This window comes from Heteronotia binoei, chromosome 18, assembly GCF_032191835.1.
Source record: "Heteronotia binoei isolate CCM8104 ecotype False Entrance Well chromosome 18, APGP_CSIRO_Hbin_v1, whole genome shotgun sequence".
Lineage (NCBI taxonomy): Eukaryota > Metazoa > Chordata > Lepidosauria > Squamata > Gekkonidae > Heteronotia > Heteronotia binoei.
This window is the reverse complement of record NC_083240.1, coordinates 9,635,402-9,706,369: the sequence shown is the minus strand read 5'-3', so window position 1 is coordinate 9,706,369 and position 70,968 is coordinate 9,635,402. Positions and strand designations below refer to the sequence as shown.

The following is a 70,968-nucleotide window of genomic DNA, read 5'->3' as shown; positions in this document are numbered from 1 at the left end:
AATATCTGGGGACTTTGGGGGTGGAGCCAGGAAACATTGAGGTGGAGCCAGGAGACATTGGGGGCGGAGCCTGGAGCCAGGTTGTGACAAGCACAATTGAACTCCAAGGGAGTTCTGGCCATCACATTTAAAGGGACCGCACACCTTTTAAATGCCTCTCCATTGGAAACAATGAAGGATGTGGGCACCTTGGTTTGGGTCCAATCCTTTTGAAACTTGGAGAGTCTTATGAGGATACTAAGCTGCAAATTGGGTGTCTCTACCTCAAAAAAAAAATAGTCCCGCCCAGAGCCCCAGATACCCACGGATCAATTCTCCATTACACCCTATGGCAGGGGTGGCCAACGGTAGCTCGCCAGATGTTTTTTTGCCTACAACTCCCATCAGCCCCAGCCATTGGCCATGCTGACTGAGGCTGGTGGGAGTTGTAGGCAAAAAAAGTCTGGAGAGCTACCGTTGGCCACCCCTGCCCTATGGAAATCGGTCTCCATTGAGAATAATGGAGTGCCCAGCAGACATTTCCCTCAAACCCCCCCCCCCTTTCCTGATGAGCCTGAAGCGAGGGGAGGGTCTTCTAACCGGGGGATCCCTGCCCCCACCTGGGGACTACAGCAACCAAAAGAGTAACGCGGAAAGGAGAAGCAGGAACAGAGCCCACAGGCATCCACGAAAAGCCAGCCTCGAATGTGAAAAAATAGTCAAATTTATCAAAATATAAGTGCAATCAAAGTGCAATTTTGATCACACTTATATTTTGATAAATGTGACTATTTTTTCACATTCGAGGCTGGCTTTTCGTGGATGCCTTTGGGCTCTGTTCCTGCCCCGCCTGGGGACTGGCGATCCTAGTCGAGTCGTGGCTGACTTACGTTGGTGACCTCACGGAGCTTTCAAAGCAAGGGGCGTTCGGAGGTGGTTTGCTGCTGCCTGCCTCTGAGTCGTGACCGTGAACTTCCTTGGTGGTCTCCCCTCCAAGGACTAACCAAGACTGACCTTGCTTGGCTTCCAAGATCAGAGGGGGCTAGTCTAGCCCGCCTAGGTCAGGGTGAAGAAGACTAAGGCTAATTTCAATGAAAAGCCCCGTGGCGCAGAGTGGTAAAGCTACAGTCCTGCAGTCCAAACTCTGCTCACGACCTGAGTTCGATCCCGGCGGAAGCTGGGTTCAGGGAGCCGGCTCGAGGCTGATTCAGCCTCCCATCCTCCCGAGGTTGGTAAAATGAGTCCCCAGCTTGCTGGAGGGGAAAGTGTAGAAGACAGGGGAAGGCGATGGCAACCCCCCCCCTTTAAAAGTCAGCTGTGAAAACGTTGCATCACGAAGTCACCCCAGATTCAGAAACGACGGGTCCTTGCACAGGGGACTGCCGTTACCTTTGACCTTTTTAAGGCTAACTGCACCTATGTTGGATAATGTCCTTTCAATGCACTTTGGCGAGTAGATTTTCCTGTTTCGCACAGGAAAACCCAGCCGCAAAGGATTGCTAAAGCACACTGAGAGTGCATTATCCAACGTATGTAAAATTAGCCTCAGAGGCCATCTATATTGTCGCTTTTAACAGAGCCTCTCTTCAAGTAACACAGCAAGAAACAATCCACGATCTCGAGGCCAAACTCTGTTCTTCTCTGGGGAACGCCTGCACTTTGCCCTTTTGCCACTGCAGTTGACATTGATCTTCTTGCTCCTTGGTATTTGAGTTTCAGCAGAACCAAAATTCTGAAGGATGCCGGAGGTCTTCCTTCGCTGGAAGCTATATTTTGATTGGTGATGACGAGCCCTGAAAGCTACCTTGAATGCCTTCCAGGGCGGCACCTGACAGCCGACAAACTCCACAAGCGGCTGAGGCCTGTGCCTTTCCCTCCGTTTGGGATGGAGGCGTCGCAGGTGGAAAAAACAGCAGGGCTGAAAAACAAACATGGCCGTTGCACAAACGCACGAGACTGGAAGTGACGCATGGCGTCTGCATCTTGCAGCGGCCTGGGAATGCAGGCAGACGACGCAATTGCCGGCCTTGGCTGTGAGCCAGAGTTTTCGGCTTGACATCTGAGGCTTAAGCAAGACCAGACAACGGAAGAGCACATGCTGGGAAATGGAGGAAGACGAGAGAAAGATACGGGCCTCATCCCCACGTGCGCCTGGCTCCAAGTCACTCTTGGATTTATTACCGAACTGAGTCTCATGACGATGAGGGGTGGGATATCTGGGGTTGAAGAGAGGCAGTTTGGTGTAGTGGTTAAGTGACCGGACTCTTATCTGGGAGAATCGGGTTTGATTCCCCACTCCTCCACTTGCAACTGCTGGAATGGCCTTGGGTCAGCCATAGCTCTGGCAGAGGTTGTCCTTGAAAGGGCAGCTGCTGTGAGAGCCCTCTCAGCCCCACCCACCTCACAGGGTGTCTGTTGTGGGGGAGGAAGGTAAAGGAGATTGTGAGCCGCTCTGAGACTCTTCGGAGTGGAGGGCGTGATATAAATCCAATAGCTTCTTCATCTTCTTCTTCTAGTGGTTAAGTGTGCAGAATCTTATCTGGGTTTGATTCCCCACTCCTCCACTTGCACCTGCTGGAATGGCCTTAGGTCAGCCATAGCTCTTGCAGGAGTTGTCCTTGAAAGGGCAGCTTCTGGGAGAGCCCTTTCAGCCCCACCTACCTCGCAGGGTGTCTGTTGTGGGGGGAGAAGATATAGGAGATTGTAAGCCCCTCTGAGTCTCTGATTCACAGAGAAGGGCAGGGTATAAAGCTGCAGTCTTTTTCTTATCTGAGAGAACTGGGTTTTGATTCCCCACTCCTCCACTTGCACCTGCTGGAATGGCCTTAGGTCAGCCATAGCTATTTCAGGAGTTGTCCTTGAAAGGGCAGCTGCTGGGAGAGCCCTCTCAGCCCCCCCCACCTCACAGGGTGTCTGTTGTGGGGGGAGAAGATATAGGCGATTGTAATCCCCTCTGAGTCTCTGATTCAGAGAGAAGAGCAGGATATAAATCTGCAGTCTTCTTCTTCCCTCCTTTCCCATGCCAAGGAGATCTTCTCCAAGACTGCACAGATGTGCCACCCTGACTTTTATGGTGCAAAGGTGCCCGCTGACCTCTTTCCAGGTGTCCACTGAGTGTTTTAGAATGTGGGTGGGGCCAGGTGGGACTGTTGGACATTGCAGATTTGGTTGGCTGTGCAGATTTTTGGAAACGCTTTGGCAACAGCTGCCACCACAGCACAAGGATTTTTGTGGTGTGATTGAAGGTAAACCATGGCAGCCATTTTGTGGATGGCTCCGCCTCCTGTGGCAGCCATTTTGTGGTCGCTGTGTCAAAACCCCAAAGGTGCTCGCAGGTTTTTAAATGATGGGGACTTGTGGAGTTGCTATAAATCAGCCGCAACATGACAGCATTTTCTACCACCACCAATTCTAAATAGTAGGGAAACTGGTAAATCATTGATATTTTAAAGCCATGGTGATCCTGTTCTATGGGTGGAGAATACTGCAGAAAATTAAAAATGCTCTACATTTATATGTCAGCAGTTCAAAATCAACCTTGGGAGCGGCAAAGTCTGAAATCACAATGGATCGCTTAGAGTTTGTGCACTAACACTTTTATGCGTGCGATTTGCAGACAAAGGGGTGGTCGTCCAGCCCACCAGAAAGTGAACTTCTATTGGTCCCCAGGAGGAAACTGAGCCCTGAAGAATGATGTTATGCAAACCACTAGGCTTGCTAGCCCCCAGGTCCCAATGGGAAATCCCCCAGTTTTGCAGGCTCCTCCCTGCTGCCAGTTAGCTGGCTGGCAGGAGAAGCCCCACCCCAACAGCCACCATCTGCCTTTAAATCTGCGCAGGCTTAAAAGAAGCCTGCAAACTGCCTGTGTTTTGAACTCTGCGTGTGCCTTTAAATCTGAGCAAAAGGAAAGCAGGATGAGCAGGCAGAACCGTGTGGGTCTTCCCGGTGACTATGTGAACCATTTGAGAAAGGAAGAGAAGTGAGCAGAGTCCCTCTGTCTGTTTAGAGGAAAACTCCACCCCCTAGGCTGCTCTCCTTTCATTTTCCTGTGAGTCTGAAGAAGTTGGTTGGAAGACAACAGATGGTTACATTTAGTAACTCCCGTGAGTAAATTGCCCCAGTGAGATCACGGAAGTGTGCATGTGCTAACTGTTTTAATTTTGGCTGCTTTGTGAGAGTGTGTGTGCATGTTCACTTTCACTTAGTGGAAATGCAGCTTATGGGGGATGAGGAGATGAAGATTGTATTCAGGGGAACTGCACTGCTATATTTTTATTTATTTTAGGGAATGGGGAAGTCTCCTGGCTCCACCCCCAAAGTCCCCAGATATTTGCTGAATTGGACCTAGCAACTCTACAAACAACTCATGTTGACAGGTTTTTTTTTTAAATCACCATCAAAAGACAAAATTAGAGACAGTGCGATGCCAAGGACAGGAACCAGAAAATAGGGACCTTCGCTAGGAAAGAGGGACAGGTAAACCAGAAGAACATCAGAAGAGCCCTGCTGGATCAGACCAATAGTCCATCTAGTCCAGAATCCTGTCTCACACAGTGGCCAGCCAGTTCCTCAGGAGGGCCAACAACAGGGCAGAGAGTCTGAGGCCTTCATAAGAACACCAGAAGAGCCCTGCTGGATCAGACCAGTAGTCCATCTAGTCCAGAATCCTGTCTCACACAGTGGCCAGCCAGTTCCTCAGAAGGGCCAACAACAGGGCAGAGAGTCTGAGGCCTTCATAAGAACACCAGAAGAGCCCTGCTGGATCAGACCAATAGTCCATCTAGTCCAGCCTCCTGTCTCACACAGTGGCCAGCCAGTTCCTCAGGAGGGCCAACAACAGGGCAGAGAGTCTGAGGCCTTCATAAGAACACCAGAAGAGCCCTGCTGGATCAGACCAGTAGTCCATCTAGTCCAGAATCCTGTCTCACACAGTGGCCAACCAGCTGTTCTGGACAGCCGACATCAGGGCCCAGAGGCTGAGGCCTTCCCCTGATGTTTCCTCCTGGCTCTGGGATTCAGAGGATTAGTGCCTCTGAATTTGGAGGTTCCTCTCAGTCACCACAGCTAGCAGCCATTGATAGACTTATCCTCCATGAATCTCTCTGATCTGTTTTTAAAGCTGCTTGCTCCTGTAAGAACATATGAAGAGTATAAGAACATAAGAAGAGGATGTGCTGGGTTAGCAGAAATAATGGCTGACAACATAAAAAGAAGGAGAAGACTGCAGATTTATACCCCGCCCTTTCTCTCTGAATCAGAGACTCAGTGGCTTACAACTTCCTATATCTTCTCCCCCCCCCACAAGAGACACCCTGTGAGGTGAGTGGGGCTGAAAGAGCTCTCCCAGAAGCTTCCCTTTCAAGCACAGCTCTGCGAGAGTTATGGCTGACCCGAGGCCATTCCAGCAGCAGCTGCAAGTGGAAGAGTGGGAAATCGAACCCGGTTCTCCCAGATAAGAGTCCGCGCGTTTAACCACTACACCAAACTGGCTAAGAGAACAATGACGCTGTAAATCTCAGTGGTGGCGGGGGTCCTTTTGCAGGAGGCACCAAAGAGGCAACAGTAGGGAGGATCGTTAGCAGTGCGCTCCTCAGCAGAGATACACCCTTGTAAATCCATTGAAGTAAATGGGCTTAGGAAGGCGCAGCTCTACTTACCATTGCACTGTTAGAGTCACATTAGGGTTGCCAGGTCCAATTCAAGAAATATCTGGGGACCCTGGGGGTGGAGCCAGGAAACATTAGGGGTGGAGCCAAGATCAAGGCTGTGACAAGCATAACTGAACTCCAAAGGGAGTTCTGGCCATCCCATTTAAAGGGACGGCACACCTTTTCAATTCCTTCCTTCCATAGGAAATAATGAAGGATAGGGGCACCTTCTTTTGGGGCTCATAGAATTGGACCCCCTGGTCCAATCTTTTTGAAACTTGGGGGGGGGGTATTTCGGGAAGAGGCACTAGATGCTATACTGAAAGTTTGGTGCCTCTACCCCAAAAATCAGCCCCCCCCCCCAGAGCCCCAGATACCCACGGATCAATTCTCCATGGTTTTCTATGGGAATAAATCTCCATAGGGAATAATAGAGTTCCCAGCAGACATTTCCCTCCCCTCCCCCCACTTTCTGCTGTCCCTGAAGCGAGGCGGAGGGTCGCCAAACCAGGGGATCCCCTGCCCTCCCCTGGGGATTGGCAACCCTATGTCATATTGAACACATCTTTCTATCAACAGAAAAGCTCCACCCCCCCACCCCAATACCAGTACAGGTTCTGTTTGTCAAGGATTCTAGAAAACGATGCTGATGTAATTCATGCTCGGACTTTCTGGTAGCTTCCTGAAGTCTCTGCCCCGTGTGTTGACCAAAGGTCCTCTTTCTTCATCTCGGAGTCTTGCCCGTGCCTGCTGGGAACTGACTCAGCGGCGTTAACCTATGTGCCACTAATTTCTGTTTACCAGGACTGTCTCTATCTACTGGTACACCGCTTGGAAAGGACAAGCTGCATGGTGCTTGGGTGTTCATGCCCATGATTGCGTTCTTTTTGACAGCCAAGGTGCAACACTCTGAAATCTGAAGAATTTAATTTGTGACTCTGAAGTGATCATATGAACGTATTACCAAGCTGCGTTCTACAGGATCTAACCACTGGACTCTCTGGCTCAGTATCGGCTGCTGCAAACAGCAGCAATTCTCCACGATCTCAGGTGGGCAGAGACCAGGGTAGCCATTTGCCCATGCTTTCCCCCCCACTCCCCAAATGCTCAGTAGGGAGGCACGGGGAAATGGGGGAGTGCATTGTATGCAAAACTGTGCAAATAGCTGAAAAAAAAGAAATGATGTTGCACAACGTTCTAGGAATCCCTCTGATCTCTATGGTTTTTACCATAGAGGTAGAGAGCATTCTTAAAGCGTCGCATGGTGCAGTTACTTCCAGGGTTTTTTTGGCCAGAAATGATATCGTGCGACATTGTTCCTGCATGTCTCTGCCCCATCTCCCAGTTACTAGTCAAAGACTGGCAACCCTGCCATAGAAAGGTCTTTCCCAAGACCTGCTATCTGACATTCTTGGCCTATTCAACCTATAAAACCTGCAAAGTGTGTGTTCCATCATAGTCAGCTCTTCCCCAAATGCTATTAACACAGGGGTGGAATTCGAGCAGGAGCTCCTTTGCATATTAGGCCGCACGCCCCTGATGTAACCAATTCTCCCAGAGCTTACAAGGCTCTTTTTTTGTAAGCTGTTGGAGGATTGGCTACATCAGGGGTGTGTGGCCTAATATGCAAAGGAGCGCCTGCTAGAATTCTACCCCTGTATTTACGTGCTATAAAGGGGAGGGAGTTACGACTGAGTGGTGGTGAGGTCATCGTAGGGTTGCCAATCCCCAGGTGGGGGCAGGGGATCCCCTGGCTTGGAGGCCCTCCCCCCTCTTCAGGGTCATCAGAAAGCGGGAGGGGGGACATCTGACTGCTAGGCACTCCATTGTACCCCATGGAGACCAATTCCCACAGGGTATAATGGAGAATTGATCCGTGGCATGGGTATCTGGGGCTGGGGGGGGGAGGGTTGAGGTAGAGGCACCCGATTTGCAGCATAGCATCCATTGCCTCTCCTCAAAACACCCACCAAGTTTCAAAACCCCGGAAAGGAAGGTGCCCCTATCATTTATTGTTTCCAGTGGAAGGAAGGTGCGCGGTCCCTTTCAATGTGATGGCCAGAACTCCCTTTGGAGTTCAGTGATGATTGTCACAACTTTGCTCCTGGCTCCACCCCCAAAGTTTCCTGGCTCCGTCCCCAAAGATTCCTTGAATTGGACTCCTTGAATTGGATTCCTTGAATTGGCAACCCTAGGTCATCGCAAAAGTGAGATTTGAACCAGGGCCTTCCCACTTCATGACACAGGCTATTACATTCTGCTACAGCCCACTCTAGGCTAGAAAGGCATCAACGAACACGTGAAGTTGCCTTCTCTCAAGTTCAGGCTGTGGATCCAACTAGCTCAGCACTGTCTGCTCTAACTGGCAACAGCTTTCCAGAGTCCTAGCCTGGAAAAAGGTCTCTCCAGAGTGTAATGTGCTGGGATCAGCGCAATAAGAGACCAGTCGGAGAGTGATTTCAGCAAGCTTTACTTCAGGAACGCACACACACAGACTGAGCTCTGTTCAAACTTCCCGCTCCTTTATACAATTCTTGCCCCCTTCTGATTGGTCCTTAACTATCTACATGGATTGGCTATTTACAGGGCCCTATCAGGGTACAGTATGAGCCTGGATGTTGATTGGCTACTTATGTTTCAATCCTTCCCCTGATTGGGCACGCTTAGGCTTTCTCTGGAACCCTGGTATGGAGTTCAAGCTCTGACTTGTTCGGCTTCCCTCCAAACGTAACAGTTCCCTCCAAAAGTAACAGTTCTCCCATTTGAGCCTAGGACACAACACAGAGTTTCTGCTTCTTGGAATCTTTTTACTATCAGGGACTGGATTTGAGATAACTGCAATTCAGAGCAGGTGCTCTGAGCCAAGGTCCCATCATCCCCAGCACTATCAACGCTAACTAGGGTTGGCAAGTCCAATTCAAGAAATATCCGGGGACTTCGGGGGCAGAGCCTTTGGGGGCGGAGCCAGGAGACATTGGGGGTGGAGCCAGGAGCAAGGTTGTGACAAGCACAACTGAGCTCCAAAGGGAGTTATTCATTCATTTAATTTTTATTTATTTATTTATTATGGCCATCGCATTTAAAAGGACCATCGCGCACCTTTTCAGCGCCTTCCCTCCATTGGAAATAATGAAGGATAGGGGCACCTTCTTTGGGGACTCATAGAATTGGACCCCCTGGTCTCCTTTTGAACCTTGGAGGGTGTTGGTAGGAGAGGTATCAGATGCTATGCTGCAAATTTGGTGCCTCTACCTCAAAAAATAGCTCCCCCCAGAGCCCCGGATACCTGGGGATCAATTCTCTATTATTCCCTAGGCCTATGGGAATCAGTCTCCATAGGGAATAATGGAGTGCCCAGCACTCCCCACCCCACCCCCGCTTTCGGACAGCATATTGTTGGAACCGTCTGGGGCAGTGATGCTCTGTATTCGTGGTGCTTGGGGGCGGGGGGCAAAGTGGAAGGGCTTCTAGCCCCACTTGTGAACCTCCTGATGGCACTTGGGGTTTTTTTTTTTGCCACTGTGTGACACAGAGTGTTGGACTGGATGGGCCACTGGTCTGATCCAACATGGCTTCTCTGATGTTCTTCTGTGACAGAGTGTTGGACTGGATGGGCCATTGGCCTGATCCAACATGGCTTCTCTTATGTTAAGAACATAAGAACATAAGAGAAGCCATGATTAGATCAGGCCAATGGCCCATCCAGTCCAACATTCTGTGTCACACAGCGGCCAAATATATATATGTTCTTATGTGACACAGAGTGTTGGACTGGATGGGCCACTGGCCTGATCCAACATGGCTTCTCTTATGTTCTTCTGTGACACAGAGTGTTGGACTGGATGGGCTATTGGTCTGATCCAACAGGGCTTCTCTTATGTTCTTCTGTGACACAGAGTGTTGGACTGGATGGGCTATTGGTCTGATCCAACAGGGCTTCTCTTATGTTCTTCTGTGACACAGAGTGTTGGACTGGATGGGCTATTGGTCTGATCCAACAGGGCTTCTCTTATGTTCTTATGTGACGCAGAGTGTTGGACTGGATGGGCTATTGGCCTGATCCAACATGGCCTCTCTTATGTTCTTCTGTGACACAGAGTGTTGGACTGGATGGGCTATTGGCCTGATCCAACATGGCTTCTCTTATGTTCTTATGTGACGCAGAGTGTTGGACTGGATGGGCTATTGGCCTGATCCAACATGGCCTCTCTTATGTTCTTCTGTGACACAGAGTGTTGGACTGGATGGGCTATTGGCCTGATCCAACATGGCTTCTCTTATGTTCTTATGTGACGCAGAGTGTTGGACTGGATGGGCTATTGGCCTGATCCAACATGGCTTCTCTTATGTTCTTATGTGACGCAGAGTGTTGGACTGGATGGGCTATTGGCCTGATCCAACATGGCCTCTCTTATGTTCTTCTGTGACACAGAGTGTTGGACTGGATGGGCTATTGGCCTGATCCAACATGGCTTCTCTTATGTTCTTATGTGACGCAGAGTGTTGGACTGGATGGGCTATTGGCCTGATCCAACATGGCCTCTCTTATGTTCTTATGTGACGCAGAGTGTTGGACTGGATGGGCTATTGGCCTGATCCAACATGGCTTCTCTTATGTTCTTCTGTGACACAGAGTGTTGGACTGGATGGGCTATTGGTCTGATCCAACAGGGCTTCTCTTATGTTCTTATGTGACGCAGAGTGTTGGACTGGATGGGCTATTGGCCTGATCCAACATGGCCTCTCTTATGTTCTTATGAAGCAGGGGGAGGGCCTCCAAACCAGGGGAACCCCTGCCCCCACCTGGGGAATGGCAGCCCTAAATTGCTAGCAACGTTTTAAAGTGGCACCCCCCCTCCCCATGACTCCCCCAAAGGCAAAATAGGGACTATAATTTGCTGGGATCAGATACCAGGAATAAGTCAATAGGGACCTGGCTGGGGGGGGGGGGGAGAGTATGAAAGAGCTGTTATTACGTGCTCACTTCTGCCCGCCAGCCGCATCTGAATCTCCTTTGCCAAAGGGCATTCTCTGCATCTTAAGACAGATGAGTGAAGTTCACTCTTTCAAAAGCACCTTATGGAGGCGTATTCTCCAATTGTCCTAGGGAGCGTTTATTTCCTGACGCCTCTCCCTGGTAAATTGCTACGTTTTGCCTTTCGAATATGCCTTTTTAAAAAGACGCTCCAGCTGCCCTTCCACTCTTTGCATCGACTGACCCTGAAAAGGAAAAGATTAGGGTCAGCTCCAATCCTCCCTCTAAGCCCTGGAGTCTTGTGAGCAAAAATTCTTTGTGAGCTCCTGCATCAATGAGTGCGCTCAGGGGCCATTTTTCCTGAGCCGAGACAAAAACGTGTGAGCGGGAGGCTAAAAAAACTGTGAGCCAGCTCACGCTAACTAGAGGGAAGGATAGGGGCCTCTTCTTTGGGGGGCTCATAGAACTGTACCTCACAGTCCAACCTTTTTGAAACTTGAGGGACTTTTGAGGAGAGGTATTGGGTACCATGCTCCAAATTTGGTGCCTGTGTCTCAAAAAACAGGCCCCCTTCCAGAGCCCCAGATACCCGTAGATCAATTCTCCATTATACCCTATGGGAATCAGTCTCCATAGGGCATAAAGAGTGCCCAGCAGACATTTCCCTTCTCCCACCCCCTGCTTTCTGATGACCCTGAAGCGGGGGGAGGGCCTCCAAACCAGGGGGATCCCCTGCCCCCCCACCGCTAACGCCATTGTGAGACATTGACTAAGTGTGCGTATACTGTTCGTGAGCATTGGTACCAGATAATATGGAGTGAATTGATCAGACGAAGGTTGACACCGAAACACCGTTTTTTAATCTAGGAAACGTGTTATCGGCTACACTTCATTATAAAGACATTGCTTCGTGTGTATTGAGCCTTCCCTGCTTTGCAAAGTAGCTTCGACTTCGTGGCAACTTCGCTACTAACTAGGAGAGGTCTTCGCACCTACTAGGACTTTGCATTCATTGGCGTGTTTTTTGCCCTCAGTGGACTTTCTTAGAACACCGAGCTGCGACAATTGCCTTATTGTTTGTGAGCATTGGTACCAGATAATATGGAGTGAATTGATCAGACGAAGGTCAACACAGAAACACTGTTTTTTAATCTAGGAAACGTGTGATCAGCTACGCTTCATTATAAAGACATTGCTTCGTGTGTATTGAGCCTTCCCTGCATTGCAAAGTAGCCTCGACCTCGTGGCAACATCGCTACTAACTAGGAGAGGTCTTCGCACCTACTAGGACTTTGCATTCATTGGCGGTTTTTTGTCCTCAGTGGACTTTCCTAGAACACTGAGCTGCGGCAATTGCCTTATTGTATTCTTGTTTATTGAAACTGTGTGAATGTATGCTTGATGCTTAAAAATATATCTATAGTACGTAGTCTGAATAGTAAGTCAGTTGGAATTTTTTTTGCATGATGTTGTTATAGTTTTTCTCTGTAGAGTTTTGTAGATTTCATTGATATTGGCTTTTTTGCAGAACACGGGTCATCCCTGTTTCCGCACCTGGGGATTGGCAACCCCAACTGTAATCCTGGGCAATCCCCAGATCCTACCTAGATAGGGTTGCCAATCCCCAGGTGGGGGCAGGGGATCCCCCGGTTTGGAGGCCTCCCCCTGCTTCAGGGTCATCAGAAAGTGGGGGGAGGGGAGGGAAATGTCTGCTGGGAACTCTGTTATTCCCTATGAAGATTTATTCCCATAGAAAATCATGAAGAATCGATCTGTAGGTATCTGGGGCTCTAGGGGGGCTGTTTTTTTGGGTAGAGACACCAAATTTTCAGTATAGCATCTAGTGCCTCTCCCCAAAATACCCACCAAGTTTCAAAAAAATTGGACCAGGGGGTCCAATTCTATGAGCCCCAAAAGAAGGTGCCCCTATCCTTCATTATTTCCTATGGAAGGAAGGAATTGAAAAGGTGTGCCGTCCCTTTAAATGTGATGGCCAGAACTCCCTTTGGAGTTCAGTTATGCTTGTCACAGCCTTGATCTTGGCTCCACCCCTAATGTCTCCTGGCTCCACCCCCAAAGACCCCAGATATTTCTTGAATTGGACTTGGCAACCCTATACCTAGAGGCTGGCATCTCTACAACAGGCAGAAATAAGCTTCCGGCAATCTGTAATGATGGGGAAATGGGTGTACGAAAGGGTATGAAAATGGCATTTCCCCATCAGCAAAATGCTACATGTTATGACTGAACTGGGCCTGTCCTTCTTGTCTCACCAGCCATTGCATAGAGGAGACTGCTGTTCAGCAGTTAGCTAATAACCTCCGGCAGTGCAAAGAGAAAAACACCCAGAAACGTGTGGCAAACGTCTTCCTGAATTTCTTCCCGGTGATCACAAGAGGGGAAGGGAAATCACCAAACCATGTAGAACGTGAAAGAGCGTCGCTTGCGTGTGTTTTGGGGGGAGGGTTCCTGTTTGGCGACAGGAAAATACTTTATTTGTTGATCCCATGCGGAATTCTTGTTTCCGCACACTGTTTAGGACTGGACAAACCATTCTTTGCATAGTTCAGCTGAGTCATGATCGATAACAAAAGGGTGTGGCAGGCGGGGCCTCTGTGTGGCTTGCCAACGCTTACTCAGCAAAACGGCAGAGCGGTTCGTTACATGTCATGGGAACCTCAAAGTCGTGAAACTGTTTATGGATGGCCGTGTAGCTTCGGCTGAATTTTTAAGGGGTTTGATAAACTTAGGCCCTGTTCCACAGGCTAGTGACACCTGGCAGGATAGAGGAGGTACATGAATGCACCAAGTAACCTTCTTGAGTCAGCAATGGGTCTATCCAGGTCTGTGACTGCTGGCGGCTGTCAGGGATGTCTGATCTTTTATAACTTTGCCGACTGTTTGGGGCTTTTTTGTTTGCAGGAACTCCTTTGCATATTAAGCTACACCCCCCTGATGTAGCCAATCCTCCTGGAACTTACAGTAGGCCCTAAGAACATAAGAGAAGCCATGTTGGAACAGGTCAATGGCCCATCCAGTCCAACACTCTGTGTCACAGAAGAACATAAGAGAAGCCATGTTGGATCAGGCCAGTGGCCCATCCAGTCCAACACTCTGTGTCACATAAGAACATAAGAGAAGCCATGTTGGATCAGGCCAGTGGCCCATCCAGTCCAACACTCTGTGTCACAGAAGAACATCAGAGAAGCCATGTTGGATCAGGCCAATGGCCCATCCAACACTCTGTGTCACATAAGAACATAAGAGAAGCCATGTTGGATCAGGCCAGTGGCCCATCCAGTCCAACACTCTGTATCACAAAAGAACATAAGAGAAGTCATGTTGGATCAGGCCAATGGCCCATCCAGTCCAACACTCTGTGTCACACAGTGGCCAAAAAAAAAAAAAAAGCAAGTGCCATCAAGAGGTCCACCAGTGGGGCTAGAAGCCCTCTCACTGTGCCCCCCCTCCAAGCACAAGAATATGAAGAGCCTGTTTGAAGAGCCCTGTAAGCTCTTGGAGGATTGGCTACATCAGGGGATGTCGCCTAATATGCAAAGGAGTCCCAGCTATATAAAAAAAAAAGCCCTGGTTTTGGTTCTCCATTTTTCAGTGTTGGTTTTGCATGTGGGTTTGTACTGTGGACGCACCTTGCATGGTTTATTTTAAATGCACCATCTACGCTGTTTATGTATGTTTAATATAAATAGAGTGCCAGTTTATTGATGTGTGAATAGTGTCAAAATGTGAATGTTTTATATGGAAAATACAGTGCGATGGCATGAAAATAAAAATCCCAGGTTCCGCAGACGACGGGAAAACGAAAGAGAAATGGGGACGGGTGGCAGGCCTGAGAAAATTCTCAATCATCCCTTGCGGAAACCTGCATGGGGCTGCTCACACTGCAATTAGGGTTGCCAACCTCCAGGTGGGGCCTGGAGATCTCCCAGAATTACAATGGATTCTTCTGCCTACACAGCTCATTTCCCCCAGAGAAAATGGCTGCTTTAGAGCATGGATGCTACGGCATTATATCTCACCGAGTCCCTCTTGAGGGTTCACTCTGAAACCTCCGGGAACTTCTCAACCCAGTTGGCAACCCTAACCCAAAGCAGAGATCGTCTTCTAAATCAATACGCTTAGAACAAGGTGAACTTTGCTTGTGGTTTCTGCTGTTAATTCCCCAGTGCGGTGGAAGATGGAACATGAGTGGCTTCTCCCACTCCTTCCTTCCTTGTTTTTTGACCAACTAAGCTCCATCCTGCATATTTTAGACACTGTGGGAATGGAGGTGGATGACTGGACTTGGGGAGGAACGAGCGGCCAGATTCTTTCCGCCAGATTTCATATCCGTCCGCAACTGGCACAAGGAAACTTGAATCCAAGTATGAACGTTCAAAGGTCCTTGCGGAAGCAAGGGCATGCAGCCAAGGGAGGGAGCCAGAGACCAGCAGTGGGGGGGGGGCAACAGTGGGGCGGGGGGCTGTAGGGCCAGTCCTGCAGACCAGTGGGTTGGAACTGACTTTTCCATTAATGTAAAAAGAGGAACAGCAAAAGAGGCTATGCTGGGGATCATGGGACCAGTATTCCCTCTAAGCTGAGTTAGTGTGAGCTAGCTCACATTTTTTTAGCCTCTGGCTCACAAAGTTTTGTCTTAGCTCAGAAACAATGGCCCCAGAGCCAACTAATTTATGCAGTAGCTCACAGTTTTAATGCCAGTAGCTCAGGAAGTAGAATCTTTGCTCACAAGACTCCACAGAGGGAGTATCACATGGGACCTATGTGAACAAAAGCTATGGGGACAGAGGCTGCAGAGCAGAGGAGAACTGGGCCAGACGGAGCAAAAAAGTACGGTTGCCAAGTCCAATTCAAGAAATATCTGAGGACTTTGGGGGTGGAGCCAGGAGACTTTGGGGTGGAGCAAGGTTGTGATAAGCATAGTTGAACTCCAAAGGGAGTTCTGCTCATCACATTTAAAGGGATCGCACACCTTTTAAATGCCTTCCCTTCATTGGAAATAATGAAAGGGGCACCTTCTTCTGGGGGTTATAGAATCGGACCCCCTGGTCCAATCTTTTTGAAACTTGGAGGGTATTTTGAGGAGAGGCACCTGATACGATGCTGAAAATTTGGTTCCTATACCTTAAAAAACAGCCCCCCCCCCGAGCCCCAGATACCTGCAGATCAATTCTCCATTATACTGTATGGGAATCGGTCTCCATAGGGAATAGTGGAGTGCCCATCAGACATTTCCATCCCTCCCTGCTTTCTGATGACCCTGAAGTGGGGGGAAGGCCTCCAAACTGGGGGATCCCCTGCCCCCCACCTGGGGATTAAAAGGCAAGGCTACTTTTGTCTTAGAAATATTTGCCTTAAGTGCTTTGGAAACAAACAGGGTCCCTTGTCTAAAATAATTACTTGAAAATTTGAACTTAATCACGCAATTCATTAATTGGACCCACAAAATGTACAGAGTGGACATAAAAACCACAATGATGACATAGTTTGGTACATGCCATTACTATCTGGGGTTCACTGTGGAAAAAGTAATCGGAACGAAGGATCATCTAGAATCCTCGTGGAATTAATTTATTGGACTTTAAGTTTTAACAATTTATTAATAACATATGGTTACAATATTTAATTGTCTCTTTTCTATACTAACCCATATGATATTTCAACCCCCCTCCCTCCAGTATTTGACTTCCCCGAAGTTATAAATTTAAATTCAATTATAAAGGTACCGCTAACCAATCAAAGTTCAATATTTTTCTTCTCTCATTAATACTAAGAAATTGTCCAATGTCATTTTACATTCCACTCTTTCTCCATATATCCTTTAAATTTCTTCCACTCCTTTTTGAATATGTCTAAATCATAGTCTCTTAAAGTTTTAGTTAATTTGTCCATCTCACTCCATGATAAAACTTTCACAATCCAATCCCATTTCTCTGGTATTTTTCTCTGTTTCCACAGCTGCACATACAATGTCCTAGCAGCTGAGAGCAAATACCAAATTAAAGTCCTGTCTTCCTCTGGAAATTTTTATAATTGTAATCCAAGCAAAAAAGTCTCTGCAGTTTTCTTAAAGTCGTAACCCAAAATTTTGGAGATTTCTTGTTGTACCATCTTTCAAAATTCTTTCGCTTTTTCACAAGTCCACCACATGTGAAAAAAGGAACCTTCGTGTTTTCTACATTTCCAACATCCATCCGACATCTTCTTACTCATCCTAGCCAGCTTCTTCGGAGTCATATACCACCTATACAAATTAATTTATTGGACTTTATCGACAATCTCACTGAATTAATATAATGGAAATCAGAAGCTTGCCATCTCGGATTTTTAATATATATGGAAATCTTTTTATATATCTAATTTTAATATGTTTGTAAATTGCTAATGTTTTTAAACTGTTGTTAGCCGCCCTGAGCCTGCCGGGGGAGGGCGGGATATAAATCTGATAAATAAATAAAGAAAATAAATATGTATTTGCCTGTTGCTTTAATGCTCCACGTTAAGAGGCAATAATATTGTGTTAAAATATAACAAGATTCTGTCATCATTGACGGTGATGAAATTTTTTTTTAAATTTTGTGCTATTACAGCTAACAGTGTGTTGGTTCACTTTGACCCAACTGGGGATTGGCAACCCAACAAAAAAGAGTTGACGAGATCAGACCCAGTATGTCCTTGCTTTTTCAGATCTTTCCTTTGCTGTGTTTTAAGGAATCAGTAGAACAAAATTTGAGTCCAGTTGCAACTTTAAGACCAACAAAGTAGATCTTCAGGGTGACGCTGGACACAAACTTTAGCTTGGAGAAACGTCGACTGAGGGGTGACATGATAGAGGTTTACAAGATGATGCCTGGGATGGAGAAAGCAGAGCAAGAAGTCCTTTTCTCCCTTTCTCACAATACGAGAACTCGTGGGCATTCGATGAAACTGCTGAGCAGTCGGGTTAAAACGGATAAAAGGAAGTACTTCTTCACCCAAAGGGTGATTAACATGTGGAATTCACTGCCACAGGAGGTGGTGGCAGCTACAAGCATAGACAGCTTCAAGAGGGGATTGGAGAAACATATGGAGCAGAGATCCATCAGTGGCTATATTTGGCCACTGTGTGACACAGAGTGTTGGACTGGAGGGGCCATTGGCCTGATCCAACATGGCTTCTCTTATGTTAACTTTGTTCTGTTGCCTCAGATCAACACAGCTACCCCACCTGAACCTATCTCTAAGGAATCGAGACCGCTAACTTTTCCCGCCCCTTCTCTGTTGTGTTTTTTGTCATTTGTTAGCCTTGCTTCGACTGCACCTTTTGTTTCCAACAGTATTTCGACACTGGGTCGTGTTTTGGGATCGGATGGCTGCAGTTTAATATGAGATACCGTACTGGCAAATTTATATGGAAGGGTGGTCATTAGGGTTGCCGAGTCCAATTCAAGAAATATCTGGAGACTTTGGGGTGCAGCCAGGAGACTTTGGGGTGGGGCCAGGAGACATTGGAGGTAGAGCCAGGAGCAAGGTTGGGACAAGCATAATTGAACTCCAAAGAGAGTTCTGGCTATCACATTTAAAGGGACCACACATCTTTTAAATGCCTTCCTTCCATTGGCAACAATGAAGGATAGGGCCACCTTCTTTGGGAGCTCATAGTATTGGACCCTCTGGTCCAATCCTTTTGACACTTAGAAGGTATTTTGGGGAGCAGCATTAGATGCTATGCTGAAAATGCTGAAAATTTACTGCTTCTACCTCCAAAAACAGCCCATCCAGAGCTCCAGATATCCATGGATCAATTTTCCATTATACTCTATGGGAATCGGTCTCCATAGGGAATAACGGAGTGCCCAGGGATGGAGAAAGTAGAGCAAGAAGTCCTTTTCTCCCTTTCTCACAATACAAGAACTCGTGGGCATTCAATGAAATGGCTGAGCAGCTGGGTTAGAGCGGATAAAAGGAAGTCCTTCTTCACCCAAAGGGTGATTAACACGTGGAATTCACTGCCACAGGAGGTGGCGGCGGCTACAAGCATAGACAGCTTCAAGAGGGGATTGGATAAACATATCTGTTTATAATATTCAGTGGAGAAAAGGGCTGGGAATCGATCTCCATAGGGAATAATGGAGTGCCCAGTGGACATTTCCCTCCCCCCTCCCCGCTTTCTGATGACCCTGAAGTGGGGGGAGGGTCTCCAACCAGGGGATCCCCTGCCCCCCACCTGGGGATCGGCAGCCCTAGTGGTCATCCAGGTCTGTTAAGGATAAAGGAAACCGAACATCTCACCTCCACCACAACAAACTCACCCGGTAGACCTGTTCTCCCAGACACAAGCCATTGCTTGCCAATCAGCACCCCTTGCTCCACCCTGCATTTCTGCCCTTCTGTTTTGACAGGTCCTTGCTTGTGAGCTTCATTCCTCCTGTTGAGCCACTCGAAGTGCTCCAGAGACAGCGTGTTGGACTAGACGGGCTCTTGGCCTGATCCAACATGACTTCTCTTCCGTTCTCATTAGGGTTGCCAGCCTCCAGGTGGGCAATGAAAGAAACAAATACTGTGACGTGCTGGCTAACAATGTTTAACGAAATCATTTAAAAACCTTTTAAAATATCTTTTTAAACAGAGTATCTTTTAAAAATATATCTTTAAAAAAGAGAGCCAGTTTGGTGTAGTGGTTAAGTGTGCGGACTGTTATCTGGGAGAACCGGGTTTGATTCCCCACTCCTCCACCTGCAGCTGCTGGAAGGGCCTTGGGTCAGCCATAGTTCTTGTAGGAGTTGTCCTTGAAAGGGCAGCTTCTGGGAGAGCTCTCTCAGCCCCACCCACCTCACAGGGTGTCTGTTGTGGGGGGAGAAGATAAAGGAGATTGCAAGGCGCTCTGAGTGGGTGGGGTATAAATCTGCAATCTTCTTCTTCTCTATCACTAGAAATATCCATTCACATAACAATATCGTCACAGAGTTCTATTCTCACATTCCAACATTACAAGGAAGTTCCTATGAGCACCCAGATATAGGCTCATGTGAGAATGGACCTCTGTGATTATATTGTTATGTGAATGGATATTTCTAGTGAAGTATTAAAAAAGATATCCAAAAAGGTTTTTAAATGGTTTTATTAAACATTGTCAGCCGGCCCATCACAGTATTTGTTTCTTTCATTGCCTCTCTTATCAACTGTGATCCCTTTTTGTTGATTATATAGCCTCCAGGTGGGGCCTGGAGATCTCCCGCCAGCCTCCAGGTGGGGCCTGGAGATCCCCCGCCAGCCTCCAGGTAGGGCCTGGAGATCTCCAGCTTTTACAGCTGATATCCAGCTGTAAAATCAGAGATCAGCTCCCCTGGAGGAAAGGGCTGCATTGCAGGGTGGGCTCTGTGGCATTGTACCCCACTGAGGCTCCTCCCCTCCCCTCCCCAAGCCCCACCCTCTCCCGGATCCATCCCCAAAGGCTCCAGATATTTTCCAACACAGACCTTGCAACCAATACTCCCTCTAAGCTGTGGTGTCTTGTGAGCCAAAATTCCACGTTGTGAGCTACTGGCCTTAAAGTGGTGAGCTACTGCATCAATTAGTTTGCTCTGGGGCCATCCTTCCTGAGCTAAGACAAAAATGTGTGAGCCGGAGGCTAAAGAAACTATGAGCTAGCTCACACTAAATCATCTTATAAAGAACACTGCTTTTGACCCTCGTTCTTATGTTCTCTTGCTACCTCTCCCGTGACCCTGTTCTGCCTTGAACTCCCTCCTAGATCGGCGGTGCTGCTTCCCCACTGTGAGTAGGTTTACCAACCTCCGGGTGAGGCCTGCAAATATTGTGGAATTATAATATAGTGGGTTCAAAGCAAGAAGGAGACATCCTACTGCCCAGTGATCTGAGTCCCCCCCCAGGCTCAGTCCACACGGCTCCAATGAGCCAGGCAGGAACACTGGCAAAACGTATTGCATCAGTCCACATACACAACAATAACTCACGTCCAGACAACAGCGATCACTTCCCCTGGGGAACATGGCTGCTTTGGAAGGGGGGGCTCCGTGACATTATACCCTCCTGCGGTCCCTTCCCTCCCCAATCCTGTCCTCTCCAGGTTCCACCGCCCCCCCCCCTCAATCTCCAGGTATCTCCCTATCCAGAAGAGGCAACCTGCCATCTATTTCATAAGCAACCTAATGGGCTGTTGAGCCTGCTAGTTCACAGAGGGCACTGCGAGGACAGATTCCTGTACTAAAAGGTACAATGTTGTATTTGAATAAAAAATTGATCTTATTGGTTGCTCTTCCATGAGAAAACTCTGAACCGTGAAGTTCTTCTATCAATAACAAGAAAATATAAACATGACACCAAAATCTGGGACAAAGCTACCTGGAGAGCCCTGTATTGTTGCACTGGTCTGGACTGACAAACCATGACACACAACTGGCTAGCAAACTAGAACCAGCAAACATGAAACGGGTTTGCAGACCCCAGAGTCAGAAACGATGGGTGCTTGCACAGGGGACTACCTTTACCTTTTTTACCTGTAGCTTGGACAGTTGTCTCAACTGGCAAGCGCAATTTGCAGTAAACCCCACCCCACTCCAGAGATGTAGGCAGCAAGGGAACCGTGCAAGTAAGACTGCCCACTTCCCGGTGGGACCCGGAGATCTCTCAGAATTACAACTGACCTTCAGACGACAGAGATCAGTTCCTCTGGAGAAAACATCTGCTTTGGAGGGTGGATTTCATGGTATTATAACCCATTGAGGCCTAGCCCCTCCCCCAAGCCCTGCCCGCCCAAGGCTCCACCCCCAAATCTCCAGGAACGTCCCAACCTGAAGTTGGCAATCCCGCACGTGAAGCAGGTGTCAGACTGTCGCTCGCGTCATCCGGATGGAATACTTTCTCTCACTGTTACAAAAAATACGTCTGCACCGGGATCACCTTTGCAATCCCGGTGGGCCTCGAGCTATTTTGTTGCTTCAGGCAAGATTTGCCTTTTCCTTAATTTATTGCCCTGCTCCTGTTGATTCTTGCGGACAGGATTTGCAGTGTGAATGAGGGGGAAAGTGCACTTCTTCCTACTTTAGAGCCCTGTGATAAATTTTAAAAAGATAATAAAAACGAAGATTTCCCTAGATACGGCTCTCTTTCTCTTTTCTCCACACAACCAAAATGAAAGGACTGGGCAAAAAACGTGAGCTGCTTTCTATCACGTGGAGAGGTTTCCTCAAAGTTTGGGTCGCAAACTGCGGGGAGCAGTGCAGGTATCATCCAAGTTTCCTCGCATTGTTTTACACTTTTTTTGTTGTCTTTCTGTGGTTTCTCAGTCACTCTCCCATGGTTTCTCGAAGCGGACGAAAGATGGCTTGATAAAACATGAAGAAATGATGAGGAAAACCACAGAAAGACTCCAAATGGAGAGAGGGGGAAAAGCAAGAAAAATTTAAAAAACAACACTTAGCTGGGTACCCAAACTGGGGGAAACTCCCTGTGAAAGGAGCCTCTCTCTCTAGCTCATCAGTATTGTCTGCTCTCTCCGACAGTGGCTGGCCAGGGTCTCAGACGGAGCAAGGTCTTTTCCTGTGATACCAACATTTGATTCTGGAACTTGCAGAGTACACACTCTACCACTGGAACAAAGTAGGAGTCAAGTGGCACCATTAAGACCAACAAAGTTTTATTCAGAATGTAAGCTTTCGCGTGCGTGGACACTCCTTCAGACGAGGAATCAGGTACAGTGAGCTGAGCTACACAGAGCTAGTAAGCAGTGGTTTAGAATGCAAAATGGTATAATTTTAAAATCCAATGTTAGAATAGCAAAATTAACAAACTGAGCAAACCTTTGATCTGGGTAGCGTGAGTATGAGAAACCGATAAAACAGTAACATGTCAAAATGTCTTGCGAATCGCTCTATTGTTTATAAATCTGGGCCAAAATGAGGCCATTTCTATACGTAGCTCTGCTCACTGTACCTGATTTCTCATCTGAAGAAGTATGCATGCACACAAAAGCTTACATTCTGAATAAAACTTTGTTGGTCTTAAAGGTCCTACTGGACACCTACTTTGTTCTGCTGCTTCCGATCAACACGGCTGCCCACTTGGATCTATCTACATTCAACCACCGAGAGAGAAACATCCTTTCCCCCGAAAGAATGGGGATCCACATAGAGGCCTGTGGAATCCACCTGTAGTACAGTAGCCTAGAAGCTTGAAGTTACCTAACAGAGCTGGACCATTGGTCCATTTGAGCTCAGTATCGTACGGGTGGCAGAAACTCTCTAGGGTCTCTCCAGGCCCAGAATAAATTCTCGAGGATCTTCTTAATCTGGCCCTGCCAGGATCCTGCTGCCCCAACCACCAACCTTTGCATCTGACGGGCCTTGCTCGCCTTCTTCAGCATCAAGAAACGTTCACTTACTTTGACCGAGACTCTCTCCGGAGAAAAGGGACAGGCCTCCACACCTGAGACAAATCCTTGAAGCTGTCGGTTGCAAAACCCCCGGCTTCTTCTCTTCCTCGATGGGCAAACATCCATCCCCGATCCAACCTCTGTAGAGACTTTCTTCCAAACGAGGAGCGATGCTGTGCCGGCAGCGTAATTACGGATCCATTTGCATGTGGGAGAAGCAAGACGGAAGAGGTGTTGAAAGCATTTTGGGAGACGAATTTACCTAATAACACACTAGCATTCATGTTTAGATTAAAATACCGGATTGGTGACTTGGCAACAGCAGAGCAGTCTCGGCTTTATAAAACCGTGCAGGGGAGTGGAGAAAGAGTTTGGATTATACGGGAGATCTAACCACTTGCCAAACGCCGGGTGATGACAGATAATTGCTTCACTGACTGGGCGCAACAGAGCTCTTGTTTTCATTCTTTGCAAAGGAGTACAAAACAGAAGAGGCTCAGGGATGATCCCGAAGGCAAAGGTGTGAGAGCCGGCAAGTAAAAGCCCAAGCCGGTTGCCCGGTGTTGTAAATGTATATTTATACAGTAGGAGTTGCTGGGAGAAGGCTCTCTCTCTCTCTCTCTCTCGGCTGAGCAAAAAATAATAAAACCCCTTAATTATACATTGGCGTTTTGGAGAGTGCTTTTCATCCCCAAAGCATTCTGCCTAGTAGGACGTGCCTTTCATCTCACAGAAACCTAACAAAACACTTTATAAACCGCAAGCCAGATAGACGGAAGAGTCATCATGCCGTGGAATTAACTCCGGCAAACTCTGCCCCAGAAGGTTGGACCAGAACCAACAGGGTGACATTGAATCAAAAGAGTTTTTGGCTGAATATTAGGAAGTCAGAGTGGCTCCTCAGTGGAACAGGCTTCCTCTTTGGGAGGTGGTGGGCGGTGGGCTCTCCTTGGGAGGTTTTTAAACAGAGGCTCGATGGCCGTCTGACAGCAATGCTGATTCTGTGAACTCAGGCAGGTCATGAGAGGTTGCGTCAGTGCCTAGTTCTTGTGGCCCTTTCTTACACACCCAGGGAAAAGCTGTTTGGCACTTTTGGGCTCCGGCAGCAATTTTCCTTCAGCTCCAGGTCAATTTGGCCAGGGATCCTGGAGGGGTTTTGTTTGCCATCTTCTGGACATGGAGCAGAGGGCTTGGGGGTGTGGGGGAAGAGGTGTTTGTGAATCTCCTGTATTGTGCAGGGATTGGTGGTGCGGCCTCATTTGGAATACTGTGTGCAATTCTGGTCACCGCACCTCAAAAAGGATATTGTAGCATTGGGAAAAGTCCAGAAAAGGGCAACTAGAATGATTCAAGGGTTGGAACACTTGCCCTATGAAGAAAGGTTAAGGCGCTTGGGGCTCTTTAGCTTGGAGAAACGTCGACTGCGGGGTTTACAAGATGATGCATGGGATGGAGAAAATAGAGAAAGAAGTATTTTTCTCCCTTTCTCACAATACAAGAACTCGTGGGCATTCAATGAAATTGCTGAGCAGTCAGGTTAAAACGAATAAAAGGAAGTCCTTCTTCAAAAGGGTAATTAACATGTGGAATTCACTGCCACAGGAGGTGGCGGCGGCTATAGACAGCTTCAAGAAGGGGTTAGATAAAAATATGGAGCAGAGGTCCATCAGTGGCTATTAGCTACAGTGTGTGTGTGTGTATTTTGGCCACTGTGTGACATGGAGTGTTGGACTGGATGGGCCATTGGCCTGATCCAACATGGCTTCTCTTATGTTCTTATGGACTAAATGACCTGGAGGTCCCTCCCAACTCTAGGATTCTGTGATCAAATTTAATTGGCTTTTGCTTCTAGCCTTGGAAAGGTTCAGGTTTCAGGACAGATGCTGATGCTTACGTAGGGTTGCCAGGTCTGGGTTGGGAAATACCTGGAGGTTTTGGGGGTGGAGCCTAAAGAGGGTGGGCTTTGGGGTGAGGAGGGACTTCAATGGAGTATTATGCCACTGAGATCAACTTCCAAAGCGGCCATTTTCTTTAGGTGAACTAGAGATCAGTTGTAATCCCTGGAGGTCGGCAAACCTGTGCTTACACGCTCACTTGTGTTTGGGTTCTTGACATAATTTCAAGTCCTGGAGGCTTTTTTAAAACATAACAAACCCTGAACAGCCTGAAAACAGGTATCTGAGGAATAGGGTTGCCAATCCTTAGAAGTGAAGGTTTGGAACCAGATATAGAAGTGGCTTGCTCCAAATGAAAAGAAATATATTGCAACAATGGGCGAGTGTTAAGAGTGCTTGCTGGCTGTAACATAAGAACATAAGAGAAGCCATGTTGCATCAGGCCAATGGCCCATCCAGTCCAACACTCTGTGTCACACAGTGGCACACACACACACACACACACACACTGTGGCTAATAGCCACTGATGGACCTCTGCTCCATATGTTTATCTAACCCCCTCTTGAAGCTGGCTATGCTTGTAGCCACTACCACCTCCTGTGGCAGTGAATTCCACGTGTGAATCACCCTTTGGGTGAAGAAGTATTTCCTTTTATCCGTTTTAACCCGACTGCTCAGCAATTTCATCGAATGCCCAGCTAAATTGTAACAGCTAAATTGTTTGGAGATAATGTTTTGGTTTCACCCCTGGGTCTTTGAAATGTATCACATTAGTTCATCAACAACCTGTATTAGAGTTCTGTTATTTATATTTTCAAGGCAGTGCCTTTAAGAAGCCTCAGTGTTTGTATCCAATCGGTAGGAAGAGTTTTGTGGCCAGCAATGGAGTTGAAGGCTTCGCTAGGCTTCTGTTGAAAGGAACCGGCTTACTCCCTTGTAAATATACAGCACAAGCGGAAGATACCGCAATACGGATGAAGTGGGAAACACAACACGCGTCTATTATATTAACTAGTTATTTGTATGCTGTATCAGTTCATCGCGATGGGCTCGGTTTAACAGGATTTCATTGTCAATGTGAGCTTTCCCGTTAAACGTATTAAGTATGGAGCAGTTTCATATTCAAAAAGTATATAAACGTATTTAAAAAGCATTGAAAAGTTTGGTAGTTTATTCCTATCACAGAGATGGTTTTTGTTGTTTGCATAAATCCCCAGGTGGGGGCAGGAGGTCCTCTGGCTTGGAGGCTCTTCCCCAGCCTTAGGGTCATCAGAAAGTGGGGGTGGGGAGGGAAATGTCTGCTGGACACTCCATTATTCCCTATGGAGACTGATTCCCGTAGATTGTAATGGAGAATTGATGGGGCTCGGGGCTCAGACTGTTTTTTAAGGTAGAGGCACCAAAGTTTCAGCACAGCATCTAGTACCTTTCTACAAAACACCCTCCAAGTTTCAAAAGGATTTGACCAGGGGGTCTAATTCTATGAACCCCCCCAAGAAGGTGCCACAACCTCCATTATTTCCAATGGAGGGAAGGCATTAAAAAAGTGTGCAGCCCCTTTAAATGCGATGGCCAGAACTCCCTTTGGAGTCCAATTATGCTTGTCACCACCTGGCTCCACCCCCAAAGTCTCCTGGCTCCACCCTCCCCAAAGTCCCCAGATATTTCTTGAATTGGAGCTGGCAACTCTACTGGTAATTAACATTTTATTGGAGTTTTCCAATACAAAAAACAAACAAGATTGCGAAGGAACAAGGATGTAAATAACATAGAATCATAGAGTTGGAAGGGACCTCTAGGGCCATCTAGTCCACGCCCTGCACAATGCTGGAAACTCACAAACCCCTCCCCCTAAATTCACAGGACCTTCATTGCTGTCAGAAATAACGTTGTAAATAACATTGCAGTGCAGTAAATAATATTGACTGTAGCTAAGTAAGAAGTATGTCTAAACAAGCTGTAAAAACCATATTGGACAAGAACTTAACGGCCACATTATGTATAAAAAAAGAAAATAAAAGAAGAAGAAGATATTGGATTTATATCCCGCCCTCTACTCCGAAGAGTCTCAGAGCGGCTTACAATCTCCTTTACCTTCCTCCCCCACAACAGACACCCTGTGAGGTGGGTGGGGCTGGAGAGGGCTCTCACAGCAGCTGCCCTTTCAAGGATGACCTTTTGCCAGAGCTATGGCTGACCCAAGGCCATTCCAGCAGGTGCAAGTGGAGGAGTGGGGAATCAAACCTGGTTCTCCCAAATAAGAGTCCGCACACTTAACCACTACACCAAACTGGTGTAGGAAACATAGCAAGTAGATTAACATCAAGTTATGTAAGATGCCGTAATCAATCGATTATGGAATTTAAAGAATGTCCGTGCAAAGAGTAATGTATGCTATTACTATTATAAAGTGTCCCTTGTGCAAGATGTAGACCACGACTAGCACAAACAGAAGAGGAAAGAAGATATTTCAAAGGGGGGGAAATTAGAGATACAGGAAGCTGAGATATTCTGAATTGTATGGTCGGATATCATGAGTTGCTGCATCTGGCAACCCTACCGAAGAACCATGTTCTTCCGTATGAACCTGTCCATCCGCTGAGATCATTTTATGAGGCGCTATTTGTCCCCACCTGTTCAGGTTAGGTGGATCCAGGGCTGGCATTAAACATTAGCATAGTCTGGAACCTTTGCAGGTCCCCATCACCAACCACAGATGCTTGGCATATTGCCTGCCCGGGCACCTCTCCTATTAGGAAATGGGAAATTGCCCTAGAGATTTGCTGTGAAATCTCTGATAGAGCTGCCAGATCTGTTGGGAAATACCTGGAGATTCTGAGGGGGCGTGTGAAGCCTTGAGAGAGCGTGGTTTGGAGAGGGGAGGGACTTCAGAGGGGCGTAATGCCATAGAGCCCCCCCCCCCCCCGCAACACAGCCATTTTCTCCAGGGAAACTGTTCTTGATCAGTTGGAAAAGCAAGAGATCTCCAGGTGCCACCAGGAGGCTGGCAACTGAAAGGAGAAGAATTGCAGATTTATACCCCACCCTTCTCTCTGAATCAGAGACTCAGAGCGGCTTACAATTTCTTATATCTTCTCCCTCCACAACAGACACCCTGTGAGGTAGGTGGGGCTGAGAGAGCTCTCACAGAAGCTTCCCTTTCAAGGACAACTCCTACAAGAGCTTTGGCTAACCCAAGGCCATTCCAGCAGTTGAGAGTGGAGGAGTGGGGAATCAAACCCGGTTTCCTCAAATAAGAGTCCACACACTTCACCACTACACCAAACTGGCTCTATACCGCAGGTCACCTTAGGCATAATGCCATAGAGTCCACTTTCCGAAGCATCCATTTTCTCCAGAGGTACCAACCTCTGTAACCTGGTAACCTGAAAGATCTTCATCTAAGATCTCTAATTTGTTTTTCGTCCTGAGCTAGGGTTGCCATGTCCAATTTAAGAAATATCTGGGGACTTTGGGGGTGGAGCCAGGAAGCATTAGGGGTGGAGCCAAGATCAAGGCTGTGACAAGCATAATTAAACTCCAAAGGGAGTTCTGGCCATCACATTTAAAGGGACGGCACACCTTTTCAATGGCTTCCTCCATAGGAAATAATGAAGGATAGGGGCACCTTCTTTTGGGGCTCATAGAATTGGACCCCCTGGTCCAATCGTTTTGAAACTTGGAGGCTATTTTGGGGAGAGGCACTAGACGCTGTACGGAAAATTTGGTGCCTCTATCTCAAAAAGCAGCCCCCCCCCAGAGCCCCAGATACCCGCAGATCAATTCTCCATGATTTTCTATGGGAATAAATCTCCATAGGGAATAATGGAGTGCCCAGCAGACATTTCCCTCCCCTCCCCCCGCTTTCTGACGACCCTGAAGCGGGGGGAGGCCCTCCAAACCGGGGGATCCCCTGCCCCCACTTGGGGATTGGCAACCCTATCCTGAGCAAAGCAGTTCATATCCGGAGGCAGAATATAAATGCAGCAATCTTAAAAGGGCAGCGCAAGACCGTGGGCAGCTCCGGATTGCTGCTGAATGGGGCTTCTCGTGTTAATGAGCAGCTATTGACCTGCACAGCTTAGAGGGGACACTGCTGTGGCAACCCCAGATCTCAAGGGCCGTAGGGACAATTTGGCTTTACATGCAATGCTCCCCCTAAGCTGTGGAGTCTTACGAGCAAAAATTCTACTTCCTGAGTAAGGTTGCCAATCCCCAGGTGGGGGCAGGGGATCCCCCGGTTTGGAGGCCCTCCCCCTGCTTCAGGGTCGTCAGAAAGTGGGGGGAGGGGAGGGAAATGTCTGCGGGGCACTCCGTTATTCCCTATGGAGACTTATTCCCATAGAAAATAATGGAGAATTGATCCATGGGTATTTGGGGCTTTGGGGGGGGGCTGTTTTTTGAGGTAGAAGCACCAAATTTTCAGTATAGCATCCACTGCCTCTCCCCAAAATACCCCCAAGTTTCAAAAAGATTGGACCAGGGGGTCCAATTCTAGGAACCCCAAAAGGTGCCCCATCTTTCATTATTTCCTGTGGAAGGAAGGCATTTAAAAGGTGTGTGGTCCCTTTAAATGTGATGGCCAGAACTCCCTTTGGAGTTCAGTGATGCTTGTCACACCCTTGCTCCTGGCTTCACCCCCCAAGTCTCCTGGCTCCACCCCCAAAGTCCCCAGATATTTCTTGAATTGGACTTGGCAACCCTGTTCTTGAGCTACTGGCATTAAAGTTGTGAGCAAACGATTTGGCTACTGCATCAATCAGTGTGCTCTGGGGCCATCCTTTCTGAGCTAAGAGTAAAATGTGTGAGCTGGAGGCTAAAAAAAAAATGAGCTAGCTCACACTCACTCAGCTTAGAGGGAAGACTGTTTACATGGGAAGAGAGATGGCCAGAGGGGAATGAGCAATGACTCCATGGGATCCCTTTAGCCTTTTGGCACTGATCTAGAAGAAGACGACGACGACTCCATTTCTGCTGGATAGGACAAAGCATCACAAACCCATGCAATTGCCAGGGTTGCCAGCCCCCAAGTGGGGCCTGGAGCTCTCCCACTTTTACAACTTATCTCCAGCTGGCAGAGATCAGCTCCCCTGGAGAAAATGGCTGCTTTGAAGAGTGGGCTCTAGGGCATGCGGAGGCCATCCCTTCCCCGAACCCCGCCCTCTCCTGGATCCAGCCGCAATGTCCCCACGTATTTTCCAGCACAGACCTGTAACCTTAACTTACTACAGGTACATGAGGAAACACTTCTGTTTTGACCCAGGCCAATGTTTTAGAAGACATAAAATGCCTTCTCACCTCAGTAGGACCCCTCCTACTTTGCACAATATAAAGGCAATGAGACCCTGCGCCCTTTTAAAGCAGGTTTCTGTCAGAAAATGGGATTTTACCATTTCACCTGGGGGCTGGCAACTGCATGGGTTTGTGATGCTTTGTCCTATCCAGCAGAAATGGCAAGACCGAGAGACTTTTTTTTTTTCTTGCTGTAAAGTGAATGGCGAAAAATTCTTAATTTTTTCTTCGTGCTGCTAAACTGGCAAGATGAGGCCCAAGTGGATCACAGAGGGTTGCCAATTTCAAGTTTGAAAATACCTGGAGGTTTGAGAGTAGAGCTTGGGAAGGTGGGTTTTAGGGAAGGAAGGGCTCTCAGGAGGTTATGGTGCCTTTCCGTCTACCTTCCAAAGCAGCCATTTCCTCCAGAAAAAGAGAGAGAAATGTTTTTAAATAAACTGTAAATAAGTGATCTATGTAGTACTGAGATCAGTTAGAATTCAGAGGGGGGGGGGGGGAGAATCTCCAGCTCTCATCTGGAGGTTGGCAACAATTTGTTGTGCTTCATTTGCGGGAAGTGTTGCAATTACAGAATGCTGGGACTGGATTGAGTCATGGCAGGATTCCTAACTTTTTAAAATCATGTCTGTTTTGTTTCCATCTCACCCTTCCTCCAAGGAACTCAGACCCATGCCTAGCCTTCTCCTGTTTTAGCCCATGAGAAATCGTCAGCTAGGCCTGCATGAGTGATTTCCCAAAGCCGACGAACCTACGTGCCACACTGAATGCCAAAAGTTTGCATCTCTTTTGGAGTCAGATATACATGATCTCGCGCGCACGGTGCTATATCAGCTGCATTGCGCGGGAGGGATGCGCGCGTCTTGTTTGCTATACAGAGAATATTATAGAGACTTAAAATAAACAGGTAAAACAAATAATCAAAATGCGGAGTAATGGGCTCGAGCAGCGCGGTACATTTTATGCATGTATTTAAAGTTTCTCTGACTGGGCCGCAATTCAGCCTTCGCGTTTGCCCGCCGGTCACCATAGCAACAGCCAGGATCGGCAGCAGAGAGGGAAAGAGGCCGGCGTTTTCAGGCGCAGGCGCATATCGTGCCGAGGCGCGAAGGCGGTGCGAGCCCGAACCATAGACAAACAGCGTCCTAGACCGGCCCATTCCCCCCTTTTCCTTGGAAAGAACTTTTCTCGCCCTCTCGGCCTTCTCGCGTCTCCCGGAAGTGCCCGGCCCTGTTCTCGGCCGGAAGCGGAAGCCGGGCGAGGGGAAGCCGGTCCCTGCTCGGGCCTGCTTTGGGGCTGCCATCTTGGACGGTGGCGGCGGAGGCAGAGGCGCTGTCGGAAGGGAGCCGTCGAGGCGGAGTGGCTGGACTGTGGAGCCCCCTCCCGAGCCTGAAGCTGCACGAGAGGCCGCGCGGCCCGGCGGGGAGAGGTGAGAGGGCGGCGCAGGGCCCTGCCTGGCTCGGTGCGGGGATGGGCGGGGAGAGAAGGGGGTCGGAGCGGCGCGCCTGGGGGGAAGCGAGGCACTCTCGGGGGCCACTGGCATGGCTGGCGCGGTGGAACAGTGCCGCGGGTGGAGGAAGGGGACCGAAAGCTGCATGGAGCGCAGGGGATCTCGCCTTGCAGCCGTCTGGTCCCTTGGAAAGAAGGAAAGGGAGGGAGGAAGGAAAAGAAGGGAGGGAAGGAAGGAAGGAAAAGAAAAGGGGGAGGGAAGGAAGGGAAGAAAAAGAAGGGAGGGAGGGAAGGAAGGAAAAGAAAAGGGGGAGGGAAGGAAGGAAAGGGAGGAAAGGAAAAGAAGGGAAGGAAGGAATAGGAAGGGGAGGGAGGAAGGAAGGAAAAGAAGGGAGGGAGGGAAGGAAGGAAAAGAAGAGAGGGAGGGAAGGAAAGGGAGGAAGGAAATGAAAGGAGGGAGGGGGGGCGAGGAGGAGGCAGGCTGAAGGGTCCTTGCAGTTCAGCATCCTCACCCTATGAGCTCCCACAAGGTCGCGCCTTGTCGTTCTCCCAGCAGCGCCTGACGGCCAGAGGTAGGCTGCTCCTGAATATGGAGGTTCCAGGACTTTTTTTTGTAGCAGGAACTCATCATCATCATACCTTTCATTGGCATACTCAGGCATAACATGAAATAAGGACAGACAAGATATACAGTCTAAGATTAAGAACAATAAGCTGATAAAATTTATAGTGAAACATGCCCTGCATAGATTTTAATGAACTTCTCTGGAAATTTACTAACAGCCCTTGTGATTGCTATTTCATTATCTTTCAGTAGGCAGCGGTAATCAGTCCCATTCATTAGGTTGCAAGGAAGGAGAGAAAGATTTCAAAACAGTTCTCTCGGGGATTAGCATGTAACTGACAGTCCAGCAATATACGTTGGATGGAATCTGGGCTGCTCACCCCACAAGAACAGACTGTCTTGCTATATGGGATTTGGAGAAATCTGCCATTAAAAACATTTGAAGGAAAGGCATTCATCCTCGCTAACATAAATGCTTTCTGTTGCTGCACCCCCCTGATGTAACTAATCCTCCAAGGGCTTACAGTAGGCCCTGTACAAAGAACCCTGTAAGCTCTTGAAGGAATGGCTGCGTAAGAAGGGTGTGGTCTAATATGCAAAGGAGTTCTTGCTACAAAAAAAGCCCTGGGAGGTTCTATTAAAAACTGGTGACTGAGGAGGATGGGGAAGCTGCCTGGCTGGATGCCAGCAGCCTTCCCCTCCACCATGGGGAAGCATGACTTGGTGTGGTTTTGTTTTGTTTGGGATTGGGTACTACATCCATACCAGCCGTTACTATTCAGAGGTATGCTGCGTCTGAAGCTGGAAGAACAAAGTCTGAATCCTTTAGGCACCTTTAGGACCTGCAAAACTTAATTCTGGGTAGAAGCTTTTGTGTGCATGCACGCTTATTCTGATATCTCTGACACGAAAGCTTCCCAGCCTGGCTCAACGTCGGGATGGGCAGGGAGATGTGGGGGCAGGACACACCCCACCCTTCCTCAGACACAAAAGCTAATGCCCAGAATTAAACTTACTGGGCTTAAAGGTGCCACTGGACTCAGACTTTCTTCTCTAGCTTCAGACCAACATGACTACCCACCTGAAGCTGCGGGTTTTTGTTCAGTGAGATTGGCTATTTATAGTAGCCATTGGCTGATAAAAGACAGAAGGCAAAAGAAGAAGGGGATGGCAAAAGATGAGATGGCTGCACAGCGTTACTGATGTAACTAACACGAATTTGAGCAGACTTCGGAGGATGGTGGAAGACAGGAGGGCCTGGTGTGACTTTGTCCATGGGGTTGCAAAGAGTCGGACTCGACTGTGCGACTGAACAACAACAAATTGGCTGATGAAGCTGCTGAATCTTTTTTTTTTTTTTGCCTGCAGATTTTTCTTCCTTAGTGTTTTAAAAGTCTACTGCAGGGGTGGCCAACGGTAGCTCTCCGGATGTTTTTTGTCTACAACTCCCATCAGCCCCGGCCAGCATGGCCAGTGGCTGGGGCTGATGGGAGTTGTAGGCAAAATATCTGGAGAGCTACCATTGGCCACCCCTAGTCTACTGGGTCAAAGCTCAAATTTAGTTCAGCGTGCTACATTAGCTCCCCCCTCCGCCCCCCTCCCGCTTCTTTGGAGGCTCAGGAGTACGGTTAGCGACTGCTCTCTACTGTGGCCTGCCTTCAGCATCTTATACTAAAAGGTGGATTGCTCCTCAGTGCTGAGGCTGAATTTAATTACCAGTTCATACAGCCTATCTTTCTGGATCAGTCCCTTGAATCTAGTATGGTGCTCCAAAGAACAGAAGACAAATCCCTCCTTAAATTGGACGTGAAGCCAACTGTTGTCATCTACTCCAGCATCTGGCTCAATTAATGCTAAAAGTTTGTCGTCCGGTGCTCTGTTTGCAACAGAAGCTGGAGAGATTCCACAGGACGGGTCTGAAGAGTTACAACCCTCTCCTATTGCTTGGTCCTATCATCTTGATGTAGAGGTAGATTGCCTCTGAACATGAAGATTCCATTCTCTACTATCGCAGTTAAGGAGAGCAGCAGCACTTCCCTGCTGGATCGAAGCACCCGGCGTCTCCCTGCCAACAGTGGCTGACCAGATACTCTCTCCTCTGACCAGGCTGCTTCTGTTCATGAGACTCCTTGCTGTTGATCGCCCCGTACAAATTGATACAAACTTATATAAGAACACAATTATCTTGCAGGATCAGATGTGTTCTCCTGTTTCAGTGTTTTGTTTCGCACCACGGCCGGCTATCCTATGGCTTGTCCTTTACAGTTGTCAGTTTCCGAAGGTCAGTTTCCGCAGAATTCACCAGGTTTGCCTTCTCCAGCATAGTGATTGGAGCCGTAGCCAACCTTGTGCGCTTGGGAGAAGGAAAAACGAAGTGTGAGGCCAGTGGCCAACCCCTTGCATTTATTTCCTGCATTGGGCATTTACAGATATACTGCCTTATGATATGGAGGTTGCATTCCCACCTTTCATGGCTTTGTAGAACCTGATACACCTGTCTTATGTGACTTGACCTGAGATGCGTCTAAGAACATAATAACTACCTTGCCAAGTCGGGTCACAGGCTGTCCAAGTTCAGGAGTTTATTTTGACAGCTGCCATCTAGCTGCTGGCTTGCTGGAAGTTTACAAGCAGGGTGCAAAGTGTGGGGCATTCTCCATTTTGTTGTCATAGTATGTAGTTACTCACAGAGAGCCAGTTTGGTGTAGTGGTGAAGTGTGCGGACTCTTATCTGGGAGAACCGGGTTTTGATTCCCCACTCCTCCACTTTCACCTGCTGGAATGGTCTTGGGTCAGCCATAGCTCTCGCAAGAGTTGTCCTTGAAAGGGCAGCTGCTGTTAAAAGCTCTGTCAGCCCCACCTACCTCACAAGGTGTTTGTTGTGAGGGGGGAGAAGGTAAAGGAGATTGTGACTGCTCTGAGACGCTGAGATTCAGAGTATAGCTCAGGATATAAATCCAATATCATCATCATCGTCTTCTTCTCTCTGAATTTATCACATCCTTTTAAAAAGCCACTGGAAGAAATTCTGCAATGTCACCAGCGGACTCCAAATTCTAACGTTTTGAGAGGAAGAAAAAAATTCCTTCTTGTGTTTTGGCCAGCGGCAGAAAGCGTCCTAGCTGGGGAGGGGCCTTTGGCAGGCCTTAATGCTAGACTGAGATTTTGGGAGACGACGGAATCTCTCAGAAGGGCACGAAGAGCTAGTCCTATATGATACTCAGAGCCACCCAAACTATTTCACCACCTTCCATGAAGATAGATTCCAGTCACTGTGCTGGGCTGAAGCAGCAGAACATCGTTTGAGTCCAGTGGCACCTTTAAGACCAATGGATTTTTTTATACTGGGTATTAGCATTCGTGTGTGCATGGACGTTAACACCCAAAATAAAACCTGGTTGGTCTTAATGGTGATACTGGACCCAAACCTTTTTCCTTCTCTTTTTGCCACCTGTTTCTGTTTTGAGAGGGGAGGGGTTAGCTTCTGTTACCAGGGGATGCAGACCACCGATAGGCACTGCCATTGTGTCTTCAAGCTGGGAAAATGTAGTGAATGTGGTTAATCATTTTTTTGAAAGGGTATGTTGTCTTATTTGGGGTGGGTGGGGTTGACATTGGAGAGCCGGTTTGGTGTAGTGGTTAAGTGTGCGGACTCTTATCTGGGAGAACCGGGTTTGATTCCCCACTCCTCCACTTGCACCTGCTAGCATGGCCTTGGGTCAGCCATAGCTCTGGCAGAGGTTTTCCTTGAAAGGGCAGCTGCTGGGAGAGCCCTCTCCAGCCCCACCCACCTCACAGGGTGTCTGTTGTGGGGAAGGAAGGGAAAGGAGTTTGTGAGCCGCTCTGAGACTCTTCGGAGTGGAGGGCGGGAAATAAATCCAATATCTTCATCTGCCTCACAGGGTGTGTGTTGTGGGGGAGGAAGGTAAAAGAGATTGTGAGCCGCTCTGAGACTCTTCGGAGTGGAGGGCGGGATATAAATCCAATATCTTCATCTACCTCACAGGGTGTCTGTTGTGGGGGAGGAAGGTAAAGGAGATTGTGAGCCGCTCTGAGACTCTTCGGAGTGGAGGGCAGGATATAAATCCAATATCTTCATCTACCTCACAGGGTGTCTGTTGTGGGGGAGGAAGGGAAAGGAGATTGTGAGCCGCTCTGAGACTCTTCGGAGTGGAGGGCGGGATATAAATCCAATATCTTCATCTACCTCACAGGGTGTCTGTTGTGGGGGAGGAAGGTAAAAGAAATTGTGAGCCGCTCTGAGACTCTTCGGAGTGGAGGGCGGGATATAAATCCAATATCTTCATCTACCTCACAGGGTGTCTGTTGTGGGGGAGGAAGGTAAAGGAGATTGTGAGCCGCTCTGAGACTCTTCGGAGTGGAGGGCGGGATATAAATCCAATATCATCTTCTTCATCTTCTTGGTGGAGCTGGTCGTTTCTCATGCCTGGGGTTTTTTGGTAAACGAACAAAATGCTGCTACAAACAGCACCACTGAAAACAACAGCAATGATAATACATATGCATAAATCATTGTATACCTATTGATTCCACTAAGCTATCAACCTTGAGTCTGCATTAGAAGTCATTGACATCGGGTTCCAGTTTGACAACCTGGTAACTGAAGAAGACCAGTATTGAAACGTCTTGAAATCTAGAGGGGACGTCTTATGAAGGCTGTTAAGGATTTCCTGGTCCTTCCTCCTTGAAAAGAATTTCAGAACTTTTCATGGACTGTATCACGAGCTCTGTTTATTGAAGGAATCGTTGAAGACTGTTAATCCCTCTACTGTGGAAGCGGTTGATCTGCAATGAATTGTAATTTCTTTGGAGGGAAGGTATCGCGACGTTGTGTACACTGGCTAAAATTATATAAGGATTTAAGCATATGTATTATTTTTGTTGTTTTCAGCGGTGTGGCTTGTAACAGTATTTGTTTGCTCGCATTCATGCCCAAACCCCTTCTTCTGTGGGGTTTTTGGTAGGCAAAGGGGGATCTAGTAAACGGGGGGCTGATCAGTCCAGCTTGAGGGGGGGGGGGTTAGAAGCTTTTTGAAAGAGCTTTATGTCGTTGGGGTTGGAGGGGCAGCCCGCCTCCCTGGCCAAAGTCGGTGTTAGGGGGAGGCGAAAATTATGTGAAATGGGAGAGGTGGCAGAAGACGACAGTGATGTGAGGTGGGAGAGGTGGCAGAAGAGAAACGGACACTTTCCATTAAGGCAGAAGAGATAGAAAAGGCTATGGTCAGCGTTGGGGCGTCTCATATTCTAGATGTGGCCAGTCTTGCGGTGGGGGGGGGGGGGGGTGTCTCAATTTGTTGGAGAGGTAGAAAAGAGCAAGGGCCCAGTAGTGTTTTAAAAGATTGACAAAATTTGTGGCAGGGGAGGAGCTTTTGCAAGTCGCCGCTCACTTCTTTAGATCCAGCCGGCTGTAACTTTTAAGACCATTTTAATTCTGGGTATAAGCTTTCGTGCGCGCGCGGGAAAAGTGTGATTGCGCAACACAAGCTTATGCTCGGAATTAAACTTCATAGGTCTTAAAGGTGTCGCCGGACTCAAACTTGGTTCTGCGTCGACACGCAGCGAGTGATTGAAATGTGGAATTCGCTGCCAGAGGATGTAGTGATGGGCAGGGGCGCAGAAGCTTTGAAAGAGGATTGGACACCTTCGCGGAGGATCGGTCTGTCAGCGGCTGCTGCCCGTGGTGGCTAAAGGGAACCTTCACGTTCAGAGGCGGTCAGCCTATGAATCCCAGTGCCAGGAGGCAACATCGGGGGAAGACCACAGCCTCTATGCCGGGGTGGCCAAACTGCAGCTCGGGAGCCACACGTGGCTCTTCCACACGTATTGTGACTCTTGAAGCCCCCACTGCACTGTTGGCCATCTTGGAGAAGGCATTTGCCTCTTTAGATCACTTCTTCAAGCCAAACCAGCTGGTGGCTTGGAGAATGTATTAAAAGTTTCTATCTGTCTCTTCCTTCCTTCCTTCCTTCCTTCCTTCCTTCCTTCCTTCCTTCCTTCCTTCCTTCCTTCCTTCCTTCCTTCCTTCCTTCCTTCCTTCCTTCCTTCCTTCCTTCCTCCCTCCCTCCCTCCCTCCCTCCCTCCCTCCCTCCCTCCCGACGTTCATGTCTTGCGGCTCTCAGACATCTGATGTCTCTTCCACGTGGCTCTTACGTTAAGCAAGTTTGGCCACCCCTGCTCTCTGCCCTGTTGTTGATCCTCCAGAGGAGCTGGTTGGCCGCTGTGTGAGACAGGATGCTGGAGATGATGGACCACTGGTCTGATCCAGCAGGGCTCTTTCTTACATGCTTACGACTTTCAAAAGCTTATGCCCTGAAAATCTTGTTGGCCCATAAGGTGCTGCCAAACGGCAGTCAGGCTCTCCTTTAGTCAGTTGTTTTGCTGCATTTCTAACTCTGATCTCTCTCCCCCCTCCTTCCATCCACGTTGTCTTCTTTCCCCCTTTTTGTTCTTTTCCAAACGGCTGAGCAAGCCCCTTTCTGAGTGCCCTGCATACATATTGTTCTAGTTCAGGAGTGGCCAAACTTGCCTAGCCACAAAGAATAAACATCAGACGTCTGAGAGCCGCAGGAAGGGAGGGAGGACGGACGGACGGAAGGAAGGAAGGAGGAAGGAAGGAAAGCAAGTAGATGAGGGGGTTGGAGAGGTGGAAAGAAAGCAACTTTAAATGCATTTTCCAAGCCACTAGCTGGTTTGGCATAGTGGCTTAAAGAGACGAATCCCTTCTCCAAACCGGCCGACTGGGCTGTGGGGACTTTGAGAGCCACACAATATGTGCGAAAGAGCCACAGTTTGGCCACCCCTGTTCTAGTTACAGGCAAACTTTTATCAGATTCTCAACCTTTGCCAAAGGCTGCCTGATACAAGAGGACAGAAGACTTGTTGAGCAGCCCCAAGGCCAGACCCTCCCCCGAGAGCTTAAAGCTCATATTTTTTTATCTTCCAAGGAATAGTTTCCCTTGCTGCTGAAGGCCCCGTTTGTTCGCAGTGCTAGATAATTCACAATTGGCTCATCAGATGCAAGTAGTTAACTTTGGCAGTTGCTTGCCCTCCGGTCTTTCTTGCTAGCTTTTTGTACCTCCCGAGTTAAAAAAAAGGGGGGGGGGGAATAGAAGGCAAACACACACAAAAAGAACCTGCCTTCTAATTGAAAAAATGCTTGGTTGCCTGCAGGGAGTTCTTTTCTTACTCCAGGCTGTGGACAACCCTAATTAACCAAAAAAAAAAAAGAATTACTTTTTCCTCTAAGGCAAAGCTCTTTTTAGCATCAGTTTTGAAATGGAAACAGGACAGCAGTATGGGGGCCCTCTTGGGACATTTAGAACATGCCCACAGGCATGCTTCTTCTCCCTCCTCTCCTCCTTTTCAGGACTTTATCTTGTCCTGGTAGATGGAAAAGTGGGAACTCCCCCCCCCCTCCAGTAATGGTAGAAACCAGGGCCACCTAGTAATGGACAATAGATTCAAGGCTGACAAAAGGAAGCCCTTGTTCACACGGAGAATTCACTGCATTTGGCTCTAAAGGGGGATTAGACAAGTTCACAGAGAAGCTCATCAGCAGCTATTAACTGCAGTGACTAAACGGAACTTCCATAGTAGGGCAGGGGTGTCAAACATGCGTCCTGGGGGCCGAATCAAGCCCCGGAGGGCTTCTATCAGGCCCCTGAGCCACTGGTTCTTGTCTGCTTCCCCCCCCCCCCCCTCTCTCTCTTGCTTCCTTCTGCATCTCAGCTTGCTTTGCCAGGCTTGCTCAATCGCACAGGAGCTACAGAGCAAAACCTTGATTTTCTCCATTGGTCGAGGCTCCTCCCCATCCTGATCCTCTGGGGAGGGAGGGAAAGAGCCAGAGCTTCCTTTGCCCAGTTCCCTGGATCCCAGGGGAGAAAACAAAGACAACACCTTTAAGACCAAGTGCTGATGTTTTAAGCATGTTTTAAGGTTTTTTTTTTTTTTTTAAATTAGTAGTGTTTGTGTCCTTTAAAAAGTTTATATCTCTGGTACCTAATCTCAGGCCTTGGATTCAGTGGGAGCTCACAGGAGCAGAGTTCCTGAACGTTTCTGAGAGTTCCACCTCCTCCTTCTGAGAGTTCCACCTCCTCCTTCTGAGAGTTCCACCTCCTTGTCCATTGAATCGTAGGTGCAGCTGCATAACAATCTCTGGATGAGCTCCACCACCTGTTTTTCTACAAAACGACTCCTGCCTAATTTTAAATAGGTACACACGTGGCCCGGCCCAACCTGACATGGCCTGGCCCAACAAGGTCTCATTTATGTCAGATCCGGCCCTTGTAAGAAATGAGTTCGACACCCATACTGAGTAGGGCAGGGGTGGCCTTGGGTCAGCCACAGCTCTCACAGGAGTTGTCCTTGAAAGGGCAGCTTCTGTCAGAGCTCTTTCAGCCCCACCCACCTCACAGGGTGTCTGTTGCGGGGAAAGGAGATAAAGGAGATTGTGAGCCGCTCGGAGACTCTTGATTCAGAGAGAAGGGCCGGGTATAAATCTGCTATCTTCGTCTTTATCCCCAGATGAGCAGCAACAGTACCAAGCGGGCGCCCACGACAGCCACCCAGAGACTCAAACAGGACTACCTGCGCATTAAAAAAGACCCAGTGCCTTATATCTGCGCCGAACCTCTCCCATCAAATATCCTCGAATGGTAAGGATCAGAAAAAGTGGGGAAGGCCTGCGACTGCTCTCCGTGGCTCCTTCCTTCCTGCATTCTGTTTCTTTGTCACACTCCGGAGTGACCATAAGATGCAACTTTGTTTATTTATTTATAGTCTGCTTTTCTGGAGAGCCAGTTTGGTGTAGTGGTTAAGTGTGCGGACTCTTATCTGGGAGAACCGGGTTTGATTCCCCACTCCTCCACTTGCACCAGCTGGAATGGCCTTGGGTCAGCCATAGCTCTGGCAGAGGTTGTCCTTGAAAGGGCAGCTGCTGTGAGAGCCCTCTCAGCCCCACCCACCTCACAGGGTGTCTGTTGTGCGGGAGGAAGGGAAAGGAGATTGTGAGCCGCTCTGAGATGCTTCGGAGTGGAGGGCGGGATATAAATCCAATATCTTCATCTACCTCACAGGGTGTCTGTTGTGGGGGAGGAAGGGGAAGGAGATTGTGAGCCGCTCTGAGACTCTTCGGAGTGGAGGGCGGGATATAAATCCAATATCTTCATCTACCTCACAGGGTGTCTGTTGTGGGGGAGGAAGGGGAAGGAGATTGTGAGCCGCTCTGAGACTCTTCGGAGTGGAGGGCGGGATATAAATCCAATATCTTCATCTACCTCACAGGGTGTCTGTTGTGGGGGAGGAAGGTAAAAGAGATTGTGAGCCGCTCTGAGACTCTTCGGAGTGGAGGACGGGATCTAAATCCAATATCTTCATCTACCTCACAGGGTGTCTGTTGTGGGGGAGGAAGGTAAAAGAGATTGTGAGCCGCTCTGAGACTCTTCGGAGTGGAGGGCGGGATATAAATCCAATATCTTCTTCTTTTCTCACTGAGACTCAAGGTGAATGACGCACCTGGGTGTTTTTTTTTAGTGTTGGGCTAGATGGGCCATTGGCCTGATCCAACACGGCTTCTCTTACGTTCCGGCACAGAGGGAAGACGGGACATTCAGTAAACATTGGGGTAGGGCTTTGGCTTGTCGAACCGACCGTAAGTCTAAACAGCAGACCTGAAGCGAAGCTTAATAAGCGTTAACACAATTATTTTCAGGAGACTCTTAGGTTTACAGAACCTGTGAGCTAGCATTGGTTGTGGTGGGATTAGTTTGTTTTGTCCTAGAATTCCCAGAGACCACTGTGTGTAATTTTCAAAGCACAAAGCAAGAGTTCGTTCCCCAGGTCCTGTAATGGTTCAGGTCTAACAGAGCCCTATGGGAACGATTGTAAATTTGCTCTCCTAAGAGCAGAAGCTGTGCCTCTACAGGATCAGACCTTGGTCAGTGTTTGTTTATTATTTATTTATTTTTCGCCTTTATATCCCGCCCTCCCCCGCCGAAGCAGGCTCAGGGCGGCTCACAACATTGGATATCGACAATGAAACAGTAAAACCATAAAGCAGTAAAAACAATTACAATAATATCAGTTAAAATTAAACAGTTTGCAATTTAAAATTATTAAAACAATTTTAAAACAGCAGTTTTGGTGCTAAATTCCATGCCACGATGTTGGGCATCTATGTGCTTTGGTTGAAGGCCATTCGAAATAATATTGTTTTGCAGGCCTTGCGGAATTGGGCAAGATCCCGCAAGGCTCTAACATCTGGGAGTTGGTTCCACCAGTGGGGGGCCGCAATAGAGAAGGCTCGTTCTCTGGTAGCCTTCAATCTCGCCTCCCTCGTTCTTTGCAAGAGCCCTCTCACCAGCTCTGGAAATGACCCAGAAGCCCACCCGTAGGCAGAGGCCTCCCTTCTGCCCGTCTTGTTCTAGAGCGGTCTTATGTGAGTAAGTTTGCTCTGCCGTTTTCATTCTATATGGAGTTTTCTTCTTTTAATCATTACCTTTTATTTATTAATAACACATAACGAACAATACGAAACGAACAAAGACACATTTACACAACAACGTCCACAAAATGGAGATAGAGAATGCGGTAAAACTCGTATCAGGCGTATTACATACAACCCCGTCCTCTTAAATAAAACAACAGCCTCAAAAAAAGATACTACCTCTTGGTTAGCATAAGCATCATCTACCATGCAGATTCTGGCGGCGTTCATTTAGCTCTCTCATTTTTCAACGTTTTACCCCTTCGTTAACCCCTAAAAAAACAGATTCCAGTTTTTATTGACATATTTCTTGGGTTTCATTCTTAACAAATTAGAAAGCTTATCCAACTCAGCTGTATCTATTACTTTCAATCTGCATGGAGGTTTTAAAGCCACGGGAGTTTGAGTAACAACGTGTAATATTTCTTCTATAGTTGAGCGGAATTACTTGCTCCCATATTGCTCTGTAGGTGCTGTCGCCGCTGGTGGTTGGTGACCTTTGGGACCTTCCCACATGCGGTAATTGATGGCTTCCCCGATAGGCCAAGGCCGGAGAGGGGTGTCTCTTCCAGGAATAGGTGGGCCTGAGCGGTTCCCAGAGGCAGAGATGTATTTGTAGCTCGGTTGTGGGTGACCTTCCCCCTTCCCCCAGCGATCTGACAAGCGTAACGTGAGCTTCTTTGTTTTCCCTCAGGCACTACGTGGTACGAGGACCGGAGATGACGCCGTATGAAGGTAACCGTGCAACCTTGTACGATTTAACAAAGGGCGCAGAGTGTTAAAGCTGCAGTGCTGCAGTCCTAAGCTCTGCTCGCGACCTGAGTTCGATCCCCGGTGGGAGCTGGGTTTTTAGGTAGCCGGCTCGAGGTTGACTCGGCCTTCCGTCCTTCCGAAGTCGGTAAAATGAGTCCCCAGCTCGCTGGGGGGGGGGGGGGGGGGAAGTGTAGATGACTGGGGAAGGCACTGACAAACCACCCCGTAAAAAGTCTGCTGTGAAAACATTGTGAAAGCAACGTCACCCTAGAGTCGGAAACGACTGGTGCTTGCACAGGGGACCTTTCCTAAGTAAAGGAGCCTTCGAACTGAGGAGGCAGGGCTGAGCTAACTATTGTGGAATTAGGGCCCGTATTCGGCCTCAGTCCTCTGCTTAAGCCTCGGCTACTTTAATTTTTACAGTAATTTAGCCTCCGTAGTTGAATTTTCTCCAGGAGGCTACAGAACTCTGCTGAGGCCTTCTGGTAATAGGTAGCCATACACAGGGGTCATTTTGTAGAGCGAGAGATGCTGGAGCTCATTAGCACAACTCTTTTGCATACGCACACACACCCCTGGCATCGCTGGAAAGTGTACTATTTATTTGTTTATAGTCCTCCCTTTCCCACGGAGGGCTCAGGGCGGGTTCTGACATACTAAAACCATTAAATCGATGCTAAAACATCAGAACAGTTAAAACAGGGGTCCTCAAACTACGGCCCGCGGGCCAGATGCGGCCCGCTGAGGGCGTTTATGCGGCCCGCCGGGTTATGGCAAAATCAGACCGGAAGTGACGTTCGACCTAAACTTGCATTAGCAACGCACACTTCCGGCACTGGGCTGAGGCGGCAGAGACAGAGTGTGAGGTGATACTGAGGTGAGGTGAGTTCCCAGGCCGGGGTGTGTGGTGTGGGGAAGGGAGAGAGATGCAGAAGACGGAGAACTGACGGCCCGCGGCCTTGTACAGTAACGGCAGTCCGGCCCTCCAACAGTCTGAGGGACAGTGAACTGGCCCCTTATTTAAAAAGTTTGAGGACCCCTGAGTTAAAACAATGCATCAAAATGAATCGTTTTAAGACAGCACGGATGGTATGATCACACGAGGCACAATTGCTGCGGGCAACTTCATTGCCCAAAGATGTCGGCGGTATCGGCCCCAATCAAGGTGGCAATCGCTGCTGGGAGGCCAGTTAGATGGTAGGATAAGATGAGGACGCCCGCCTGCCTCCACCACAGGCCTGGCGGAACAGCTCCGTTTCACAGGCCCTCCGGGATGGTAACGAATCCAGAAGGGCCCCCAATCTCTGTAGGAAGCTGATTCTACCAGGTTGGGGCCAGGGCCGGAAAGGCCCTGGTTGAGGCCAGCCGGACGTCTTTTGAGCCAGTGACTAAATTATATCAGCTTAGCATCTACCTTAAAATGTCATAATGAAACCTTACTCCCATTATACTTTTAAAATTATTTTCTCCCAGGGCTTTTTTTTTGAGCAGGGGCGCAGTTCCGGCTGGCTTGGTTTCAGGGGCGTGTGACCTGAAATGCAAATGAGTTCTTGCTGGGTCTCTTCACGCCAGTTGCGGGGCATTGGTGTTGATTAATGCCAGGTCTATCAATAATAAGACCTGTACTCTACGTGATTATTCCGCGGAGCAACGGATAGACCTGGCATGTGTGACCGAGACCTGGGTTTCAGGAGGGCGAGTCGATCGCCCTGAACCAACTTACCCCACCTGGGTTCTCAGTCTTTCACCAATCGCGGACTACCGGGCGGGTGGGGGGGGGGCGTGTTTGCAGTGCTCGTTCATGAGTCTTTTTCTTTCAGGGCGCTTCCTGCCCCAAATATCACGGACATTGAATGTTCCGGTCTGGTTTGGGAAGCCAAGGAGAGTTTGGCTATCTGGGTAGTGCACCGAGCGCCCAGCGCACCCTCAGAGAGCCTGCCTGCCCTGCTGGATGCGGTATTGACCTGGGCACTGGACTTCCCCAGGCTTAATTATTAATCCTGGGGGGGTTCCAATGTCCATGTTGACGATGCAGCATCCTTGCAGGCCCAGGACCTGGCGTCATCTGTGGAGACACTGGGACTCAGCCAGTTTGTTTCGGTTCCCACTCACCAGGCTGGCCGTACGCTCGACTTGGTCTTTGGGGCTGGGATAGCTCCGGATCTGGTAGCTGTGGACACAGTTCCATGGTCAGATCACCGTGCCTTGAAAGTCCATCTGGACTTGCAGCCCCTCCTCCTGCTTGGGCGAGGAGCAGATTTATGCTCGCCCGCGGAGCCAACTGGACCCGGAGCAGGTTCGGGAGGCTCCGCGGGATCCAGTGCCCCCAGGCGGTTCGTTAGCTGAGTTGGTGGAAGGCTGGTATTCCTGGCTCTCCACGGCCATCGACGACATCGTGCCCCGGTGCCCTCTTCACCGCCGCACCAAAGCAGCCCCTTGGTATACCTTGGAGCTGCGGAGGATGAAACGGTAGCTTAGACGGCGAGAGCGAGCGTGGCGGAGATCTTATGACGAGGAGTCTGGAACTTCCTATAGAACGTTTATGAAGGTCTATGAGAAGGCAGTGAAGTCCGCTAAGAGAGATCTCTATGCGGCCTCCGTTGCATCTGCGAAATCGCCCCCAGCTCAATTATTTAGAACGATTCGATCACTGACTAGCGAAAGCTTAGAGAATTGGATATCGGCTGTGAGGCTTTTGCGTCCTATTTCGCAGATAAGGTCTCGACTCTGCTATAACCTTCTAGCCACAGTTGATGCAGTATGTGAACTGGAAGCCTGTTGTCCGTCTTCGGGTCCCATGTTGGACCGTTTCAGCTGTCTCTCCCAGGAGGACGTTGACAGGACCTTGGCTGCGGTGAAGCCCACAACCTGTCCCCTTGATCCGTGCCCATCCTGGCTTGTTAAGGCAGCTGGGGATGACATTCAGGGGCCCTTGGCGGAGATTGTTAACCTATCCCTGTCATCAGGGGTATCCCCAGTCAAGTTAAAAGAGGCAGTGGTGCGCCCGCTTTTGAAGAAGTCTTCTCTGGACCCTTCGGTCCTGGCCAATTATCCCCCAGTCTCGAATCTACTGTTTCTGGGTAAGATAATTGAAAAAGCGGTGGCAGAGCAGTTTCAAGCCTTCCTGGAGGACACATCTGTCCTCGATCCTTTCCAGTCTGGCTTCCGCCCTGGTCATGGGACGGAGACTGTTCTGGTCACCCTCACAGATGACCTTAGAAGGCAGCTGGATCAAGGCAGGTCAGCACTGCTATTACTTTTAGATCTCTCAGCAGCGTTTGACACGGTCGATTACAATCTAATGACCACCGCCTTGCCAACAATGGAGTTCAGGGGGTGGCCTTACAGTGGTTTTTCTCCTTCCTCCGTGATCGGGGACAAAGGGTTGGCGAGCAGTCCTCCCTGCGTCACCCGCTAGAGTGAGGCGTACCACAGGGAGCTATTCTCTCGCCAATGATGTTCAACATCTATATGCGCCCCCTTGCCCAGACTGCCAGAGGTTTTGGGCTGGGGTGTCACCAATATGCAGATGACACCCAGCTCTATCCGTTGATGGACGGCCATTCAGACTCCACCCCAGACCATCTGACCAGGGTGTTGGAAGCAGTGGCTGGTTGGTTGAAGTTGAGCCGGCTGAAACTTAATCCAACTAAGACCGAGGTCCTGTATATATGAGTTGCGGGGGCCTGGGACCAAGCATCTGGCTCCCCACCCTGGATGGCGCACCTCTTGTGCCAGCTCAGAAGGTGAGGAGTCTGGTGGTGATACTGGATGCCACCCTTTCTATGGAGACCCAAGTCAAAGCTGTTGCACGGTCTGCCTTTTTCCATCTCCGGCAGGCCAAGCAACTAGCGCCTTTCCTAGTTCCTCGGGACTTAGCTAAAGTGATCCATGCAACGGTCACTTCCAGGTTGGATTACTGTAACTCGCTCTACGCAGGCTTGCCCTTGAGGCTGACCTGGAAACTTCAGCCGGTGCAGGACGCGGCAGCACGATTGCTGACTGAATCGCCTGTACGGGCGAGCGGTCGGCCGATGCTGCGCAGTCTGCACTGGCTACCAATTGAGTACCGGATCCGCTTCAAGGTATTAGTACCGACGGCCTGGGACCGGCATACCTGAGGGACCGCCTCTCCACATATGAGCCCCGGAGGTCGTTGCGTTCAGCCTCCTGACATCTTTTGACCACCCCTGGCCCAAAGGACCTCCGCCTTGCTTCGACCAGGGCCAGGGCTTTTTCGGCCCTGGCCCCAACCTGGTGGAATCGACTCCCTTTGGAGATTTGGGCCCTCCCGGATTTGTTACAGAGGTCCTTTGCCTGGGTTGCCGTGGTCCGGAGAGGGAGATTCCCTTACCGGCCCTTGATGGTGTGCCTCTGTCAGCGGCGCACAGGGTTAGGAGCCTGGGGGTGCTATTGGAGCCTACTCTTAACTATGGAGGCCCAGATAGCAGCCACTGCCAAGTCCACATTTTTTCATCTTAAGCGGGCAAGGCAGTTGGCCCCTTTCCTGGAGGACGGCGACCTGGCAACCGTGATCCATGCAACGGTCACCTCGAGGCTGGACTACTCCAATGCCCTCTACGTGGGCCTGCCCCTGTGCCGAACCCGGAAGTTGCAGCTAGTGCAGAATGCCGCTGCCCGGCTGTTGTTAGGGCTCCCTAGACGGGAGCACATTCAGCCGGGGCTTCGGGAACTGCACTGGCTGCTGATAACATACCGAGTTCGGTACAAGGTGCTGGTTATGACCTTTAAAGCCCTTTATGGTCTGGGACCTGCCTACCTTAGGGACCGTCTCTCCCCACATGTTCCCCAGAGAGTGCTGAGGTCGGGGTCTCAGAACCTCCTTGTAATCCCTGGGCCAAAGGAGGCCCGTCTGAAAGCGACCAGAGACAGGGCCTTTTCGATTGCAGCTCCCTGTTGGTGGAATCAGCTCCCGGAGGAGGTGAGGGCCCTGCGGAACAGTTCCGCAGGGCCTGTAAAACAGCCCTCTTCCGGTTGGCATATAATTAATTGTGATCGGAGTGCCTGAATATTAAATCTCGAACATCAGATTATTGAATACTGGAAAAATTTGAAGGACTGATTAAGGGAAAGGTAGCATAGTGCATACTGATGTGAGTTTTATGTATTTTTAGGTATTTTATGTATTTTATTATATAATTATTAACGTATTTTAAACTGATCCTTGTTAGCTTTTTGTGTTGTGAGCCGCCCTGAGCCCACCTCGGTGGGGTAGGGTGGGATATAAATAGAATAAAATAAATAAATAAAAATTACCATTCCGGAGGGCCCGTAAGACGGAGCTGTTCCGCCAGGCCTTTGGCTGAGGCGGGCGGGTGTCCTTAATTAGTCGCACCATCTAACTCTCCTCCCCACACTGGTACTGACTACCATCTGGACTGGAGGAGATCGGGCCGACGTAACTGGCATTTTTGGACACCTAGGTTAGGTGTCTGCCTTTTCCACGCTTCTGACTTTCATTTTATGGGATTTATATCCCGCCCTCCCCACCGGAGCAGGCTCAGGGCGGCTCACAACACGTAACTTACAATAAAAAACATTTACATTGAAAGCATTCAACAGTTTAAAATAATTTGGTGCTAATTTCGATACAGATTTAAGATGGCGTTCAGTGATCTTAGCATCCATTGGGTCTAGCGTCTCGGTGGTGGTGGTCAGCATTTCGGTTCAACGCTAACCGAAACAGTGTCGTCTTACAAGCCTTGAGGAACCGGGCAAGGTCCTGGAAGGCTCTGACCTCCTCAGGCAGTTGCTTCCACCAATGAGGGGCAGCAACCGAGAAGGCTCTTTAGTGCCCTACGCCGGGGTGGCCAACGGTAGCTCTCCAGATGTTTTTTTTGCCTACAACTCCCATCAGCCCCAGCCAGCATGGCCAATGGCTGGGGTTGGTGGGAGTTGTAGGCAAAAGACATCTGGAGAGCTACCGCTGGCCACCCCTGCTCTACGCTTATGTTGGAATCGTTTAAAGTTGTCGATGCTGTGGAGTGGTGGTCGCCCCACAGCTCAGTCTTGCAGGCCCTGCGGAACTGGGGCAGGTCCCACAGGGCCCTGATGTTTTCACGGAGGGCGTTCCACGAGGTGGGAGCTGCTACCAAAAAGGCTCTTGCTCTAGCGGTAGACACTTGGAGTCCGTTCTGGGTTGTCTTGCATCACCTTCCTGGTAGCCTTACATGTCGAGTACGGCAGTAGTTACGGTACCAGCTGTTGGTCACAGGAAGCTCTCGGACCAGGTAGACACCTCTGGTTTGCCAAGGGGCAGGGCTGCTCATCAATGCCCAGGGGGCTTGATGTTTGCAGCCAGAATATATTCCTTACTATCAGGAGTGTACGTTGGGGGTTTCCTTACGTTCAGCCTTCTATTTTACTTGATGTCTCCTTGGAATATAATAAGCTAAAATAAGAAGGAGGCTTTTGTCCGTGGCACTCTCTTGCTCTTTCTGGCAAGGAAGTGCCCAGCCAGCCTTCCTACCGAATCAGAGCTTGGCTTTAAGAACATGAGAAGCCATGTTGGATCAGGCCAGTGGCCCATCCAGTCCAACACTCTGTGTCACATAAGAACATAAGAGAAGCCATGTTGGATCAGGACAATGGACCATCCAGTCCAACACTCTGTGTCACATAAGAACATAAGAGAAGCCATGTTGGATCAGGCCAGTGGCCCATTCAGTCCAACACTCTGTGTCACATAAGAACATAAGAGGAGCCATGTTGGATCAGGCCAGTGGCCCATCCAGTCCAACACTCTGTGTCACATAAGAGAAGCCATGTTGGATCAGGCCAGTGGCCCATCCAGTCCAACACTCTGTGTCACATAAGAACATAAGAGAAGCCATGTTGGATCAGGCCAATGGCTCATCCAGTCCAACACCCTGTGTCACACAGTGGCCAAAAAACCCCCCCAGGTGCCATCAGGGGGTCCACCAGTGGGGCTAGGACACTAGAAGCTCTCCCACTGTTGCCCTCCCCCCCCTAAGCACCAAGAATACAGAGCATCACTTGCCCCAGACAGAGAGTTCCATCAATATGCTGTGGCTAACAGCCACTGATGGACCTCTGCTCCATATGGTTATCCGGTCCCCTCTTGAAGCTGTCTATGCCAGCAGCCGTCACCACCTCCTGTGGCAGTGAATTCCATGTGTTAATGGGGAGGGACTGTGGCTAAGTGGTAGAGCATCTGCTTGGTAAGCACAAAGTCCCAGGTTCAATCCCTGGCATCTCCAACTAAAAAGGGTCCAGGCAAATAGGTGTGAAAAACCTCAGCTGGAGAGCCGCTGTTAGTCTGAGTGGACAATACGAACTTTGATGGACCCAGGGTCTGATTCAGCAGAAGGCAGCTTCATATGTTCAATCACCCTGTGGGTTTGGGAGCTTCCCATTGAGACGTTCCCCAACACCAGGGGTCGTTTTGTAGAAAAATAGGTGGTGGAGCTTATCCAGGATTGTTATGCAGTTGCACCTATTATTGAATGGACAAAGTGGGAAGGGAGGAGGTGGAACTCTCAGGAAGGTTCGGGAGCTGGACTCCTGTGAGCCCCCACTGAATCCGAGGCCTGCCCAACACTTACATTTAAGTCATTGCAGTGTATGTTTCAGCGGTGCATGAACAATCAGAATGCCATTGTGAAAACAAGTGAAGGATGATATCAGTGCACGGGGTGCGAGTGGTAGCAGATGTAGCCTGCTTTTTTTAAAAAAAAAAATCACTGTTATAGCTTGAAAACCCAAACCAACAACCAGCTTCTCCCTCTTGGTACCTCAAAGGGTAAAGGTGATGGAAGAAAAGCGATTCTGTGGGGAAGGGAGGGGAAGCGATGTTCAGAGTGAGCTCAGCTTATTGTTTGCGAGCAGATACCCCCACACCGTTCAGTCTCTTCTTCATTGGCTCGGTTCCCATCTTGCATCCAAGCCGGGACCGGATTAAACCCTGTGGAGGCCCCGAGGCAGTCAAAATCGGGGGAGGGGGCATTTGCAAATTATCTCAGAATTGGAACGGCGCCTCACTGCCTGTGGCCCCCGCTGCGACCTGCAAGCACCTTCTCAAAAGCTCCTTCGACAAAGCTGCGGGGGGAGAGGCAGAGAGAGGCATACTTGGTGATAATGCCAGCATCGGCTGCACCAGGCAGGTCAGGCAAAGAGCGGTTCAGTCTCTGGCTGCACGTGCAGACTGGGAGGGCTGCAAGCAGGGGGGGGAACCAGCAGGAGAAGCCAGCCCGGGGCCCCTAAAGACGTGGGGGCCCATAGGCCAGTGCCTACTTGGCCTAATTGTTAATCTGGCCCTGGTCGAACCGATTTGGCATCTGTTGTAGATGGCAGCTCTGCTGGCGCGTTTGGCATTGAGTCTTCTGAACCGTCTTCAAAGGCAAGCCCCGTGCAGAGTGTACGACGGTAGCCCAGCCAGGATGCGATGAGAACCGCATTGGCTGATGCCTTTCCCAGGACCCCGATCTAAGCCTTTCTCAGACTTCAGTTCACAAAGCATGTTTACCGGAGAATTTAAAATGATTGGCTTTGCGGTTGGGATTTGAAATGCCCCCTGTAATTGCTGCTTCAGGGCCCGCAGTCCCTGGGGATAAATCCTTTCTGTGCCAAGTCCCCTAAAGGGCTGCACCCGTTAGAATGGTAAGCGTTTAAGCTCTGAGGGTCTTGCCTGTATCCTGCGAGCCCTTTTGGATAGCTCCTGCTACTACCCAAGCAAGTAACCATGTTCTTGTTTTTCTCTTGCTTGTCGTAGGTGGCTATTACCACGGGAAACTGATTTTCCCCAGAGAATTTCCTTTCAAACCTCCAAGTATTTATATGATAACGCCTAATGGAAGATTTAAATGCAATACACGGTACGTATCGTTTATGACAGGGGTGTCGAACTAATTCATTATGCGAGCCACATCGGACGTAAATGAGAACTTGTCGGGCCGGGCCACATGTGCCATAAAATGTAATGCCAGGTAGCAGACATATACGGTAAACTTTAAAACGGACACAAACACAATTACAATTTTTTAAAAACTTAAAACACAATTAATACATTTATTGGTCTTAATGCTGCTTTCTTTGTATCTCTCCTGTGTGATCCAGGGAGCTGGGCAAAGGAGCTCTGGCTCTTTCCTTCCTTCCCCAGGGGACCAGGAGGGAGAGGAGCCTCAGCCAGTAGAAGGAACAGAAAATTGGCTCAGTAGCTCTGCTGTGCAATTGAGAGAGTCTGGCCAAGCAAGCTGTTCCTCTCCCACTTCCTCTCCAAGGGAGGAGCCTCAGCCATTGGAGAAAATAAAGGTTTTGCTCTGTAGCTCTGCTGTGCGATTGAGAGAGCCTGGCAAAGCAAGCTGTGATGCAAAAGGAAGCAAAAGAGAGGGAGAAAGAAGCAGATGACAGCCAGTTGCTCAGGGGGTCTGATGGAGCCCTCTGGGGGGCCTGATTTGGCCCGCAGGCCGCATGTTTGACACCCCTGATTTATGAGGTTCATTATTTAAAAGGGAAACAATAACTGGTGGGTGTGGACTTTCAAAGCCTCACCAAGACTAGGGTCAGCGCCCGAAAGGGTTGTTTTTACTTTTTAAAATTAGATTAAAAAAAAAAGATTTTAATGGGGAAGCGTTATTAAGCAAGTTTGGTTGCAATTTCATAACATATGAGCAGTTACACAAATATTAAGGATGTTTCCTAAACAACGTATGGTTATACAGGGAAAATACACAGCAATTAGTTTAACAAATACATGAGCTAAACGCAGGGGTGGCCAACGGTAGCTCTCCAGATGTTTTTTCCCCCTACAGCTCCCATCAGCCTTAGCCATTGGCCATGCCGGCTGGGGCCGATGAGAGTTGTAGGCAGAAAAACATCTGGAGAGCTACCGTGGGCCACCCCTGAGCCTAAAGGGTTGTTTTTGACTGGTTCCGTACCTGTACGTTATTTTGCTTGCCCTTGCCCTTGGCTTTTGCTTTTTTTTTTTTTTGAGGTGGTTTGTTTAGTATTTATCCAGAACTGTTCTGTTTATGTGCTCCGACTAAAATAGCTCAAAATGGTTTTAATGTTTCCCCTCTTCTCCTCCTCCCCCCCCTCCCCCCGCCCCAACCTGTCTGTAAGCTGCTCAGAATACTCGCTTGCAAAGCTGTGTCTCTGAATAAACGTTCCCTTCTTCTTGTCGCAGGCTATGTCTTTCAATTACCGATTTCCACCCCGACACATGGAACCCAGCCTGGTCGGTCTCCACAATCTTAACAGGGCTGCTTAGTTTTATGGTGGAAAAAGGCCCCACTTTGGGGAGTATAGAAACATCAGAGTTCACTGTGAGTAGTTTGGTGTGGTGGTGAAGTGCGCGGACTCCTATCCAGGAGAACCGGGTTTGATTCTCCCGCCCCTCCACTTGCAGCTGCTGGAATGGCCTTGGGTCAGCCGTAGCTCTCGTAGGAGTTGTCCTTGAAAGGGCAGCTGCCTTAAGAGATCTCTCAGCCCCACCCACCTCACAGGGTGTCTGTTGTGGGAGGAGAAGGGAGGTGAAGGAGATTGTGACCGCTCTGGGACTCTGAGATTCAGAGTATAGGGCAGGATATAAATCCAATATCATCTTCTCCTTGGTTGGATGCATCTGTTTTGAAAATGTTGGCTTCCAATCTAATGTTCTATATGCATCTCTTGTGTGTCTGGACGATCCAATAAAGTTTTAATTTGAGCAGGGATCGTCAGGGAAGGGGGGCAGAGGTAGCTGTGAATTTCCTGCATTGCGTAGGGGGTTGGATTAGATGACCCTTGGGGTCCCTTCCCGCTCTGGGGAGAGACTGTATGTTTTGCGAGTTCCAAAGCTTCCGGCCCTCTTCCTGCCTGTCTTCACTGCAAGTCTACGCTTGTCCCATGCATTTTTTGTCCACGTATACAAAGCGGCCCAATCCCATGGCACGCATAGTATTTTAGAAGTCACAAGTGGGAAAAAAAAACAAAATGAGGGGGCGGGGGGGGGGAGACCCGCAAAGATACCGTGGCGATCTGTTTAAAAACCGTTATGGTCTGTTTTTCTCCCCCACAAACAGCTCATGATTTTGATTAAAAAAAATATGAATTTAGAAGTAACATTGCACGATAAAAAAGCAGCAAACTGGGATGCTGGGGGAAGAGGCCGTTTTCATTGTCCACTTGCCACCCTCTGACACCCTCCTCAAGATCGCCAGGGTTGATGCCGCAGGAAGATAGACCCTCCTCCCCCCCCCCTTTGGGCTTAGTACACAAAAGCGTGTTTGTTAAGGTAGTTAGGAATGTATCTCGGTACAGAAGACAGTTGCCTTTCACGACTTCCTCTTTGTCCTTTTCTCTCCGCAGAAAAGACAGCTTGCTTCCCAGAGCTTAGCGTTTAACCTGAAAGACAAAGTTTTCTGTGAATTATTCCCCGAAGTGGTAGAGGTAAGGTACAATGTTTATAAGCTAGTTGGCCGCACGACAAGATGCGTTGAATATTAATCTCCAACCTGGCTGAGCCCTGCCCGGCCCAGGCTAGCCTCAGATCTCAGAAGCGAAGTACCTATTGAGTACCGGATCCGGTTCAACGTGTTGGTACTTCCCTTTAAAGCCCTATACGGCCAGCATACCTTTGAGACTGCCTCTCCCTGTATGAGCCTCAGAGGTCTTTACGATCAGCACCCCAACAACTTTTGGTAATACCTGGCCCCAGAGACGTCCATCTGGCCATGATGAGGGCCAGGGCCTTTTCAGCCTTGGCCCCTGCCTGGTGGAATGAGCTCCCCCTAGAAATCCGGGCCCTGCGGGATCTGCTCCAATTCCACAGGGCCTGTAAAACAGAGCTCTTTCGCCAGGCTTTTCAGCTGAGGCAGTGGACGACTCTTGTTACCGGCCTTTCCCCTTCATTCCATCCCAGCGCTATAAGATCTGCGGGACCTGGACAGGAGGCCATGTCTGCGAGGCAGAACCTGCCGTTTTAGTCTCTATTGTCGCTCTGTAGAGAGTCCCTTGGACTGCAAGAAGATCCAATCAGTCAGTCCTAAGGGAAATCAACCCTGACTGTTCCCGGGAAGGTCAGATGCTGAAGTTGAAGCTTAAATGCTTTGGCCACCCAGTGAGAAGGGAGCACTCGCTGGAGAAAACTCGATGCTGGGAAAGACAGGGGATGGCCAAAGAGGAGATGGCTGGACAGCGTTACTGATGTAAAAACATGAATTTGAGCAGACTTCGGAGGATGGTGGAAGACAGGAGGTCCTGGCGTGACTTTGTCCATGGGGTCGCAAAGAGTCGGACTCGACTGTGCGACTGAACAACAACAACAAAAAGTTTTCGATTTTATATATTTTAAATTGGTCTTTGATTGTTTTTATGATGTAACCTGCCCTGAGCCTGTCCTACGGGAAGGGTGGGCTAAAAATTGAATAAAAGAAATATAATAAATAAACTTGATTGTCCCCAGTTAGCACTTGGATGGGAGACCACCAAGGGAAGTCCCGGGTTGCTGGGCAGAGGCAGGCAACGGCAAACTCCCCGTTTGTCTCTTGTCTTGAAAACTTTGTCTTGAGGACCCTCTGGGGTTGTCATCAGCCAGCTGCAAGTTGATAGAACTTTCCACCACCGCCCTACATGATTGATTGGGTGGTAGGGTAAAATGGAGGGTGGGGATATTAGAAAAAATATTTTAGGGCTTTTTTAAATAGAAAAGCCCAGCAGGAACTTATTTGCATATTAGGCCACACCCCTGACATCAGCATTGTTTGGGGCTCTTTAGCTTGGAGAAACGTCGACTGCGGGGTGACATGATAGAGGTTTCCAAGATAATGCATGGGATGGAGAAAGTAGAGAAAGAAGTACTTTTCTCCCTTTCTCACAATACAAGAATTCATGGGCATTCGATGAAATTGCTGAGCAGACAGGTTAAAACGGATAAAAGGAAGTACTTCTTCACCCAAAGGGTGATTAACATGTGGAATTCACTGCCACAGGAGGTGGTGGCGGCCACAAGCATAGCCATCTTCAAGAGGGGGTTAGATAAAAATATGGAGCAGAGGTCCATCACTGGCTATTAGCCACAGTGTGTGTGTGTGTGTGTGTGTATATATATATTAATTTTTTTTGGCCACTGTGTGACACAGAGTGTTGGACTGGATGGGCCATTGGCCTGATCTAACATGGCTTCTCTTATGTAGAAAAGACCCAGCAGGAACTCATTTGCGTATTAGGCCACACACCCCGCTTTCACCATTGTTTCACATAGGGCTTTTTCTGAAGCAGATCCTTCCATCTCATTCTGCGGCACGGGGAAAACAGGCCTTTGGATCTATGCAAGTGTATTTCAGACTGAATCTTTAGGGAAACAATTTCAAATCCGTATCTTGTAATCACTGAGCATAGCAGAGGATTCTGTGAAGGAAACATTTCCGTTTTTGTTTTTTTTTTAGCCGCAATGGCTGAAGGGAAGGAAACTCCACGTTCAGAAAATGTTTCCTTCCCAGAATCCTCTGCTTCAGATTGCTGGTGGCGGAATCTCATTTGGGGTGTTTTTTTAAAATGCTCCTCTGCGTTTTTTTTTTTTAAACCTCACCTTCCTGCAAGTAGAAAACTAGTACAGTAAGCGTGTTGGCCTTTGAACGCTGATGCCCTAGCTTCCTTATTGCGGGAATTTAAAAAAAAAAAAAATCAAGCGAAGGGCCTTGCCCTGGCCACATATTTGACACCACTGGGCTCGGCAGCTGTCCGTCTTCTCAAACACATTGCCCTCCACAGATTAATATAGCGCTTGAAATGTTCCGATTTTTATGATTTTATATCTTAATGTACTTTTATATTTCACGTATAAACACGTGAGCTGCCCTGAGCCTGCTCTGGCAGGGAGGGCGGGACGTAAATCGAACAAAATAAATAAAATTAAAACATAAAAGATGAACTTCCCCTGAGCTTTTCTTTTTCTCCTCCTTCCCCAACTTTTTCCACTCCAGGAAATCAAGCAGAAGCAAAAGGCGCAAGAAGAGCTCCACAGCCGTCCCCCGGCCCTCCCTCTGCCCGACGTCGTCCCCGACGGGGAAACGCATCACGGCCAGAACGGGCTGCCGCTCCTCAACGGGCACGTGCCATTGGCCGCCGCTAACCACCCGGGCCTTCAGCAGGCCAATCGGAACCATGGACTCCTGGGGGGAGCTTTGGCGAACTTGTTTGTTATAGTTGGCTTTGCGGCCTTTGCCTACACGGTCAAATACGTCCTGAGAAGCATAGCGCAGGAGTGAAGGGCGTTCTGCGGCGGTTCCAAGACCAAATTAGCGGTAGTGGCAGCAAAAAAAAATCAAAAAATGCATTTTGGGGGACACTCTCTGGGTATCAGACTTCCAACCCCAGGATAAACAATGTGATGTACAGGTAAAAACAAAACGTGGTTTGGCTCATGGGTTTAGTTTGGGGGAAGGGGGAAGATAGGAGCGATTATTTTTTTTTAAAGACCCTTTGAAATCGGAAGCAGACGTGGTTGGGATTGAGCAGAGGAGAGGGCTGACGTCCGCTCCCTCCTCCTCAAGCACCCAGTTTTCTCCGAAGAGTAAACCCCAAAGATTATGAGCCCACGAGTGGATTTTCCTTGGCGATGTTTGCATTGGTTATTAAAGCCCCGTTTTGACTTCTGAAATGCCCACCGTTTTCGGGGTACCACCTGCAGGGGTCTCCAGAGATGTGAAAGGTTGCGTCAGATTGAAAGGGGGGGGCGGTCCAGGGAGATGGAGATGCATTCTTCCACTCCGGCTGCTACCTTCATCCTCTTCCTTGCCCCTTTGCCTCGAGGAGCTGTCGGTTGCAGGGAGCAGAGGGAAATTCTGAAGCCGGGAAAGGGGTCAGTGGCCTTCCCTTCTCCTCCTCAAATACCCCATTCCCTGAGTTCCCACCTTAGCCCGTGAGATGGTGGAGTAGAAACAGGATCCTCCAGGAAACGGCGGATAAGAGTTGGCAGCGTTTCCTTTCCAAAGGGCCATGTGGCATGGATTTAGCTGTGTGTGATTTTTTTAGAATTTAAGGTGAGGGGGAAATGAAGCTGTATCTCACTTTTATCTCCCGAGAGTGCGGCGACTGTGAAACTTGGTTATAAAAGGAGGAAAGGAGATAGTTCATTTCATAAAAAGGGAATGCAGGGGGGGACGATGCCCTTTGCTATCTTGGGGTAATCATGGTGATCTTTGCACTGTTCTGGATAACGCGGTGTGCGTTTTTAAGCGTGCATGTCCTCTGTCCAAATTGTCAGAATAATGTAACTTTTATTTTGTCGCTTAATCCGGACCGGGCGAAGCCGTGCTATACCCGGTTTGCCCAGAAAGTGACCAGAAGACCGTGAAAAACCAGTCCGGTGTCAAATAGCGTCTCGTGGGTGATTTTGACGCAGGATTTTTTTTTTTTTTTGAGTTTGCGCTGATTGGTGTCGAGTTCTCAAAAAGAATTCCCCCTTGCTTTTAGTGTGAGCTTCCGGGTTGCAATCACGTTCGTGTTGCGACCGGTCGCGGGAAGTTACTTTCTTTTAACATTTGATTTTAATAAAGAGAAAATCCGGAGCAGATGGTTTTGGAAGGAATTTGGGGCTGAGTTCCTTTGAAGTTTGGGGTGCCGGGAAGTGAAAGCGTGACAGATCACACCACTGAGTTCTCGGACGACCGCGAAGTTCCCTGCCCGGACCCTAGTAGTTCGTATTGGTAGTTCGATTTCTATCTCAGTTTGTGCAAATCGATAGAATTAGTTAGGCAGTGCTTCTCTTGAAGGTTGTGTGTCTTTTGTTTGGGGGAGGGTTTTATCTCTGAAAGCTCTCCTTTTCCACCCGCCCACCTCGCTCATAGAAAGCTAGTGTGTCACGGATTGCACCTCCCGGTTTGCATAAGCCAATTCATAGTTGCATAGCCCCAGTCCCTTTGGGGCAGATCTCTCACTGTTGGCCCTGCAAGGGTGGAGGGAAGCTGAGCCACTCACACCACTTGGTGGGGGGGAGAGGAGGATTGTGCTTTTCCCAGCAGCCCCAGCAGCGGCTTAACCTAATAGGAGAGCAGGGGGAAAGCCCTACTAGAACTCTCCCCATAACGTGCATTTTAAAAGCTAGCCTGGGAGACGGCTTGTGGTTGGAAGAATTGTGTGTGTGTGGGGGGGGTGTCTGCTGGATCCTTCCCCCCTCGACTTTGCCTTGGCTCAGAGGCGAACGCCAGTGCCTTTCCAAACTGTCCCCAACTCTTTTTCAGACCCCCCCTCCCCAGAAAGCGAGGCCTTCTCTGAACGGTTCCAGGTTGGTAAAAAAAAAACACGCGCTGTCAGACTTAGACTCCGGTATGCTCATGCTTTTAATCCTTCCATCTCTCAATAAAAAGTGACCTCCTGCGTTCTTAAGAATGTGATATTCCCCCTCTCCCCAAGAAAAAAGCCTTTTCAGAATCCGAGGGGCTGGTTTTACTTTTTTTTTGGAACGTAAAAAAAGAGAGAGCTTTGATCTCTGCTCGGATGGGATAATTTGAGGGAGCTGTGAGAAGGCAAGGGGGGGGGCAAGCGCAGTTTGCTAGCGTCAAATAAACCCATGAGCCATTTAGGGTAGCAAAACAGCGAGTAACCTGCTTCGACCAATTTCTCCGCAGTAGGTATGGATTAGGCAGTGCCGACTGGGTAGATCCATACAACGGAAAGAAACCTCATAGCGAAGAGATCTTATTGGGTTTTTTTGGGTGGGGGGGAGTGGGTTGGGGATGGCGGACGGGGTGGGGCCGATCGTGCCGGGGGATGACTTCAGATCTGTATTTATAAAACACTTTTGGAGAGTTTAGGGTGGGTTTTTTTTTCTTCTTCTTTCCTTTTTAGAGTGTTTTCTTTTCTTTCTTGGATCAGATGTAATTTATGACTTGTTCTTCACCTCGGCTTCCTGTACGTGCTTTTTTCATCGGACCTCGTCCCGAGAAGATCTTAATGTATCTCTGTTTCTAGAAAGGCTTATGTTTTCTCTGTCACAAATAGAAGCGAGGCGTCTCTTTTTTCTCTTTGGTGTTCCAGGGGGGCGGAGGGAGGGAAACCGGGAGCCGTTGGGAGAAAAAGGGGCTTCGAAACGGGATTCTGGGGGAATCCCTCTGGCTCCCTGGTCGTTTATCCGAGGCCTCCCCAATAAGAGAATCATTAGCATGCAGGATTCTCATAGACCAGGGGTGGCCAAACCCGCTTAACGTAAGAGCCACGTAGACATGAATGTCAGATGTTTGAGAGCGGCAAGACAGGAAGGAAGGAGAATAGATGGGGAGGGCGGGAAGGAAGGAGAGGTGGGAAGAGAGCAACTTTAATTTTAAATGCATTTGCCCAGCTGACATGACTTGGAGAAGTTATTTAAAGTGACAGATGCCTTCTCTGAGCCGGCCAGTGGGGTGGTGGGGACTTTGAGAGCACACTCAGGAGCTGCAGCTTGGCCACCCGTCATAGACAGTGCGATTGTTGCTATGAATCTTCCTTTGCAGCCACGCATTCTAGAGTGTGCTTTCGGTCCATGCAGAGTGAAAGCGAGAACCAGTAGGCAGGGCCGTGGCCTTAGGCTTGCCAGACTCCCAGGTGGTTACACCCAAAAGACATCAATCACCATGAACAATAACCAAGAATCCAATACAAACACCAACCATTTATGTATTTTTCAATTATTTATATCTCTCTCTTACGCGTAACCAGGGGTGGAATTCTAGCAGGGATTCCGTTGCCTATTAGGCCACATGCCCCTGATGTAGCCAATCCTCCAAGAGCTTCCAAAAAAAGATCCTTGTAAACTGTTGTAGGATTGGCCACGTCGGGCATGTGGCCTAATACACGAAGACGCTCCTGCTAGAATTCCACCCCTGCACATAACTCTCATCATAAATATGCAGTCAAGTTCTTCCATTTCAAATAATCAAACAGCAAGTCCTTCCTGCGATGGGCAAATAATTCTGAAAACTAGACGAGACTTTTCCTTTCCGCACCAGCCCTTTTATTTCCCCTTTGAACGGGGCAGAGGTTGGATCCATGAAAGACTGCAGAGGGTGAATTAACGAAGGGCTCGCTGTTTAATTATTTGAAAGTGAAGAGCTGTGGCTGTATATACGTAAATAATTGAAAAAAAATATGAATAGTTAATACTTGTATTCTTGGCGATTGTTCGTGGCGACGTAAGTCCGTCGGATGTGAACTCCAGGCGGTAGCTGGAGATCTGAGATCACAACTGATCTCCAGGTGACAAGAGATCGGTTTGCCTGGAGAAAATGGCTGCTTTGGAAGGTGGACTCTGTGGCATTCTGTCCCACAGAAGTCCCTCCCAAACCCCCACCGCGCTGAGGCTCCACCCACAACTCTCCAGGTATTTCCCAACCTGTAGCTGGCAACCCTGCACGGCTTATTCCTTGATCCAACTCCGGCAGCCCCTCCGCCCACGGCTTAGTTAATGAAAGACTTCTGCAGCAAGCCATAGCTCGCTGTGTCCAGACCACAAACCGTGGCTTCGCTCCACTCGGATCGAACGTCGTGCGCCTGAAGGGGGGGGGGGCATGAGTCTCATCCCGCCCCCCCAGTCTGGGCTGCAGAATGGCACAACGATGGTTTGTAACCTGACCTAAGCAACATAGAAGCTTTGGATGAAAGTCCTCAACGTGGTGCCCTTGGGCATCTTTCTGGCAACTTGTCAAGTTCTTTTAAGAAGTGGGTGGGGCCAATTGGGGGTGGAGGGGTGGGTTCCAATGTAGGGTTGCCAATCCCCAGGTGGGGGCAGGGAATCCCCCGGTTTGGAGGCCCTCCCCTTGCTTCAGGGTCGTCAGAAAGCGGAGGGAGGGGAGGGAAATGTCTGCTGGGAACTCTATTATTCCCTAGGGAGATTTATTCCCATAGAAAATCATGGAGAATTGATCCGTGGGTATCTGGGGCTCTGAGGGGGCTGTGTTTTGAGGTAGAGGCGCCAAATTTTCAGTATAGCATCTAGTGCCTCTCCCCAAAATACCCCCCAAGTTTCAAAAAGATTGGACCAGGGGGTCCAATTTTACGAGCTCCAAAAGAAGGTGCCCCTATCCATTATTTCCTATGGAAGGAAGGCATTGAAAAGGTGTGCCGTCCCTTTCAATGTGATGGCCAGAACTCCCTTTGGAGTTCAATTATGCTTGTCACAGCCTTGATCTTGGCTTCACCCCTAATGTCTCCTGGCTCCACCCCCAAAGTCCCCAGATATTTTTTAAATTGGGCTTGGCAACCTTATTCCAATGCCACAGAGTCCTCCTTCCAAAGCAGCCGTTTTTCTCCAGAGGAACCGATCTCTGTAGTTTGGAGATGAGCTGTAGCTCCAGGGGGATCTCTAGGTCCCATTGGGAGGCCAGGAGTTCTAAACAAAAAAGGTAAAGGTTGTGCAAGCACAAGTAGTTTCCGGCTCTGGAGCGATGTCACATCACGATGTTTTCAGGGCAGGCTTTTTGCGGCGTGGTTTGCCATTGCCTTCCCCAGTCATCTCTTTCCCCTCAGCAAGCTGGGTACTCATTTGACCGACGTCAGAAGGATTGGAAGGCTGAGTCAACCTGGAGCCAGCTACCTGAACCCAGCTTCCGCAGAGATCGAACTCAGGTCGAGAGCCCAGACTGCAGTACTGCAGCTTTACCACTCTGTGCCATGGGGCTCTTAATTCTAAACTAGGCCGTTGAATAATGCTGAAGGTACTTAGTGAACTCTTTCAATGGCATGGGAAGTGACTTTCACTCCTGATGACCGTTTCCTGTTTACAGATGCCTGCAGTTCTGGCAGGTGACCAGGAGGGGGAGCTTTGATTTACTGCTCGCTTTGACCCTCTGTGCTTGGGGGCGGGGGGAGCAGGCCACAACCCTGTCCTTGCAACTAAAGGCTATTGCAACAAAGAAAAGTGAGCCCCCATTGACAGAAGGGGCATTTCTGCCATGCTTGACCATACGTACAAAGGTAAAGGGTAGCCCCTGTGCAAGCACCAGTCACTTCCAACTCTGGGGTGACATCATGACGTTTTTGTGGCAGACTTTTTTATGGGGTGGTTTGCCATTGCCTTCCCCGGTCATCTACATTCCCCCCCCCCCCCCAGCAAGCTGGGTACTCATTTTGCTGACCTTGAACGTCTGAGTCAACCTGAGCCGGCTACCTGAACCCAGCTTCCGCCAGGATCGAGCTCAGGTTGTGAACAGAGAGCTCGGACTGCAGTGCTGCAGCTTTAGTAAGTAAGTAAGTAAAATTTTATTTATATCCCGCCCTCCCCCGCCACGCAGGCTCAGGGCGGCTAACAACAGCAAAACAACAATACATTTAACAAAACATTAAATTAACCCCAAACCGATTAATACATTAGTTAAAACAATTACTAACCACTCTGTACCCACGGTCAAGTAACAGGCAAACGCCTGGTCATCAGCCGTTGCCAGTTTGGTGTAGTTTTTAAGTGCGCGGACTTTTATCTGGAAGAACCAAGTTTGGTTCCCCACTTCTCCACTTGCAGCTGCTGGAATGACCTTGGGTCATCCATAGCTATTGCAGAGGTTGTCCTCGAAAAGGCAGCTGCTGTGAGAGCTCTCTCAGCCCCACCCACCTCACAGGGTGTCTGTTGTGGGGAAAAAAGATAAAGGAGATTGTAAGCCACTCTGAGACTCTGATCCAGAGAAAAGGACGGGGTATAAATCTGTGGTCGTCTTTGGGCGGTGCTGAGAGGGCTCTCTCAGCAGCTGCCCTTTCAAGGACAACTACGAAAGCTGTGGTTGACCCAAGGCCATTCCAGCAGGTGTAAGTGGAGGAGTGGGGAATCAACCTGGTTCTCCCAAGAGAGGAGCCTCAGGCAATGGGGAAAATGGAGGCTTTGCTCTGTAGCTCCTGTGTGATTGAGCAAGCCTGGCGAAGCAAGCTGACACAGAAGAAAGCAAGAGAGAGAGAAGGAAGCAGACTCACCCACGGGCCTGATAGGAACCCTTCTGGGGCCTGATTTGGCCCCTGGGCCGCATGTTTGATACCCCTGCCCTGCAGTTGCTATAAGACTTGATGGCAACCCCCCCCCCCCCCAGGGTTAGAATGTCAGGCCAGGATCTGGGGGAGACAGGTTCAGATCTCTGCTCTGTTCCCAAAACTTGCTGGGTGACTTTGGGCCTGTCGCGCAGCCTGACCAACCTCGCCGGGTCGTTGCGCGTAGGAAACGGAGAACCCTGTCATTGGCTTTGAGGCGGGCTATAAACGAAGCCAAGAAGAAAATTATTTCCAAAAGTGTTCGCTGCGGTTTGTTGCAGATGCGGGCCCTGCCTGAGGTGGGAAGAGAGCCAGCGAGGAAAGGAAAGCGTGGAGGAGGTCAGGAATCCTTTTCTGCGGCATCTTCATCAAAAGAAAGGAATTCTTGAGCAAAAAGGCGTAACGCTCCCCACGCACGTGTTTCGTGCCAGATGTCTATCTCCCTCCCCCAGGAACTTTCTTCCCGTTTATCGAAGGGATATCTGCCCCCTAAATTACCGAGAAATCCCTCTGGACTGGGTGCCTGCCCAGTAGTCGCTTAGCGGGATCTGCGCACAGCTTGTCAATGGAGTAAATATTTATTTGGGCAAGACTGAAAGGGAAGGAAGAGGGACGAAACGCGGCTCACGCAGCCACGAACTTGCTCTGGGCCCTTGGTTTGCATTCAGCTGGAGTTGCCCGGCAAGAGGTACAAAGTTTGCGGAGGGCCCGGAGGCGTCTGGCTAGCTGTCATTCTAAACCAGGGGCGGCCAAACTTGCTTAATATAAGAGCCCCAAAGAAGAAATGTCAGATGTTTGAGAGCCGCAAACGTGAATATCGGATGTTGGAGGGAGGGAGGGAGGCAGGAAGGAAGGCAAGACAGATTGAGGAGAGGGAGGGAGAGGCGAAAAGAAAGCAGCTTTAAATGCATTCTCCAAGCTGCTGCTTTGGCTTGGCAAAGTGATTTCAAAAGACACATGCCTTCCCCAATCCAGCCGACAGGGCGGTGGGGGCTTCTAGAGCCACACGGTATATGTAAAAGAGCCACAGTTTGGCCACCCCTGTTCTAAACAGTGCTAACCTTACGGTGAGGGGGACGTTCGTTAGGACTGCCTTGGGCAGAGGCGGTGTTATCTGCTGAGATTGCTAGGAACAAAATGGAATTGGGCCACATACCGCTGTTGCAAGGAGAGGTGGATCAGCCGTACCTTATTATAAAATGGAGCCTCCATGCACAGCTGCAGTCTACCTGCAGCACCGGCTGCAGAAGACAAGCAGGAAGACTGCAAAATCTTGGGTTCAGGAACAGATTTTTCTCCAGGCCGGTTTGGCCAGGGATCCTGGAGGGTTTTTTTTGTTTTTTGTCATTTGGTCATGGAGCAGGGGTCACAGGTTGTGAGGGGGAAGTGAATTTCCTGCATTGTGCAGGGGTCAGACTAGATGACCCTGGAGGTGCCTTCAAACTCTTATGATTCTATGAAACGCATCCAGTTGGCATCTTTTTTGGAACAGGATGCTTGACTTGATGCCCCTTGTTCCGGGTGCCAACTCTGGGCTGAGAAATTCTCGGGGATTTGATGGGGCAGTCTGGAGATTGGGAGTGGAGCCTGTGGAGAAGACCTCCACAGGGCATGCTTCTATAAGGTCCACTGTCCACAGCAGCCATCTCCCCCCCCCACCCCCTCCAAGGAGAGCCAGTTTGGTGTAGTGGTTAAGTGTGCGGACTCTTATCTGGGAGAACCAGGTTTGATTCCCCACTCCTCCGCTTGCACCTGCTAGCATGGCCTTGGGTCAGCCATAGCTCTGGCAGAGGTTGTCCTTGAAAGGACAGCTGCTGTGAGAGCCCTCTCAGCCCCACCCACCTCACAGGGTGTCTGTTGTGGGGGAGGAAGGTAAAGGAGATTGTGAGCCGCTCTGAGACTCTTCAGAGTGGAGGGCGGGATATAAATCCAATATCATCATCTTCTTCAAGTGGGAAACTGATCTCTGAAAATCTGTTCTAATTCTGGGAGATCACCAGGCCTCACCTGGAGGTTGGCAACCCCTGTTTGCATTAGACAACACAATTATGTTCTGGTTTAGGAAAGTAGCTTCCATGTACACTGGATACCTCTGAGTTGGGTGCATGTGTGTGTTGTGGAAGCAAACAAGAGTTCTGTGTTTTCTAGAAGGCCACAAAGACAGCGTAAAGGCAGCTGGTCGTCTAAGCAGACGATAGATCTATGGAGGTAGAGCCTCCATGATCAGAGGCAGGGTATCTCTGAGAACCAAACAGTGGGCTTCACTGTGACGTCGCCGCTCCTTTTCAATAGCTGCTTTTTCCTGCCAGTAGGTGGCGCTGTGATGCCGCCTAAGTACAAGAATTGCTGCAAGGGGATATCTGAGCTTTCCCCAAACACTCTTCCCCCCCCACCACACAATGTAATGTCTAGAAGATAATTTTGTAGTGACAATGAAAAGCCCAAGTCTCTGCTTCGAAGGGCTTGCAGTCTCCAATGCCACTGAAAGGGGGTGGGGAGGGAACTACAATATAAAAGGAAGAAATAAATAAGAACTGCCCTGCCCTTCTCTCTGAATCAGAGACTCCGAGTGGCTTACAATCTCCCATATCTTCTCTCCCCACAACAGACACCCTGTGAGGTGGGTGGGGCTGAGGGCTCTCACAGCAGCTGCCCTTTCAGGGACATCTTCTATAAGAGCTATGGCTGACCCAAAGCCATTCCAGCAGGTGCAAGCAGAGGAGTGGGGAATCAAACCCGGTTCTCCCAGATAAGAGCCCGCACAGTGATTTAAAGAGACAAATGCCTTCCCCAATCCAGCCAACAGGGCAAAGGGGGGGCATAGCTTAGCATCCGGTGCCTCCACAAAGCACCCACCAAGTTTCAAAAAGATTGGACCAGGGGGTCCAATTCTATGAGTCTCCAAAGAAGGTGCCTCTATCCTTCATTATTTCCAATGGAGGGAAGGCATTCACATGAGATGGCCAGAACTTTCTTTGGAGTTCAATCATGCTTGTCACAAACCTTGCTCCTGGCTCCACCCCCAATGTCTCCTGGCTCCACCCCCAAAGTCCCCAGATATTTCTTGAATTGGACTTGGCAACCCTAGCTGAGGCAGAGAAGTTGGAGGGAGCGGGAGACCTTCATAGTGAAAGAGAGTGGGGCAGAAGGCGCGCAGGTCATTTGCTGGCGTGTGGAGAAGGCCGTGGCTCAGTGCCTAGAGCACATGCTTGGCATGCAGAAGGTCCCAAGTTCGATCCCTGGCCTCTCCAGTTAAAGGGATCAGGCAGTGGGTGACGCAAAAGACTTTTGCCTCCGACCCCGGAGAGCTGCTGCCAGTCCGTGTAGACCAGGGCTGGCCAAACTCGCTTAACATGAGAGCCGCGTAGAATAAATGGCAGATGTTTGAGAGCCGTAAGACTTGAACGCCAGGTGTTTGAGAGCTGCCAGTCGGTCAGGAAGGAAGGAAGGAAGGCAAATAGATGGGGGAGGGAGAGGTGCAAAGAAAGCAACTTTAACTTGAAATGCATTCTCCAAGCTGCCAGCTGGCTTGGCGAGGTGATTTAAAGAGAGAAATGACAGCTCCAAGCTGGCCAGTGGGGGCTTGGAGAGCCACACAAGAGGTGTGAAAGAGCCACAGTTTGGCCACCCCTGGTGTAGACAGCACTGAATTTGATGGGCCAATGGTCTGATTCAGTGGAAGATGCCTTCCTGTGTTAAGAAAGAAACAAAAGCCTGGAAGTCTAGGTTGAATTAAGGAGAGCCAGTTTGGTGTAGTGGTTAAGTGTGTGGACTCTTATCTGGGAGAACCGGGTTTGATTCCCCACTCCTCCACTTGCAGCTGCTGGAATGGCCTTGGGTCAGCCATAGCTCTGGCAGAGGCTGTCCTTGAAAGGGCAGCTGCTGTGAGAGCCCTCTCCAGCCCCACCCACCTCACAGGGTGTCTGTTGTGGGGGAGGAAGGTAAAGGGGATTGTGAGCCGCTCTGAGACTCTTCGGAGTGGAGGGCGGAATATAAATCCAATATCTTCATCTACCTCACAGGGTGTCTCTTGTGGGGGAGGAAGGTAAAGGAGATTGTGAGCCGCTGAGACTCTTCGGAGTGGAGGGCGGGATATAAATCCAATATCTTCATCTACCTCACAGGGTGTCTGTTGTGGGGGAGGAAGGTAGAGGAGATTGTGAGCTGCTCTGAGACTCTTCGGAGTGGAGGGCGGGATATAAATCCAATATCTTCATCTATCTCACAGGGTGTCTGTTGTGGGGGAAGAAGGGAAAGGAGATTGTGAGCCGCTCTGAGACTCTTCGGAGTGGAGGGCAGGATATAAATCCAATATCTTCATCTACCTCACAGGGTGTCTGTTGTGGGGGAGGACGGTAAAGGAGATTGTGAGCTGCTCTGAGACTCTTCGCAGTGGAGGGCGGGATATAAATCCAATATCTTCATCTACCTCACAGGGTGTCTGTTGTGGGGGAGGAAGGGAAAGGAGATTGTGAGCTGCTCTGAGACTCTTCGGAGTGGAGGGCGGGATATAAATCCAATATCTTCATCTACCTCACAGGGTGTCTGTTGTGGGGGAGGAAGATAAAGGAGATTGTGAGCTGCTCTGAGACTCTTCGGAGTGGAGGGCGGGATATAAATCCAATATCTTCATCTACCTCACAGGGTGTCTGTTGTGGGGGAGGAAGGGAAAGGAGATTGTGAGCTGCTCTGAGACTCTTCGGAGTGGAGGGCAGGATATAAATCCAATATCTTCATCTACCTCACAGGGTGTCTGTTGTGGGGGAAGAAGGGAAAGGAGATTGTGAGCCGCTCTGAAACTCTTCGGAGTGGAGGGCAGGATATAAATCCAATATCTTCATCTACCTCACAGGGTGTCTGTTGTGGGGGAGGAAGGTAGAGGAGATTGTGAGCTGCTCTGAGACTCTTTGGAGTGGAGGGTGGGATATAAATCCAATATCATCATCTTCTTGAATTAACTGATCTAAGAAGGATGAGGGGTGGAGTTCCCTTGAAGGGACCATCAGCCTCGGTTCCGAACAACAGCTGTTCCATTGCTCTTAGCTTCTGTATTAGGCCATGTTCCTTCTTTTAAAATTAAAATAAAGCATTTCTGAGCACGCGCAGAGTGTTTTCACCCCCTCTGTCCAGTAGGAATTAGCAACAGGAGAGAACCCCTTCACCTTTTTTTGAAAAAGAAATGTCGCTCTGCCCTGTCTACATGATGGTGAAGAGTTGACAGTTTCCAAGGCTTGGAAGACTAGGGGTGGAGCTGGGTGGGATGAGGGAGGGCCAGTAGAGGACCTAGTCATTTCTGGGGGTGGAGTGTTGGCAGTGTTAGAAATGGACTCCCCCGGCAGCCTGAGGTGGACCAGTCTATTGTTTCTGGGCTTCGCTGCTTTGCTTTTGCTCCATTACACAGAACAGAGGGAAGCCTGGATTGCAGGAGGTGGAGCCAGGGAGCGAAGGGGTGGGGCTTAGCATTCCAAAGGGGTGGAGCCTGAACAGAGGAGGCAGAGCCTACTGCTGCATAGTAACTGGAGCTGGACTCTTGCAGATGGGTAGAAGCCGACCAGTGTCTCGTTATTTAGGGGGAGGAGTCTGGTGGGGATGGGGTGGAGCTTTGCGATATGGGCGAGGGGAACTTGCTAGGAGAGATGGGGCAGACAGCCTAAGTGGTGCAGGGGGGAAGCCGGATGGGAGGAGCTAACAACAATAGGTCTCTTGCTACGCAGAGAGAGTGTAGCGTAGTGGTCGCGGTGCTTTGCTACCCTGGCAGTAGCCAAGTCCAAATTTGTGCCAGCCGTGATACATTCTTGGCCACGTTGTTGCTCCGTTCTACCTCACAGGGTCCTTGTGAAGATAAGCAGGAGTCAAGCGGCACCTTTAAGACCGACAAAAGTTCTATTCAGAACGTACGCGTTCTTCTAATGGCAAACTATATGTATGCTAAAAGTAGGGTTGCCAAGTCCAATTCAAGAAATATCTGGGGACTTTGGGGGTGGAGCCAGGAGATATTAGGGGTGGAGCCAAGATCAAGGCTGTGACAAGCATAACTGAACTCCAAAGGGAGTTTTGGCCATCACATTTAAAGGGACGGCACATTTTTTCAATTCCTTCCTTCCATAGGAAATAATGAAGGATAGGGGCACCTTCTTTTGGGGCTCATAGAATTGGACCCCCTGGTCCAATCTTTTTGAAACTTGGGGGGTATTTTGGGGAGAGGCACTAGATGCTATACTGAAAATTTGGTGCCTCTACCCCAAAAAACAGCCCCCCCCCAGAGCCCCAGATACCCGCGGATCAATTCTCCATGATTTTCTATGGAAATAAATCTCCATAGGGAATAATAGAGTTCCCAGCTACACTTCCCTCCCCTCCCCCCCGCTTTCTGACAACCCTGAAGCGGGGGGAGGACCTCCAAACTGGGGGATCCCCTGCCCCCACCTGGGGATTGGCAACCCTAGCTAAAAGGTAAATTAATTGGATGGGAAAAACTTCTGAGAAAGAAACGCTCTCCTTTTGGCAAAGGCTTATAAACAATGGAGTGATTAGCAGACACTCACATTTTGACGTTACTGCTTTATTGGTTTC

At 49.2% G+C, this 70,968-nt stretch overlaps 1 protein-coding gene across 1 annotated transcript; it reads left to right on the top strand.

Annotated features, from left to right (window-relative positions):
* The first annotated feature begins 31,390 nt into the window (after positions 1–31,390).
* UBE2J2 (ubiquitin conjugating enzyme E2 J2) lies at positions 31,391–57,876 on the top strand. Its single transcript, XM_060259376.1, has 7 exons — positions 31,391–31,607; positions 40,737–40,867; positions 43,391–43,431; positions 52,202–52,304; positions 53,615–53,753; positions 54,778–54,858; positions 57,393–57,876. Exons 2-7 carry the CDS (start codon positions 40,737–40,739, stop codon positions 57,675–57,677), a joined length of 780 nt encoding a protein of 259 aa, XP_060115359.1. The 5' UTR covers positions 31,391–31,607; the 3' UTR covers positions 57,678–57,876.
* The last annotated feature ends 13,092 nt before the right edge of the window (positions 57,877–70,968 follow it).

Coding starts and splice junctions, on each gene's coding strand:
- UBE2J2 (XM_060259376.1), top strand. CDS start 40,737: ATGAGCAGCAACAGTACCAAGCGGGCGCCCACGACAGCCACCCAGAGA. Junction 43,432..52,201: donor GGAGATGACGCCGTATGAAG/GTAACCGTGCAA, acceptor TGCTTGTCGTAG/GTGGCTATTACCACGGGAAA. Junction 53,754..54,777: donor TAGAAACATCAGAGTTCACT/GTGAGTAGTTTG, acceptor TTCTCTCCGCAG/AAAAGACAGCTTGCTTCCCA.